The 72089-nt window shown below is 37.2% G+C and overlaps 7 protein-coding genes across 7 annotated transcripts; 5 read left to right on the top strand and 2 right to left on the bottom strand.

Annotated features, from left to right (window-relative positions):
• Positions 1-14263: 14263 nt before the first annotated feature.
• On the top strand, positions 14264-15411 carry LOC147906446 (uncharacterized). The gene has a single exon (XM_087416549.1). It carries the CDS (start codon positions 14280-14282, stop codon positions 15408-15410), a length of 1131 nt encoding a protein of 376 aa, XP_087272675.1. The 5' UTR covers positions 14264-14279; the 3' UTR covers position 15411.
• Positions 15412-15459: 48 nt separating this feature from the next.
• Positions 15460-16887, top strand: LOC147906445 (uncharacterized). Its single transcript, XM_087416547.1, has one exon. The coding sequence runs from the start codon at positions 15460-15462 to the stop codon at positions 16885-16887; it is 1428 nt and encodes a 475-aa protein (XP_087272673.1).
• A 3-nt stretch (positions 16888-16890) lies between these two features.
• Positions 16891-18078, top strand: LOC147906444 (uncharacterized). The gene has a single exon (XM_087416548.1). The coding sequence runs from the start codon at positions 16891-16893 to the stop codon at positions 18076-18078; it is 1188 nt and encodes a 395-aa protein (XP_087272674.1).
• A 2277-nt stretch (positions 18079-20355) lies between these two features.
• On the bottom strand, positions 20356-20897 carry LOC147906443 (uncharacterized). The gene has a single exon (XM_087416551.1). The coding sequence runs from the start codon at positions 20895-20897 to the stop codon at positions 20415-20417; it is 483 nt and encodes a 160-aa protein (XP_087272677.1). The 3' UTR covers positions 20356-20414.
• Positions 20610-21497, bottom strand: LOC147906442 (uncharacterized). Its single transcript, XM_087416550.1, has one exon. It carries the CDS (start codon positions 21495-21497, stop codon positions 20958-20960), a length of 540 nt encoding a protein of 179 aa, XP_087272676.1. The 3' UTR covers positions 20610-20957.
• Positions 21498-24559: 3062 nt separating this feature from the next.
• On the top strand, positions 24560-25335 carry LOC147906441 (uncharacterized). The gene is made up of 2 exons (XM_087416546.1): positions 24560-24854; positions 24953-25335. Exons 1-2 carry the CDS (start codon positions 24560-24562, stop codon positions 25333-25335), a joined length of 678 nt encoding a protein of 225 aa, XP_087272672.1.
• LOC147906440 (uncharacterized) lies at positions 24975-25947 on the top strand. The gene has a single exon (XM_087416552.1). It carries the CDS (start codon positions 25354-25356, stop codon positions 25750-25752), a length of 399 nt encoding a protein of 132 aa, XP_087272678.1. The 5' UTR covers positions 24975-25353; the 3' UTR covers positions 25753-25947.
• The last annotated feature ends 46142 nt before the right edge of the window (positions 25948-72089 follow it).

Below are 72089 nucleotides of genomic sequence, written 5' to 3'. Positions count from 1 at the left end.
TGAGGGAATTGTTAATATTTCAGATCAATTGCGTTTAATGCCGACAATCATATCGGCACATAATTATCATTTCTGAAATTAATTCATTTGTTTGAAAATATATATATTAAAAAATGTGAAAAATGAATGTGGTTATAATTTCAAAAATATATGAAAAGAAAGAGCATAAAGAACTACAGCACAAGATGTAGTTAGTGATATTTAATTATTCTTGTATTACGAATTAATAAAAACATTAAACGTTTCGGCCACAATCTGGCTATCTTCAGTAAAATTAATAATATTCTTAAGACGCAGAGTTACATCAAGTTGGAATCAAATTCAACCCTCGTGTGTTATAATTGTAAAGATCGTGTTTGCATCAAAGCGACGCTGCTTCATATAATAATGTTAGAACGTCAGAAGTCATGTAGTAAAAAGTGTAGAACGAGAATTTCCAGATTCTAATTTACAATAATTTATTTAATTATTAATATCTTTTAAAACGGAGTATAAAACAAAGGAAACATTACCTGTTTTACAGCAAAATAATCGATGAATTACAAGTATATTCATTTCACAGATAGAAATTTGTCGTGACACTATGTGTTGTTATTGGTCGTATCACATATTTTTCGGCTATTTATATCCATGAGTCAAATAGTTTAGAAAGTTCTAGAATTGTTTATTAAGTGCGAGGGATCTTTCTTTAGAAGAGGAAGATAAACATCAGGCAAACCTTCAGTATCACTTTGTTTATTAATCCCACTTATTTGGTTTTTAATGTGTATCATTTCTGAAATTCTTCGTTTCATCAATGATTGTTCTGTATCTAAAATTTTAATATTATCCCAATCAAAATCATATATTTCATTCACACGGACGTGAAACAACTGATATCTCAGAAGTAGATTTCTTAATATCAGTCTTGTGTTCTTTAATACGAGTTTTTAATTTTCTCTTAGTTTGGCCCACATATGACGATTCGCAATTTAAACAATTAATCTTATAAACCACCCCACAATGGTCATCCTTAAGCAAGGGATTCTTTCCTGTTTTAATAATTGTATTTAATTTATTCATCGGTTTATAGGCTATATTAAACCCATGAATATATGCGAGTTTTTTGAATTTCTCAGAAACCTTACTTAAGTATGGTATCGTAAAAAATTTTTTCTTGTTGGAATCATAATCATTATTATTTACTTCACGATTTTTTTCCGGATTAATTCTATTTTTCAAAGTTTTTATTCTATTGTTAATCGTCGAAAATAAGAATTTGAGAGGATAGCCATTATTGAGAAGAGTGTGAATTAAATCCGAGATGTTCTTTTCATGAAATTTGGGATGGGACAACATTAAAATTCTGTCAAGCTGCCCAATGATTACTCCCTTTTTATGTGCTAATGGATGATTCGAAAAATAATTTAAATATCTCCCCGAATTTGTCGGTTTTTTATACATATCCAAGATGATGTTTCCTTCTTGAATCATTATTTTAACGTCTAAAAAATTGATACCGTTTTCATCGTCAAAATCCACCGTAAATTTAAGTCCGTCGTGGTATGAATTAAACAAATCTAGAACCTCCTCAACCTTTTCCTCATGTACAGCTAACACAATGTCATCGACATATCGCAAATAAAACAGAGATAATATTATTAGTAGTGAAAATTTCTTGTTCTAAGTCTTGTAAGACTATATTCGCTAGTATAGGCGATAGAGGAAAGCCCATTGGCATGCCAAAAATTTGCTTAAACATTTTTTTGTCAAATCTAAAAAACGTGGAGTTAATTATGATCATCACTGCTATAACAAACTCATGCAAAGAAATCGAAGTCTTATTTTCAATCAAGTTCCATCTACATTCAATGCTTTTTAATACTAAGTCCGTAGGTATGTTGGATCAGTTGTTTCACGTCACCGTGTGAATGAAATGCATGATTTTGATTGGGATAACATTAAAATTTTAGATACAGAACAATCATTGATGAAACGAAGAATTTCAGAAATGATACACATTAAAAATCAAATAAGTGGGATCAATAAACAAAGTGATACTGAAGGTTTGCCTGATGTTTATCTTCCTCTTCTAAAGAAAGATCTCCCTCGCACTTAATAAACAATTCTAGAACTTTCTAAACTATTTGACTCATGGATATAAATAGCCGAAAAATATGTGATACGATCAATAACAACACATAGTGTCACGACAAATTTCTATCTGTGAAATGAATATACTTGTAATTCATCGATTATTTTGCTGTAAAACAGGTAATGTTTCCTTTGTTTTATACTCTGTTTTAAAATATATTAATAATTAAATAAATTATTGTAAATTAGAATCTGGAAATTCTCGTTCTACACTTTTTACTACATGACTTCTGACGTTCTAACATTATTATATGAAGCAGCGTCGTTTTGATGCAAACACGATCTTTACAATTATAACACACGAGGATTGAATTTGATTCCAACTTGATGTAACTCTGCGTCTTAAGAATATTATTAATTTTACTGAAGATGGCCAGATTGTGACCGAAATGTTTAATGTTTTTATTGTAATTTGTAATGCAAGAATAATTAAATATCACTAACTACATCTTGTGCTGTGGTTTTTTATGCTTTTTCTTTTCATATATATATATATATATATATATATATATATATATATTAGTTCAACATCTCAATACTCAGACCGTAGTGGCGCTTCGGATTTTAAAATAATGTTATTTAACATAAACGGTCTTGTTTCCTATTTTATTGTAGTAAAAAAATTTTTTGTTTATAAAAAAATAACTTTTATTATAAAAAATTATTAAAAAAGTTTTTTTTAAATAATTTTAATTAAATAAAAACATTAATTAGTGTAATTAAATAAAAACATCGTATTAGGTGTTGGAATTAATTCGTAGCGTTTTTAATGAAAGAATGTTATTTATTTCACATGAGCATTAAAAAATACATTAATGAAAGTACTTCCCATCACTTGTAAAACGCTACGAATTAATTCCAACACCTAATATAATAAAGCAAGCGGAAAGATATCGCGACGATCAGCATATGTTTTGCGTAGTGTTCTAATTAATTACATTAATTAGCTTAGATATGTTAAGCTAATTAATGTAATTAATTAGAACCTATTATTATACTTTACCAGATTTTACGTGGAACGCTATGCCGAAACATACACGCATAAATTTTGAACTGCTCACTGACATCGACATGGCGATGTTTATCGAGCGCGGTATACGCGACGGTCTTAGTCAATGTTCTAACAGGTACGCGCGAGCCAATAACAATATAATCCGTCGCAACCTTCTACGTACTTGATGTACTTCGATGTTAATAATCTATACTGATGGGAGATATCAACCGTTGCCATACGCCAAATTTCGATGGGTCGAAAACGTCTCGGACTTTGACGTTAGCGCGATTGCTCAGGATTCGCTCACAGGTTACGTTCTTGAGGTCGACTTAGAATATCCAATGCGTTTGCACGACAAGCACGTTGACCTGCCATTCTATCCAACGTATGACGACTTGGCAAGCAGCAGAATAAACTTTTAGCGACTGTATACGACAAAAAACGTTACGTTATAGGTACATTATCGCAACTTGCAGCAGTGCATGCGTCTTCACGGTCTTCATGTAACGAAGACTCATCGCGTATTGCAATTCGCACAATCACAATGGTTTCGCGATTACATAGAACTTAATACAAAATTTAGAACGCTTGCGAAGAACGACTTTGAGAAAAATTTATTTAAGTTAATGAATAATGTATTCGGCAAAATCATGGAGAACGTACCCACATCGATGTAAAATTATTAACACAATGAGATGGACGATACAGCGCACAGGCAATGATCGCGAAGCCGAATTTTCACAGCAGAAATATATTTTCTGAAAATTTGATAGCAATTGAAATTCGTAAACTTGAATTGAAGTTCAACAAATCAAAGTAGGAATATGTATTCGATATATTGAAGGTCTATTTATATGAATATTACTACGAATATATATTATCGTTATATTGCAAAAAATGTGAAATTATGTACACAGACGTTGATAGCCTCATAAATCGCATCGAGTATGATGTTTATGAACAAATGAAGCATGATATCACTAGATTCAACACGAATGATTATTCTATTGATAACGTGTTTGGCATACCACTTGCGAACAAAAAAACCAAGCTTAATGAAGGATGAAAATAATGACGCAATATTGACTGAATTCGTCGGACTTAGAGGGAAAATGTATGCGTTGAGAGTAGATGGTAAAAAGGACCTTAAAAAGGCGAAAAGTGTCAAAAGTAGCGCTAACGTTCGATGATTACACTCGATGTTTACACGATGAAATTGAAATGATGTGTCAACATAGTCATGCATATGATCAAAATTACATCAAGTATACGATATCTGAGACGAAAATCACTCTGAGTTTGTATGACGACAAACGATACGTCATACCAAATTCAAACAAAACATTACCATGGAGACATTATCGAATATTTATAAAAAAGTTCGTGTAATGCAATTGTATTACTGAATGTATTATACTATCGAAATGTAATGTATAATACTTTAATTAATTATTGTATATAGTAATTAGTAGAAAATTTCAGCTAAAATAACATTTTGGATAGTGTAGACGCGATGCGGCGAAACACATAGGACCGCCATGCTAGACTGTGCCAAGCGACGAAGCGCTACTTCCCCCTCCCTACGCGCCGTAGCCGCCGCCGCCGCTCGAGTGTGGGCCGTCCTACGAATTCGTGCGGCGCGGCTTGATCGCATATTGGCTTAGACGTTTCCTTTTCTAATTCAAAAATCACAGCCAGTATCTCTAAATAGTATAAGAATTTTTTATTCCCTTTGATCCATTCTCCGCCTCCAATGTGGCCCCGACTCATCTTAAGAGACCCTGTGTATATATATATATATATATATATATATATATTAGGAGTATAAATAAGTTTCCGCCGTTTGAAAAAAGATGGTGCCACCAGTATGTTATGGTTAAAATTGTCTGCTGTAAAACGTCATATCGTAAGATTGGACATCTGGTAACAACATAACCTTGAAATATTAGCGATTTTATATCAGCATCATATATCTTTTTTCGTGCGAAAATGTCGAGTTTTGAGCCGAATAAACGTCATTTGCGGGAGCTTTTGATTTACTTCTTTAATTTGAAGAAATCTGCAGCTGAGGCGCATTGATTGCTTGTAGAAGCATATGGTGAGACTGCCTTAAGTGAAAGAAATTGCCGTGAGTGGTTTCAAAAGTTTAAAAACGGTGAATTTGACGTCGAAGACAAAGAACGTAGCGGAAGGCCGAAAGTGTACGAAGACGCGGAATTGGAATCATTATTGGATGAAGATTCGTGCCAAACGCAAGAAGCACTTGCACTTACATTAGGAGTGACTCAATCAGCAATTTCACATCGCTTAAAATTATTAGGAATGATTCAAAAGCAAGGAAATTGGGTTCCATATGAACTGACGCCGAGAAACGTTGAACGCCGATTTTTCACATGTGAAATGCTGTTTGCCAGGCACAAACGAAAGGGTTTTTTGCATCGTATAGTCACTGGTGATGAAAAATGGATTCACTACGATAACCCAAAGAAGAAAAAATCATGGGGACCACCTGGCCATGCTTCAACATCAACAGCCAAGCCGAACATTCATGGAAAAAAGCTCATGTTGTGTATTTGGTGGGATCAGCTTGGTGTCGTATATTATGAGTTGCTCAAACCGAACGAAACCATTACTGGGGCTCTCTACCGAACACAATTGATGAGATTGAGCCGAGTACTCAAGGAAAAACACGCCCACTACTACTCCAGACACGACAAAGTTATTCTTCTGCATGATAATGCTCGTCCACATGTTGCGGTGCCGGTCAAAACCTATTTGGAAACACTCAATTGGGAAGTTTTATCCCACCCGCCCTATTCACCAGACATTGCTCCTTCTGATTATTACTTATTTCGATCGATGGCACATGGCCTGTCTGAGCAACACTTCACATCATATGAAGATACCAAAAATTGGGTCGATTCGTGGATAGCTTCAAAAGATGAAGCGTTCTTCCGACGCGGTATCCGTATGCTGCCAGAAAGATGGGAAAAAGTAGTGGCTAGCGATGGACAATACTTCGAATAAAACATTATGTACCGTTTCTTTCACAATAAATGCCCAATTTTTGATAAAAAACGGCGGAAACTTATTTATACTCCTTATATATATATATATATATATATATATATATATATATATATATACTATCAAATCGGTGATATGTCGCCACGCATTTTTAATGGAAGCGCCAAATGTTTTTCGGCTGCTAAACAAAAAAACATAACTCTTTCGCAGTAAATGGAAGACAGGATGTACAAGTATTCGCATAAAGGCGAGTACTCCAAGTCGAACGCACCCTTTTTGTCATCGATTTCTATTTTATTACTTGAATATGCGTTCTCTCGTCTAGAAAATATTTACTTAAATTTTACGATCGACAATCTAAAAAATTAAAAGCTACGCTTTGTGATTCCTCATTTATTTTATCAACTGTTGTTGACGAGAAAACGCCCTTCAACGTGCTTTTACACGTGGAAGCTTTACACTTTTGGAAGTATGAGTCTTTATTTACACAGGATCCACATTTAGATTTTGTACTTACTGAACCGATCGTGTATAAAATAGGGTTTTGTTTACATGATTTGTAACCTTTGTCAGAAATTATATTGTCGTGGATCTGGCGATTCTGAGGATCTATGTTTTTTATTTATATTTCCAATATCGTTGGGAAGATTTTATAATACGTTTCTTGAATATTATCACGCTCGCCGATCGGTGACCGTTAAAGAGTTTTATGTTCGCGCTTTGTATTAACGACTGTTTTGTCGAAATTTTCATAAAACAAAGAAATCTTGGAGTCCACTGGACGTAACGAAATATATAATAGGTCATAAGTGTTCGACACCACAGTTGGTGTCCTGGAAGACGAACGGTCGCTTCAGTTATTGACGATAAGCATAAGTATGGCTAACCATGCGAACATAGCCAACGTAGTCGAATATATTCAAAACGTGAATCCGGAACAGTTCGCGAATATCAGAGACGAAGTGTTCGAAGTGCTCGAAGAAGTGAATTTCGAAGAAATAATGGACCAAGAAATCGATTCTGACGAAGAAATATTATCAGATGACGCTGGCTATGCTAGCGATTTGAGCGAGCGTGATACAGATTATGTAGAAAGATTTGTACCATCTTTAGAAATCCGTGCACTGAACAGTCGTACTAAACACTGCATAATCCATTGTTATTATACGACGGGTGGTGCTTTAAGTGTATGTGCAGCATGCATGATCCGTTTGGCTGATACTGATATCACAGGATTGTATCTCATAAGGAAGCATGATATCAGTTATATTGACGCGCTAAGCGATTGGTCTTGCACGAATTGCAGAGTGCCCACATACATTATATTTCCGTGCAACAAGTGCCCACACTGCACACATTGAAAAAACTATTACGAATAGTATTGTGAGCGAAACACTACACTGGGAAATATGTGGGAAGATTATAATGTAGACGATGTTCTATATGTTCTCGGTAATCTGCAAAAAAGAGACACAGGTGCGCGAATATCGCCAGTGCAATTTCGCGATCGCGAATTAGGTATACGTGGTGAGAAACATGGAATAGTTATTAGAGAGCCTGTTTCTGACTGGTCTTTACTCGCGTAACAGAAAATGTACCCACGGTTACCAAACAAATATTACGAGGACGATGAATATGAAAAGAGATATTGGTGGAATAGAAATGTTCAAGTAATAAAGGACGATTATTATTGGGCGAAGAAAATCGCAGATAAGAGCCAAGGTTGGTACATATGCATTAAGATTCCTACGGGTAATGAAAAGTGCGTCGAACTGCTGATTATCGACAATATATGAATGGAGTTTCGTGATCTTGCGCTAAAACTATTTTTCGATAGATGCGACGATCAATGTTTTGAATGTGAACAGTGCACTTTCGCAAACAAATATAATGAAAAAGTGTTAGAACATTATGACATTTTAGATATGTCACGGTGCTGCAACGTGTGTGAACCAGTCACGTGCAAGTGCTCCGTAGAAAAGTGTGACGTGATCTAAAGACTGTAAAAAAAAAACATGGAAAATCACGAGCGAGTGAATTGTTGGAACAGTGCGGTCAGGTCGCTACTCTGGTGGAGTATTTCGCGTGGCTGCAATGATGCGACGAGTGCATCGAGCGACTCGAAGAACTTTGTCGTGCCAAGCGTCTCGCCGTTGGACACAGATAATCCGAGGATCGCGCGACTCGCGGGAGTAAAATTGCAATTGGAGCGACGTTTCATGCACATTGGTGGCGAGTACGCGAGTAGTGAGTACGCGAGTGGCGAGTACGCAAGTGGCGAGTACGCGAGTCGCGACGAAAGATTTCTCGTTTGGCGAGAGATCAACGTCGCGTTTGAAATACGCCGCGTTTGACATACGCCGTATATCGACAGGTGCTGTGATAAAAAAAACATTGAGCCGCGGCGGTTTTTGGAAGACGCGAGAGAAATAGTGTTCGAGCGTATGCTGTAGAAAGACACGGTAGCGTAAAAGTGAACACCGCGTTCACTTTTACGCGTTCAAGTGATTGGTGAGTTCGCGACGAAGGATAAACATGCTCATAAGAGCATAATTACAAAGAAAAGCGAGATATACCGATACACCGATTTGTGCGAGTGATACGAGCAGCGTGTCATCGAGCCTATCCTAGCATCGCTCGAAGAGTTCCAGGAACGCGACAGCGGATGAGTTGTCACGTATAATGAATTTGGCTATCAACGTGAACAAATTAAATCCCATGCGCGCGGGATGTCATACCAAAGTGCCGTGGGAAATAGTGACGAAATGAGCGGTGATCAGTGTGCGTACGACGGACAATGCGTACTTCGCGTGGTCAGTGGTCGTCGCGCTGTACCCGGCTGAAAAGTATACGGATCGGGAATCATCGTGTTCGCATTATACGACAGTATTGAATCTCGCAAACATTGAGTTTCCAGTGACTTTAAAAGACATTTCTAAATTCGAACGGTTGAACGCGGTGTCGATCAACGTATGGCATCGAGAATAAACAGGTCCTTCCTCTGTGACTTACCAATGAAAAGAAGGAGAAACACGTCAACGTGTTGTACGTGTAAGATCCACGCAACGATGGTGTTGGATATTTTGCGTGGATAAACAAACCTATCCCGTCTCGTGAGCTCGCAGATTAGTGGGAAAAAGAACAAGAAATTTTTCTGCGATCGAAAATGCTTTCTCGGCAATCTCGGCCGCTCGGCGACCCTAGGCATCAATAAGGAGCGGGGGGCATCCTAAATAACAAATAAGTTTTAATTAATTGTAATGATAGTATATCCCTCCCTTTAATCCAGAGTAATATAAATCATATTAAAACGCAACAGTTTACGAGATGTTTAATTGTTTATGATTTTTCATGCGCGTTATATAGTATACCTCTTCTTCATAAACTCGAATAGCATGAATAGTTCAATAGAAATAGAATGTTACCGAAAAAGAATAAACCAGTATTTCTTTTTACGAAAGTCTCGAAAGGCCATCAGAAAAAAAATGCGTATGTTCGAGACTCGAGATTTGTGAAGAAAATATCGAATAGTTGCAAAAAGCACGTGTTTCGCTTATAAAACGAAAGATATTGATTATATAAAATCAGTATAAAAAAATATAGGTATTCGAAATAACTACAAAAGGAGACATGGATTATTCAAATCAATCTATTAGTTCAATAGAAAAAAAAATAAAATAACATCTTTTGATAAAAAAGTCCTTTTTTCATTCGCTCTCTGTTCATTAAGATTATTTAAACGCAAAGCTTGGAAACTCTCGTAAAATGTAGCCCTCAAATGTCGAACAAATCTAGCTCTGAACAAGCCTAAAATGTTCATTAGTTTTCGCAAAAATTTGTTCACTAAAAACCTGTATGCGGAAAATTTAATTTCTTCATCTTTGATCAGTCGCACAGCAATTTACAGGAATGATTTTTCTTCTTCAAAAATTGCACTATCACGTACACTTAATAACAAAATAATTTTTAAACTATCATAAAACGCCTTTAAAAAGTGGAGTTCAAAAAGTTTCTTCAAAAAAATGGAAATAATTTAATATGCATCATATCAAATAGCCGTGTAAAGCATTCGAAACCTTTCATTTTTTTACGAATTAAAAAGATTACCCTTCGATTATTAGGAACCGAGATAACAATTTTTTTTTTTAAATCACTGTGATTCTAGTTTTTAGTTTTAAGAGTTCCATCTGGCACCAATTTGTCAAGGAAAAATTGAATTTGTTGTTGAAAAATTTTCGAATTTTTTGCTGCCGAAAAAATTTGTTTAAAACCATTGGAAAGTTGAAGAATGCGAGCGAACCCAGTGCGCTGGGTGGAGTAAAGGAAGCAGGGTTGATAAAAAAAACATGTTTAAAAAAAAACAAAACAATAAGTATTTTTTGTTTAAAACATGTTTTTAATGTTTTATATATGTTTTAAGTAGCTTTAGAAAAAAATGATGTTTAAAACAAAAGAAACCTTTTAAATATTTATTATATTTTATTATAACGCATTTTTACTTTCCAGTATTTTGAAATATTTCTGAGGTATTTTAGTATTTAATTACACCTATTTCATCATTTTTTTTAAATTTGAGCGTATTATTATATAAATATATATGTATATTTGAATGTAATTTGTTTGCTATTTAACATTTTATTTGACTGTATATATTTTAAGTTATGCAAATTTAAATAATATCATGGCATTTTGCTAATGTGGTTCTTAATGCGTACTGATTACTCATGACTTCTTTTTTGAGATTTTTATTTCAAAATAATTATTCCTTGAACTAATTGTAGTCCTAATATTAATCCATAATTTACGTTACTATAGATTTTTATAGGCTGCCAAGCTGAGTATATACAAGTTTGGAAAATAATAATAAATCTTTCGCTTAGCGACAGAATGGACTAAATTGAGAAGAAAAATACTCTACCATTTTGCAATTTTCGTAATAGTTAACAAGATAATAATTGCTAAAAATTGACAAAAATTGGTCTTTCATAATTTTTACTCAAATACTATCAATTTTATAGACAAACTGCGAAAAACAAAAATTGTTTTATAATATTTTCTTCTCATAGAACTCTACGAATTTTTTCGGAATTTTTAATCAACTTTTTAGTATTGCATTTTTACCAATATAAAAAAATACGGTATTAAAAAATTCTAAAAAAATTTTAAACTAATTCTTAGAGCTCTATGAAAAAAAAATTAACAATTGTTGTCTCTTGCAGTTTTTTTGTAAAGTTGATAGTATTAGAATAAAAAATTAAAGACCAATTTATATTTTTATTAAAGATCAATTCCGGCAATTTTTAGCAATTAATATCTTGTTAATTATTGCGAAAATTACAAAATGATATAGGACTTTTCTTTTCAGTTTAATCCATTCTGCCCCTATGCGAAAGATTTATCATTATTTTCCAAATACCCTGTATACATAAAGTTATATGTATACATGTGTATGTATACACATTTGTATACATGCATATGTTCTGCAATACACTCTACTATTTTGTTAATTTTATAACTAAACTACTGTTATCTAAACAAAACTTCTTAAGACTATTTTTGTGGAAGGCTACATTATCATCCATGGTTTCTCTTCGATTCGCCATTATGCAATGTTGTCACATTTTTATTAATAGTGTCTTAAATAATAAGTATTTCATAATTTTTAGTCCAGAATCGATTGAACAACATTTTAATGAATGTAATTGTCAAGTTTTAAATTTAAATATTCATATATCTTGAAAATTAACATGATTATAATATTAAAACATATAAAAAATAAGAGCATAAAAAACCACAGCACAAGTTATAGTTTGTGATATTTAATTATTATTACATTAATTAAAACATTAAACGTTTCGGCCACAATCTGGCCATCTTCAGTAATTCAATAATATTCTTAAAAACGCAGAGTTACATCTAGTTGACATTAAATTCAACAGTCGGGAGTTGTAATTAAATAATCATGTTCTTTTCTATGTGAAGATGCTTCATACAATAATGTTACAACGCCAGTTGTCATATCAAGAAAAGTGTAGAACAAGAATTTCCAGATTCTAATTTAAATAAAATTGTATATATTAATATCTCCTAGTCGTAATATAAAGAAATAGAGTCATTACTTGTTTTACAGCAAAAGAAACTAAACGATGAATCTCAAGTACTTCTTTTGCACAATTAGAATTTTGTCGTGACATTATGTGTTGTTATTTGTCCTATCATGTATTTTCCCACTATTTATATATCTGAGTCAACAGTTTAGAAAGTTCTAGAATTATTTATTAGAGGAAAGAAAGATCCTTCTTTAGAACAGGAAAATAAACATCAGGCAAACCTTCCGTGTCACTTTGCTTATTGATACCACTTGTTTGTCTTTTTATATGTATCATTTCCGAAATTCTTCTTTTCATTAACGATTGTTCTATATCTAAAATTCTTATATTATCCCAATCTAATTCATGCATCTCATTCAAATGGTGACGTGAAACCACCGAAATTTCGGAAGAAGGTTTTTTTATGTCGGCCTTATGTTCTTTAATCCGAGTTTTTAATTTCCTTTTAGTTTGGCCAACATAAGACGATTCACAGTTTAAACAATTAATTTTATAAACTACTCCGCATTGGTCATCCTTAGGCAAAGAATCCTTTCCTGTCTTAATAAATGTATTCATTTTATAGGTTTATAAGCTATATTAAAACCATAAACATGTGAAAGTTTTTTGAATTTTTCAGAGACTTTGCCCAAGTATAATATCGTGAAAAATTTTTTTGAAGTAACGTTAGTAGGAATAATAGGCGGGTTCTAACTCAAGTCCTCTGAGGGGCGCGGGGGGTACTGGTAGGCGCGGGGAAGGGAGGGGGAGGCGCGGGAAGTCCCGGCGCTATCAGTGTTTACTGATGATACGTATCGCTATGTTATGGTGTCACGTATTATTGGGACCGCCGCCACCCATCACCGCAGACGCTGCCGCCACCGCCGCCACCCCGCCGCAGGCATCAGTGCCACCACCGCCGCCGCGGACCCCGCGTCCACCCTAAGTGCGTTTCGAACTGTCGCCGCGGACCCCGCGTCTATCCCAAAAAACAAAAAAAAATGCGTTGTGAGATCACCGCCCCAACACTCACCCCAAAAATGCGTCCACTATAACGTGGTTTGTCTAGAAGATCGGTGGCACATCATCGATGTATCGGCTGCTACATAAAGCGCCTTCAATGAGGGATAGATGATGATAATGAAATCATACTGCATTCTCACAGTTCTTTCTTTCAAAGTAAGAAAAGTTGATAATGATATTTATCTAGGAAGAACCGTGAGATCAGGTAACACATCGCGATGCGTTAAGAGAGAAACTGATAACGATATTTTTGTAAGAAGAGATCGGTGACACATCGCCGATGCTGCAACTCAATAGGGAGGGTAGACAAAGGGACAAAGAAGTCGCAAGTAGAATATATAATGGGTCATAAGCGCGCGGCATCTCAGTTGACGTTTTTAAAAATTACCGAATCGCAATAAGTGTAATGTGAAAAGTATGGCTGATATCATGCAGACGTTGAAGACATGGATGATGTAAATGCAGACAAGTTATTTGAAGCATTGGAAATAGAATTTGAGGACATAATGGACGATGTAGAGTTCGAGAATATCGGTAACATTGAGGACAGAGTCGACGTAGCAGAATATATTAGAAATGTGGATGAGGAACAGTTCGCGAATATTAGAGACGAAGTGTTAGATGAAGTGGAAATAGACTTTGAGAATATAATGAACCAAGAGTCGTCCGACGAAGAAGTACTGTCCGACGATAGTGGATGTACTAGTGATATGAGCGAATATGAAATGGATCACGTAGAAAAATTCGTGTCGTCTCCAGAAATTCGTATATTGAATGCCCGTACTAAGCACTGTGTGATCCACAATTATTATACAACAGGTGGTTTTTTAACCGTATGCACATCATGCATGATTCGTATAGCTGACATTAACGATGGAGGAATGTATCACGTCAGGGTGCATGAGACCGGTTCTTTCGGTAGGCTAGACGGTTGGTCGTGCACCAATTGCAGACTACCTTTGTACATTATATTCTCATGCAGCATGTGTCCACTTTGCACACATTAAAAAAACATGGAAAACTACGAGCGAGTAGAACGCGAACTGTTGGAACAGTGCAGCCAGGTCGCTACTCTGGTGGAGTGTTTCTCATGGCTGCAACGATGCGACGAATGCATCGAGCAGCTCGAAGAACTTTGTCGTGCCAAGCGTCCGCGTCTCACCATTGGATACAGACAATCTGCGGTAACGAGAATCGCGCGACTCGCGGATGCAAAGTTGGAATTGAAGCGACGTTTCGTGCACGTTGGTGGTGAGTACGCGAGTGGCGAGTACGCGAGTGGCGAGTACGCGAGTCGCGACGAAAGATCTCTCGTCTGGCGAGAGATCGACGCCGCGTTTGAAAGCCGTATATCGACAGGTGCTGTGATAAACTCTAATCACATTGAGCCGCGGCGGTTTTTGGAAGATGCGAGAGAAATAGTGTTCGAGCGTGTACGAGACGCTGTAGAAAGACACGGTAGCGTAAAAGTGAACACCGCGTTCAACGGTGAATTCGCGACGAAGGATAAACGTGCTCATAAGAGCATAATTACAAAGAACAACGAGATATATCGATACACCGATTTGCGCGAGTGGTACGAGCAGCGTGTCATCGAGCCTATCCTAGCATCGCTCGAAGAATTCCAAGAACGTGACAGCGGATGGGCATTGTCGCGAATCCTCAATTTGATAGTGAATGTGAATAAGCATAATCCAATGCACGCGGGATGTCACATCAAAGTGCCACGAGAAATAGCGACGAAACGAGCGGTGATCAGTGTACGTTCAACGGACAATGCGTACTTCGCGTGGTCGGTGGTCGCCGCGCTGTATCCGGCTGAAAAGAATATGGATCGGGAATCGTCGTATCCGCATTATACGATAGTACTGAATCTCGCAAACATTGAGTTTCCAGTGACTTTAAAAGATATTTATAAATTTGAACGGTTAAACGCGGTGTCGATCAATGTGTACGGCATCGAGAATAAACAGATTCTTCCTCTGCGACTCACCAATGAAAAGAAGAAGAAACACGTCAACGTGTTGTACGTGCAAGATCCACGCAACGGTGTTGGACATTTTGCGTGGATAAAAAACCTATCCCGTCTCGTGAGCTCGCAGATTAGTGGGAAAAAGAACAGGAAATTTTTCTGCGATCGGTAAGTATACATGAAAAAAAATTATTATAATTTTTCATCTTACTAATAAAATAATGATAATAGTTATAATTTTTTCTTTTTTCAGATGCTTGCACTATTTCAGTGCCAACGAAAAATTGCAGTCGCACGTAATGGATTGCGAGAAGATGAACGACTTCGCTATCCGACTGCCGAGCGAGGACGACAGGTGGCTCGAATTCGACAACTATAACAATCGAGAACGAGTGCCGTTCATCGTCTACGCCGATCTGGAATGCGTCTTACGCAAGACGAAATCTGACAAGGAAGACGCATCATCGTACGCGTATCAACAGCATGACGCGTTTAGCATAGGCTACTACGTGCGATGTGCGTACGATGACGCGTTATCGTCGTATCACTTCCATCGCGATGAAGACTGTATAGCATGGTTCGCGCGACAACTCAACGATTTGGCGCATCGAGTGAAAAATATAGTATCCGCCAACGTACCCATGGAAACGTTATTGAAAGAACAATTGGAGGCATACCGTAGCGCGACGCGTTGTCATATTTGTGAGAAACCGTTCGCGCCGGACGATACGAGGGTCCGCGATCATTGTCATCTCACCGGTAGATATCATGGTCCAGCGCATTCGAATTGTAATTTAAATTATAAAAATTCATTTTATATTCCGATCGTTTTTCACAATTTATCGGACTACGACGCACATTTTATAATTAAGGAAATTGCTGCCGCGTACGATAGACATGTAGATATACTACCGATAACTAAAGAAAAATATATTTCATTCACTAAACATGTCGATAGCACCAAAGACGCAAATGAAAAGAATTTTCAGAAAAAATGCATAAAATTAAGATTCATTGATTCTTTCAAATTTTTAAATGCAAGCCTTGATAAATTGGCGTCGTATCTCGATAAAGATAAATTAAAAATTGTACGTTCCGAATTTCCAACATTATCGGATGAAGAATTTGAATTACTCACACGAAAAGGTGTCTTTCCGTACGAGTACATTGATTGTGTTGAAAAATTGCAGGACACGCGCTTACCACCGCACGAATTATTTTTCAGTTCGTTGACAGGCGATACAGTATCCGAGAGCGATTACGCTCACGCCGCGAACATCTGGAAGCGATTCTCCATTCGAACGCTCGGCGAGTACAGTGATCTGTACTTGAAAACTGATGTCTTGTTATTAGCAGACATTTTCGAAAATTTCCGCAATAGCTGCATCGCGAGTTACTGTCTCGATCCCGCGCATTACTATACATTGCCAGGTTTCACGTGGGACGCGATGCTAAAACATACGCGTATAAGATTCGAGTTACTCACCGACATCGATATGGTCATGTTCATCGAGCGCGGTATACGCGGTGGCCTCAGTCAATGCTCCGGCAGATACGCGCAGGCTAATAACAAGTACATGTGTTCGTTCGATCCGTCGAAACCGTCCTCGTACTTGATGTACTACGATGTGAATAATCTGTACGGGTGAGCGATGTGTCAACCTTTACCATACACCGAATTTCGGTGGGTCGAAGACGTTGCGAACTTTGACGTGAGCGCGATCGCTTCGGATTCACCTACCGGTTATATTCTCGAGGTTGATCTCGAATATCCGCAGCATCTACACGACCGACACACTGACCTACCTTTCTGTCCAACGCGCGATAAACCGCCTGGCAAGCGCGAAGATAAACTTCTAGTGACGTTGTACGATAAACAGCGTTACGTCATCCATTACCGCAACCTGCAGCAATGTACTCGTCACGGTCTTCGCGTAACAAAGATCCATCGAGTATTACAATTCGCGCAATCTCCATGGCTTCACGATTATATTAAACTCAATACACAATTTAGAACGTCCGCGAAAAATGATTTCGAAAAAAATTTATATAAACTAATGAACAACGCAGTATTCGGCAAAACTATGGAGAATGTGCGCAACCACGTTGATGTCAAATTAATAACAAAATGGGACGGACGGTACGGCGCGGAGGCAATGATCGCGAAACCGAATTTTCACAGCCGCAGCGTCTTTGCGGAAAATTTGATTGCAGTCGAAATGCGCAAACTCGAGGTAAAATTCAACAAGCCGATTTACATGAGTATGTGCATACTTGACATATCGAAAGTCTGTTTGTACGAATTTCATCACGAGTACATGTCACCGATGTATCGCGACAAATGCAAGATCATGTATACCGACACGGATAGTCTCATTTACTATATAGAATGCGACAATGTTTACGAGACTATGAAACGTGATATCGCTAGATTCGACACGAGCGATTATTCTGCAGACAACGTGTACGATATGCCTCTCGCGAACAAAAAAGTACTCGGCCTGATGAAGGATGAAAACAACGGTGTATTAATGACCGAATTTGTTGGACTTAGAGCGAAGATGTACGCGGCGAGAGTGGATGGCAAGAAGGACATTAAAAAGGCGAAAGGCGTAAAGAATAACGTCGTAGCGCGAACGATAACGTTCGACGATTACACGCGATGTTTGAACGAAGAAATTGAAATGACTCGCCGTCAATCGTGTATACGATCTAAATTACACGAGGTGTACACGATATCCGAATCGAAAATCGCTCTGAGTCCATACGACGACAAACGATACGTCGTACCGGACTCGACGGAGACGTTACCATGGGGACATTGGCGGATACCTTTGTAATACAATATATGTATTGTGTATATTATATGTTGCTATTATATATATTACTATTGTACTTTACACTTTTTTTACATTTATACAAGTATTATTTTTTATGTATTACGATTATTGTACTTTCATATAATACATATCGCATGTTTTTAACATTTATATACGTATTATATATATATACTAGTATTCTAATTTACTTTACTTATTTTATGTGTTATGTTTTTTATCATTTATGCTGCTCCATACATAAATTGTTATAAATAATTATACATTTTGTATACTCCAAAACGAAGATGATGATGATGAATGGGAAGTAATAAAAAAAAAACGTTTATATATAATACTTATATTTTTTATATACTTATATTGATATATTTTTTTACATGTAGAAAAAATATGCGAAAAAAAAATTTTATCAAATGACATTGTTTTTGTGTATCCATGAATTGTGCGATCCATCGAATCCCAGCCACTTGACGTACACCTTGTCTCCCTTCCTGCGCAGTACTTTCTCCACGAGATACACGTCCGGATGAGTAGCGCGATGCAACTCGTGCTCGTAGAACGCACCAGCGATGGATTTTCCGCGATAGTCTTCGAGTAGATAGGTTACGGGATTGGTACGCTGCACTTTAACGATCATAAACACCTCGGTGGTCCAATTTGGTGTATAACCCTTCTCAAAAATCGTCTTGTACTTGCTCACGCGTACCGAATCGCCAACTTTGAATTTTGCTGGACCAGCGATTTTTATCACGCTGTACACCGTGTCCAAGAGTCTTTCGGCGATCGCGGGAGTTACATTGGCGGGTCGCATGCCGATAGTGCGATGCATTGTAATCTGATACGAGACGCGGCAGCTCGTCGATCCACTTGTAATTGCCGTTGAGTGTAAACATCTTCCACATGTCACTTTTAAGCGTACGATTGAACCGCTCGACTACCGACGCTTTCAATGTCGAATACGTGGAATAGTGATTAACGTTGTGTTTTTTCAAGATTTTCTGCACACCAACGTTGTAAAACTCCTTCCCCATATCCGTTTGTAAATTTTTAGGACATCTTCCACTTGCTCGAATTATCTCAACAATAGCATCAGCCGTCTCGCTTCCACCCTTGCTCTTGAGCGGTACGGCCCACGCATACTTGCTCAACACATCGATGACGGTGAATATGTAGTGGTGGCCTCTGTTGAAACTCGAGTACGGATGCATCTCGACAATATCAGCCTGCCATAAATCGTCATATCCTCGAACTATGACGCGTCTTCGTGGAAAATTTCTTCTCGCCGGAGCGTGCAATTCCTCGACGAGTCGATGTCTCTCCGAGCTAATTTTTTTCTTTTCGCTGGATTTCTTTTTCGTGATTCGATGTGTAATACAAAGACTGTGCGGGAATGCACTGCGCGGAAAGATTCGAGTGAGAGAACGGCACAAGGTGATGTGATGCACGACAGTGAAGAGAACTCCGTTTCATTTAATTTAACAAAAGAATTTTCTTTAATATAATCAGTTACAGAGTCAAAAAATATAATTAATTAAATATTAGATTAACAAAATATCAAATGCAGTCACCTTTTCCAAAATTGTATTCGGAATCGCGGTGATGGAAAATCTCGGCGATTTTCTCGGAAAGATTCGTTTTATCGCGATTTCACTAAGCGGTTAGCACGGCGATTTAACGAAGCAGTATAGTAGCGAGACTATGATTCTAAGAACTCGAAGAACTTTTAGAAATAAGAACTAAGTCTAAGAATTCTAAGCGGTGTAAACGGTTTAAGCGGTGTAAACTATGTAAGCAATCTGCGCAATCTGCCTTGAGGACCGGCGAGATCGAAGCATTTATTACTTCCGGTCCGGGCTTTCTTCTTGGGAGAAATCCAATTAAATTTTGCCACAATCGTAATTATCACGTGGCATTGGTTGTACAAAATTGATTGGCGCATTCGATTCTTATCTAGCGACGTTCAACGTAACAGTCATGCGCGACAGAAAATCCGTGTGCGGGATTGGTGACAGCGCGTGACGTATTCGTCGGAGCGCGGCGCTCGCGTGCGCGAATTGAATTGTTCTAGAACTTTCGATGGTCCGTTGCCGGTGCCTGTTTGCGTGTACCGAATTGTTTTGAAAAGACTACAGAACAATGAATCTCTGACTTTGATGAGGCTTAAAGTCAGGCTCGAGATGAAATCACGAGCTCGCCTTGTGCGTGCGTTCAATAACAATTACTGTCGGTCGACCGAAGGAATTCTTACCTTTTTTTTTGAATTACCTATCTCAAACAAAGACCAAAAGTATTTTTTGTCGCTGACGCCATTCGACTGACTCGTTTCGTCGATACACAATTTAATTTATAATAAGACCGGCTTCGCGAAGTTCTTCGATAATCGACAGCATCTCGTTGTCGTGAGCGTTGTTGCCCGCTCGGTGCGAAGCGTCGAGCAATCGTAGACGATCCACCAGCTCGTTGGGATCGTCCCAGTGCACGTAATCGATCGCATTGTCATTTAATGTCATTGCGTGAGGTAATCCCTTTCCAGATTTCTTCTTCTGTTTCTTGGGTGTGATCGACATCAACGACGCGATTACGTATTTGTACTTGTATCCCCTGTTGCTCAATAATCGGCCCTGCGAATGATGCTTGTGTTTGTGCGCATTTGTTGCCAGCAGCATGCTCTTGTATTTGTTCATATCGTCTTCCGTGTAAAGGAGATCGTCGGGAATTCTCTTGAAAATTAACTCGTAAAGACCGGGTGAACCGGCGTATCGTACGCCGTCGATAATTATGTTGTCAGCATCATCCACGTCGAAACGTTTATTGCCAAACATCAATCCATCCTTGTGTAGGTAAACGCCGTATACATAATCTATACCACTCTTCTGTTTATCTCACGCTCCCCTCAGGACAGCCTCGACGTACTTTTGACCCAGCGGACCCAAGCCGGCTTGCAACGCCTCTCGACCTTCCGACGTTTGCAACTGATTTTGAACCTTTGTTGCTAGCGAGTCGTCCGTCGTTTCGAAAACGTTATCCAACGATTCTATCGTTGGTACGATCATCGTACGCGGAGTGGAGGTTATCGGCTGTACACGATCGTGCGATCGATCATCGGATTTATCCGAAATCGCGGAACGCTCGAACGTCTCACTCTCTTTCTCTCCCTCTTCCTCCTCCTTCTCTTCTTCTTCCTTCCTCTCGCGTTTGGAGGCAGACGCTGCGTCATCGTCGCGCGACTGTCTCTTTATCGCGTGCACACCGGGGCTGTTAACGATTTGTCGCAGCGGTTTGATAATAGGCTTAAAATGTCTGTCCAGTGCCATGTCTTCCTCGATTCTACCGGTTTTCAGAGCGCGATGTTTCTTGCGGATCGACTCGCTCGTCTTCTCGATCTCTCTCGCGATTTTTTCACGCTCGCGCACATCAGCCATATTCGTCTCTGGCGAAGTATCAACAACGACTAGTTACGTTACAGTATTGCGAACTCGTTAAATCCCTTTCTGTATCTCCCGTCTTTAAGTGCACTATCCTTGTCTATTACTAAAAATTCATTTTTTTTGCCAACAGTCACTGCACAACGTGCAAAATTCGTCGTAAGACATGTCGGTGTTCACGTGATCATTGTAAACGTGTTTCAAGTTGGTACAATCCTGTTTGAACAGGATCAGCAGGTTCGCGTTGTCACGTATCAGATGTTTAGGTATCCTCGCGTACGTCTGACAAAGATAGAAGCAGTCAACGTTCGCGTGGCGACCCATCGAAAAATATTCTCTCACCCCATCCTGCTTGTCGCATGCCACGTCATCAAAGATAAAAATAGAATTTGGGCGCGCCTCGTTCGGTGGAACGATGTCGCTATTGTTGGAAAAGGTAAAGTAGCCGATTTCATCGATAGATGTAAATTTTCGAGATATCGATACTTTGGCTGTTGCAGTGATTTCGAGTAGACGTACACGTTCTCGAAACGTACGCCATTTGGACTCTCGAGCAAACTTATAAGAACGTTGGTTTTACCACAATTCGACGGGCCGCAAATGATCGCGCGTATAGTACTCGGCAGCATTTCGCCGTGCTTGCGCTTCTCCGCACTGCCTCCCATCATTTGCGATTTCACGTCACAGTTTGTGACACGTATCGTCAACGGTTGCAGCACGAATTTCATGCTCACACTAAAGATTACGCGCTCTCAAACGATTATTTAAAGGTGCGCGAATCCGCGAATCGCGCAGTAGCAAAATGTATCTCGCGCTGTGTCATCCTTCCGATATTCGAGATCCGAGCAGTTACAATATATATAAGGTCGTACTCTTACGCGTGTACGGTGAATACATCGAACACGTCTGGGACAAGCTTCCGGAACACGTGAAGGCAGATTCGGAGGTTCGAACTTATCGTCGCTGCGACGAACATTACAATCAGCCGTGGCAGCGGACGCATATCGACGGCCCTACACCGAAGATAAAGGATTGTAGCGAATGTCGGCGTCGCGCGGCAGTCTGCTAAATCGAGCGATAAACGCGCTTCCTTTCGAGTTACATATTCCGGGTTATCAGTTTTGCGGTCCGGGCACTCAACTTACGAAACGATTAACCAGAGGTGACGCGGGCATAAATCCGCTGGACGCGGCGTGCCGAGAACACGACATTACGTATTCTCGAAGCAACGATCTCACCGATAGACACACGGCGGACAAGGTACTCGCCGATAAAGCGCTAGGACGCGTCATCGCGAGAGATTCGGCTCTGAGCGAGAGAGCCGCCGCAGCTGCCGTCTGGGCAGCGATGAAAGCCAAGACCAAGATCGGCATGGGCATGAAACCGAAGAAGAAAACGACGAAAAAAAAGGCGACGAAAAAGCGGATACTTCCGACGGCGAAACGAGGCGGTGCGTTGGGTCCTTGATCGGCGGAGCAGCCAGCGTGGCGAAAGCGGTAAACGATAGCAAAACCGCGCGACGTCAGCTCGAAGAGCTGCAACGTCACGATCGCGCGATGGAACAGGGTCGCGGACTGTATCTCGCTCCATACAAATATGGACGCGGACTGTATCTCGGTCCATACAAACATGGACAGGGCGTAGCTGCAAAGAAAAAAAAAACGTCAAAAAGACGATAAAAATGCCGTCTGGCGCAACTACCAATGTACAATTGAACGAGCTCGCGAGACGTATGCGTGTACCATACTTTAGAGGCGTTTTCATGCGTAACGCGTTACCGACGAGCGGTGTGCGCCGAAACGAAAGCGGTATCGTGAATCTGGACGATGCGACGGGGCCTGGTACTCACTGGATAGCGTACGCGAAGAGGAACAATCGCGTCATGTATTTTGACAGTTTCGGTAATCTTCGACCACGTAAGGAACTGGTGCGATATTTCGAGAACGACGCTATGGCGCAATCGCACGTCTTATCAGACATACGATCAGAGTTTCTGCGGACAGATGTGTCTGCGGTTTCTGCAAACGGTAGACGCGCGTGAATTTAAAAAAGCTCGACGAGGTGCTGTGAAATCTTAGTATTAGTCGAACGCTTTTTCCATCATGTCGTTGACGCTTACGCTGAGCGGAAAGAGCATCGTCCTCGCGGCGAATTACTTCCCCGCCATAGATTTGAGTGACGGAGATTACGAGCTCGGTTTGGCGATTTTTGAGACTTATCACACGATATCGAACGTGAACGAATCGAACAACAAATTTTATTTCACCACCAAAGACGACGTGGAAATTACAATTCCCGAGGGTTCGTACGAAGTGCGAGATATAAATGAATTTCTGAAACGCGCGATTTTACGAAAACGTCCGCACCGCGACGCACTTGAAACCGTTGATGTAGTGGGTGATGACAATAACAATAACACTGATGATGATGATAATGATGAGGATGAAGAATACCCGATTACGCTCCGCGCAAACTACAACACGATGAAATGTGAGATTAGATGTACGTACAGAATAAACTTTGACAAGTCCAACAGCATTGGACGCTGCTGGGATTCTCGTCGAAGCGTATACTGCAGCCGCGAAGGTGGCACGAATCGGACGTGTCGATCAACATAATGAATGTAAACGTTATCCGCGTAGAGTGCAACGTGACCGCGGGTGCATACAGCAACGGCAAAAGCGTGCACACGATACATGAATTTTCGCCGAGCGTGGCGCCAGGATATAAGATATCGGAGAGGCCGACGCAAATCATTTACCTGCCGATCATCGCACGGAGCATTACAGATCTAACGATACGCATCGTCGATCAAAACGGACGATTGCTCGATTTTCGAGGAGAAGAGATCACCGTTAGATTGCACGTACGACGGCGACAGTAATAACGTGAGCGTGAAATGCTCGTGCTGAACGGAACGGAGCGTACGCAGAGAGATAACGTATCCTTTACAAGGTCGGTGAACGCTCGCTCATCCAGCTGCATCAGGAAGAAGAAACTCAACGCGACGAACGTTACATTTTTAAAGTCTTTGGGATTCGCGGTGCGCAACATTTGAGATGACTGATATCTTAAACATTAAAGACGAGCCGATCTTCGATGATCGCATCGTCAAGATTGAGACTCACACGTACAACCCGTTCGCCAACACCACGTTTGGGTACAGCGACGAAATAAGAATACCCATACAGCAACAGGATCTGTATTCACTGCCGTACGAAAGCTTTCTATATGTCGAGGGAAAACTGACGAAGAACAAAGTGGTCCAGGGTGCTCATGTGACATTGGGAAATAATTGCGTCGCGTTCATATTCGATGAGATTCGATATAAACTCAATGGTGTGGAGAGTGACCGTAATAGAAATGTGGCTATAACTAGCACGCTCAAAAACTATGTAACAGTGTCATCCGACAGAAGCGTGATTCTACGGAATGCCGGCTGGGATGCGCAGACTACTGCAGCTTTAATTTCTGTGTACCGCTCTACGTACTGCTGGGATTTTGCGAAGATTACAAACGCGTGGTGATCAATGCTCGTCACGAGTTGATTTTAATACGAGCGCGCAACGACAACAATTGTCTGACGGGAGATCCGGCGGTAGAGCCAACGCTCGAATTATTCAAAGTAGAGTGGCGAATGCCGCACGTGTTATTGAGCGAGATAAATAAGCTGTCGATGCTGCGCGCTTTGGAGAGCGGACGATATCTGAGCATGGCTTTTCGTTCGTGGGATCTGTACGAATTTCCGCTCTTGCAGAGCACAACCAAGCATTCGTGGGCCATCAAGACGGCTACTCAGCTTGAGAAGCCGCGCTACGTTATTTTCGCTATGTAAACAGGTCGAAAAAACGTCATGTCCGAGGATGTAAGTCGATTCGACGACTGCAAATTAACCAATGCGAAACTTTACCTGAATTCGGAATGTTATCCGTACGATGACTTGAATCTGGATTTTGACAAAAACAGTTGTGCGATTCTGTACGACTTGTACGCGCGTTTCTGCAAGGGCTACTACGGATACGAGTATCTCGAGCCGAGTCTCACCTTTACAACTTTTTTACGTAATGGTCCATTCGTGATCATCGATTGCTCTCGACAGAACGAATCAGTCAAGAGTGGCACCGTGGACATACGATTAAACTTTGAATGTAAAGAGGATGTACCCGCAAATACAACAGCCTATTGTCTCATCATACACGATCGCGTGGTTCAGTATAATCCATTGAACAATGTTGTGCGCAAAATCACCTAAGATGCACCTCTGATATGATATAAGATCTACGATACGTCGCAATCGACCACAATCGACCACAGTCTTCTCGACAACATGCTCGTGCCAACGTTCGTAGATCTGCAAGGATTCATCGTTAACAAGAAATTTATCGTGAAGAAAGTAGCGGTGTTGAAACAGGGGACCGTTCTCACGCATTACATTTTTACGAGCCCCATACCAAGATCCGACAGGTCTTGCGCCTCCTGGTTGATTGCTTATCACCATGGATTGCAATGGAAGGACGGGACGATCCCGTACAACGAGGCGAAACGTCTAATTACGATGGCTGTATTTGAAGACGATGCTGTCGTGTATGTCAAGGGACGCGAGAAACGAACGTGGCTGCAGAACCTGCTTCTGGACGATGAGCGAGAACGTATGTACATCGAGGCCTTGGACGCAGTTTACGAAGACATGGAATCTTTATCTAATCTAGATGTTACTAATATTATACGATGTGGACAACATGTTAAAAATTGCGCGTTACAAAATGTATTGAAAATATATAACTGGTGGTTGCAAAAGAATTTTTTAAATAAAAATACGTTAACGTATTTATTATGTATTTCTTTTCCCTTCCTTTGTAATGTATAAACGTATGTATAAACGTATGTACGTAGTACATATGTATGTACATATGTATGTATGTATAAACATATGTATGTATAAATGTATGTATAATTCGTGACAAAGAAAAATACATAAAAAGATAAAACTTGATAAAACGTGTCCGATCAGACAGTACATCTGACAGTACATATATGCAATGTATATAGGCAGTATATTAGACTTTTTTTTCATTCAATCGTAAGCTTCAGTTACGAGCGTTAAGACATGGACCGAATAAAGGAATATATACGTCGAAAATCAATCGAGCGAAAGGGGTACTGTCCATTGTCGCCAAGTCCGTCAAGTCCACCGCCTTCGAAGGAAAAAGCGAGATATTGGGAATATCCTGGAGAAAAGGTGTCAAAGTCACCAACGTGCTCATCACCAACGTCATCGATGCCATCGAAATATAAATCATAAAGTATAAGCATTGATAAACTCGCGAACAAAAAATAAAAAATAAAAAGAACGTAGAAAGACTCGATAAAACGTGTTGCAACAGGTTCGCAATTCTTAGAAAAAGAGGAGAGAGTTAGTTCGCAATTCTTAGAAAAAGAGGGGAGAGTTATCCCCTCTTCGATTCTAGAAGTTTTATATATATCGCAATTTACGCGGTGCAATTAGTCTTGCGATACTCGCTTGTACGAACGATTGAAAAAAAAAATGTACTACGCTGAAGACAGCAACTCATCGTACGAAACGAAGAAGAACTGCAGTAACATGTAAGTTTTAACATTCTATATGCAAAAGAAACGTTTTTTTTAACATTATGTATATATACACAGCATGGAGCATCGTAAGATGCGTTTATTGGGTAGACGTTACGATCTGACGACTACGGGCTATAAATTTTTGGAAATTGGAATCAACGTTGGTCCACCGAGTTACGTGGAGATCGCCCTGGGAGATCATCGCGGACATGAACTGCTGCTGTCTCTCGAAACGTGGAAAGGTTTCTACGAGCAGCGATGGAATGTTTACAAGATGCTGCGAAATGAATATAAAGACAATTTTATAAGTGTTGGACCGTTAACCGTCAGCGTTTGCATGCTGAACGATGCTACGCTCGTACGTCTCAATTCTTCGTCCGTACGCATGATGATGACCGGAACGACGCTACGACGTATGTTTGAGTTTGACGAATGTATCGATGTAATGTTCGATTAACCCGACTCGTCGATACAGTTGATGTCAAGTATACGCGATTCTCCAACATCGCGTCCAAAAACGCTATACGCGATAGTGATATTTTTAACAAACATCAGCTCATCGATTGCGAGCTATTGGCTTTAGTTTTTAATACGTAAAAAAAAGAAATGATGTAATAATATGTGAATAAAAAATTTTTTTGTTCATATCATTATATATATGTACTTTCTTTACTTCCCATCCATCTATCCATCCATTCATCCTATATCTCGACGCGCTATAGCGATAACTTTTCGTGACGGCACTTATGATCTAAAGTGTTTTATATACAACTGCCTCCCACCCCTATAGATCCTAGGCAGGCTCGCTTCTCAATGGCGAAGATCGATTCTCAACGTCAGTCTTTGTTCTGCTTTCTCCGCGCGCAAGACGTCCCCCCAATGTGCAACAATATTCTACTATTTTAGTGTTAATGATAGAATATTGTTGCACATTTTCTGTGATAAGTGAAATGATAATTTTTTATTGTGCAATTTTTTTGTTGTTTTTATAACATGCAAAAACAACAAAAAGTTGAGGAAACTGCCTCCTCCTCCTCCTCTTTCTTAGAGGATATTGAGAATAATATCATTGATCTCACTAAATTAAATATAGATCAATTAGGAGTGTTCAATCGCCTCATTGCCAAGGTGGATGATCACAGGCATGTGTGCATCAATAGAGTTGCGTTCAAACACCTCATCGACAATCTCGATAAGGCTGTGAAGGAAGAGGAAATGAAAGAGAAAGTAGAAGAAGAAACTAAAGAGAAAGTGAAAGAAGAAACTAAAGAGGAGAGCGTTTCCTCCTCCTCCTCCTCCTCCTCCTCCTCCTCCTCTTTCTCAGAGGAGAGTCAAAGTGATATCATAGATCTCACTCAACTACACGTACATCGATCATTGAAATTGCTGATGAGGTGGACGATCTCAGGCATGTGCGCGTTAATAAAATTGCGCTCAAATACCTCTTCGACAATCTCGATGAGGCTGTGGAAGAAGAAGAGGAAGTGAAAGAAGAGGAAGTGGAAGAAGAGGAAGTGGAAGAGGAAGAAGGAGAAACTGAAGAAGAGAGCGTCTCCTCCTATTTCTTAGAGGAGATTCATAATAATATTATAATTGATCTCACTCGAATACGCGTAGATGAATTAGGACTGTTCTATCGCCTTATCGAGGCTGCTGATGAGGCGGACGATCTCAAGCGAGTAAGCATTAATAGAATTGTGTTCAATTGTCTCATCTACAATTTCGATGAGGGTTTGGACGAAGAGGAAGAGGAATAAGAATTCAGTGGAAGATGAGGAGGAGGAGGAAGAGGAGGAGGAATAAGAGGAGGAATAAGAGGAGGAAGAAGAGGAGGAGGAAAAGGCGGTGGAGGAAGAAGAGAAGGATGAGAAGACGGTGGAGGAAGAAGAAGAGGAAGAGGAAGAGGACTAAGAATTCAGCGGAGGATGAGGAGGAGGACGGAGAGGGAGAGGGTGTGGAGAAGGTAAGAATTTTTTTATTATATAGGTTTTTTTTTATTATATAGGTTTTTTTTCTTCCTTTTTTTTCTTTAATATTTCTTGTTCGCGTTATAATATTGCTACGCATTTAGGGATGGACTCCGCAGTGACTGCCTGAAACACATTTTTTTTCTTTTTTTGTATAGACGCAGGGTCTGCGGAGGCTGCGGTCCCAATAGTACATGATACCACATGACAGCACTTTAGGATGGATGCGGGGGGTCTGCGGCAGCGGTGGTCCCAAGTACATGACCATACCACACCACACCGAAGATCGATTTTCAGCGTCAGTCTTTTGCTGAATTTGCATGCGAGTGAAAGTTTTGGTAAAAAGTTAACGTGAAAGTTTTGGTGAAAAGTTAACGTGATAATATATAACGTGAGTGATTTTTTTTTCCCCCCAAAGTGTAAAAGTATTCTACTATTTACGCTAAATAGTAGAATATGTTTATTTATTAAGTGATAATATTGTGAATTTTTTAAAAAATTTTGTCGATTTTTTTAGATTATTTTTTCAACGATGAGCAACTTACGAGATCTAATTCGAATTAGATACGAGTATCCCATGGAAGGGGTAAGTTGTTTTTTTTATCAAACATTTTTTTTAGTGATTTTTTGCGCTTCATTTTTTAATGATTTTGCATCTTTTTTTACTTTTCAGTACCTTATGGTCGACAACGAGCCGCAAGTCTGGCTACAATTACGGGACGAGGTGGGGGTGCAAATTATCCCCTCAGTAAGTATAACAAATAGATTTATTTTCTATTTTTTCTTTTTTCCTTTTAAATTCATTTTATTCATTTTTTTCTCAGCCTGTATCTCCATATTTTGTTCAAATCAGAGGCTTTATTAATATAGCCACTTGGCGAATGAAAAGAAATGAAAGAGAGTGCGACCGGGAGAATCAAATAGACATGTGGGAAGAAAGGGATTTCTTCCTAGCAGAGTTATTTGGTCTCCGACCGTACGAGCCTGATCCGGAGCCGGAAGACTGGAATTGTAAGTATCATAAATTTATATATGTGAATTTCTCTTCTTATATGTTACATGCTAATGTAACGCTTTTGTTTTACAGAAAAACGATGGCTATCATTTTTTTTTAATTTGGGGACGCGGCGGTGGTGGTGGCACTGGTGCCTGTGGCGGGGGTGGCGGCAGTGGTGGCAGCGTCTGCGATGATGGGTGGCGGCGGTCCCAATAATACGTGACACCGCACATGGCGACACATCAGTAAACATCGATAGCACCGGGACGTAAACATCGATAGCGCTGGGACTTCCAGCACCTCCCCTCCCTTCCCCGCGCCTACCAGTACTCCCCGCGCTTACTGCCCCGCGCTTATGAGTATCCCCGCGCCCCGCGCTCCCCTCAGAGGACCTGAGTTAGAACCCGCCTATTATTCCTACTAACGTTAGAGTCACATTCATTATTAAATTCTTCGCGATTTTGATCTAAATTAGTTCTATTTTCCAATGTTTTAATTCTATTTTTTATTGTTGAAAATATGAACTTTAAAGGATAACCATTACTTAGAAACGTGTGAATCAGTTCAGAGATGTTTTTTTCATGAAATTTAGGATGGGATAAAAATAGAATTCTATCAAATTGCCCAATAATTACTCCCCTTTTATGTGCTAACGGATGATTCGAAAAATAATTTAAATATCTCCCAGAATTGGTAGGTTTTTTATAAATATCGAAGATGATATTTCCTTCTTGTCTCATTAATTTAACATCTAGGAAATTTATGTCGTTTTCATCGCCAAAGTCCACAGTAAATTTAAGCCTTTCATGATATGAGTTAAACAATTCTAGAACTCCTTCAACCTTTTCTTTATGTAAAACTAACAAAATATCATCCACATAACGAAAATAAAAAGATGAAATAATATTATTCGTGATAATAATTTCTTGTTCAAAATCTTGTAAAACTATGTTCGCCAGTATGGGAGACAAAGGAGAACCCATTAGCATGCCAAAAATCTGTTTAAATATTTTATTATCAAAACTAAAAAATGTGGAGACAAAAGATTAATTGTCAGTTGTGTTAACAGTGCTTTTTATCCACTGGCGACCTTCTTAAAAGAAATCATTGACATAATAATATAAAAAATTTCAGTCATGTTAAAAACAGCTTAGACTTAGTAAATAAACTCAATGGTAAAGCAATCGATAAAAAATTTTAGTATTATATCATTTATTACATGGAGACGTGTACTCTCCATGTACACGAATATTCCGACTGAATTAGTATCAAAAAGCATTGAACGTAGGTGGAATTTTGTCGAGAATAAGAATCGATTCCTTTATATGAGTTTATCAAAGCAATTATGATTATAATTAATTCCACATTTTTTAGTATTGATAATAAAATATTTAAACAGATTTTTGGCATGCCAATGGGCTCTCCTTTGTCCCCCATACTGGCGAACAAGTTTTACAAGATTTTGAACAAGAAATTATTATCACGAATAATATTATTTCATCTTTTTATTTTCGTTATGTGGATGATATTTTGTTAGTTTTACATAAAGAAAAGGTTGAAGGAGTTCTAGAATTGTTTAACTCATATCATGAAAGGCTTAAATTTACTGTGGACTTTGGCGATGAAAACGGCATAAATTTCCTAGATGTTAAATTAATGAGACAAGAAGGAAATATCATCTTCGATATTTATAAAAAACCTACCAATTCTGGGAGATATTTAAATTATTTTTCGAATCATCCGTTAGCACATAAAAGGGGAGTAATTATTGAGCAATTTGATAGAATTCTATTTTTATCCCATCCTAAATTTCATGAAAAAAACATCTCTGAACTGATTCACACGTTTCTAAGTAATGGTTATCCTTTAAAGTTCATATTTTCAACAATAAAAAATAGAATTAAAACATTGGAAAATAGAACTAATTTAGATCAAAATCGCGAAGAATTTAATAATGAATGTGACTCTAACGTTACTTCAAAAAAATTTTTCACGATACCATACTTGGGCAAAGTCTCTGAAAAATTCAAAAAACTTTCACATGTTTATGGTTTTAATATAGCTTATAAACCTATAAAATGAATACATTTATTAAGACAGGAAAGGATTCTTTGCCTAAGGATGACCAATGCGGAGTAGTTTATAAAATTAATTGTTTAAACTGTGAATCGTCTTATGTTGGCCAAACTAAAAGGAAATTAAAACTCGGATTAAAGAACATAAGGCCGACATAAAAAAACCTTCTTCCGAAATTTCGGTGGTTTCACGTCACCATTTAAATGAGATGCATGAATTAGATTGGGATAATATAAGAATTTTAGATATAGAACAATCGTTAATGAAAAGAAGAATTTCGGAAATGATACATATAAAAAGACAAACAAGTGGTATCAATAAGCAAAGTGACACGGAAGGTTTGCCTGATGTTTATTTTCCTGTTCTAAAGAAGAATCTCTCTTTCCTCTAATAAATAATTCTAGAACTTTCTAAACTGTTGACTCAGATATATAAATAGTGGGAAAATACATGATAGGACAAATAACAACACATAATGTCACGACAAAATTCTAATTGTGCAAAAGAAGTACTTGAGATTCATCGTTTAGTTTCTTTTGCTGTAAAACAAGTAATGACTCTATTTCTTTATATTACGACTAGGAGATATTAATATATACAATTTTATTTAAATTAGAATCTGGAAATTCTTGTTCTACACTTTTCTTGATATGACAATTGGCGTTGTAACATTATTGTATGAAGCATCTTCACATAGAAAAGAACATGATTATTTAATTACAACTCCCGACTGTTGAATTTAATGTCAACTAGATGTAACTCTGCGTTTTTAAGAATATTATTGAATTACTGAAGATGGCCAGATTGTGGCCGAAACGTTTAATGTTTTAATTAATGTAATAATAATTAAATATCACAAACTATAACTTGTGCTGTGGTTTTTTATGCTCTTATTTTTTATATGTTTAAATATTCATTATTAACCAAGTAATCGTGTAAGATGTATTACCTTCTTCTCTACTAAATAGTATTAAAAACACATTAAAAAAAAATAACATTTTAAACATTTGTTTTAAAGTTTTAAAAAAAGCATGTTTAATTTAATCTGATTTTTAAAACATGTTTTAAACAAAACAACCCTGAAGGAAAACCGACGCGCAGTCGAATGGGGAAGATCAATCCGTTCGGCGATTTGCGCGTATTTGATTTGGTGCGTTAAAATTTGCTAAATTTACATTTTCTCAGCAATAAATTGACGTGGAAACCTGATTTTTTTAAATCTGGGGTTGTGCAGCGAGATATAAAATAGATACAAATAGATTAACTAAATGTGCAAAATAATTGTAACCATGAAATTTTTAGTTTTTTGTTTCTTGAATTTTTATTTTTTCGGTTTATTACTAAAAAAATCACATTTGAGTATGGAATGCATGTCTGATTAACAAATTTGAGTCACATTAGCTATGTTTCTTTATTTAACATGCTGTAAAAAGTGTCCAATTGGACAATTAAATGTACGAAATTCAACCATACAAAATTGTTTTTGTGAATTTTATTGCATTTCATTAAATTTGTTAATCAGACATGCACTCCATACTCAAACATGATTTTTTAGTAATAAACGGAAAAAATAAAAATTCAAGAAAGGAGAAATTTTCTAAACTAAAAATTTCATGGTTACAATTCGATTTTTAACAACAAATCAATTCTTCCTTGATAAATTGGTGCCAGACGGAAATCTTAAAAACAAGAATCACAGTGATTTTTTGAAAAAAAATTGTTATCTCGGCTCCTAATAATCGAAGGGTAATCTTTTTCTTTTAAATTCGTAGAAAAATGTCAGATTTCAAATGCTTCACACGGCTTTTGATACGATGCATATTAACGAAATTATTTTCATTTTTTTGAAGATATCTACTTTTTAAAGATGTTTTATATGTAATAATAGTTTATGTTTTTGGAGCGAGGCGTAACTTAATTCCCAATCACGACAATAATTGGTATCGAGATCGAAGTTACATGGCGCTTCGCGCGCGATAACGTTACGCGTGACGCATTATCACGAGGCGCAACCAACGGGAATCACGCTTTACGCGCCACACTCCCTACGAAAGTCGCCAATCGCGAGATGGAGGGCCCCTTAGTGGAGGGCGGCCAATTGAGTACGCACAACTCACATTATATCCGATTATTTAAACTAAATTGTTAAAATAAAATCGCGATACTTTTGGATTGTTCCTTTTGTGGCGTCATTTCCTCCAAATCAAATCTCGCATTTTCGAGAACAATCCAGAAGTACACGAGTATAAAAAGAGAGGAAACAGCCTCTCTAAGCTCTTTTTCGAGAAAGTTATCAGTGTGAATACGTTCTATAATCGGTGTGCTTTTTCTCCGTGTTCGCTCAGGCTCGGACTCGAATTCTTGCCGCTTAACTTCGCAAAATCTGAAAACGTGAAATTTAGAGTTACGCGCTAAAGTGTAAAATTCTTGCGGAGTTATTGACTCCAGACGTAAAACTCAATTAATCTATAAAACAGTAATTTTATTACGACTGTCTGTGTTATATTTGTATTCATAGTTGTGAAGTGGAATAAAAATTATTCGTGTGAATTGTGTGTGTGAATTAATCTACTTGCGTGTCCAATTCTCTCTTACTTCATCTCAATTTGCTACAGTTTAATTGCAAAAAATCGTTTTGTTATTAAGTGATAGGGCAATTCTTGAAGAAGAAAAATCATCTCTATAAATTGCTGTGCAACTATGCAAAGATGAAGAAATTAAGTTTTCCGAGCAAATGAAAAAAGGACTTTTTCATCAAAAGGTTTTCATTTTTTTTCAATTGAATTAATAGATCGATTTTAATGTTTCACGTCTCATTTTGTAATTATTTCAAATACCTACATTTTTTTATACCGATTTTTTTTTCATACAATCAATATCTTTCGTTTTATAAGCGAAAAACGTGCTTTTGAAACTATTCGATTTTTTTCGCATATTTTCTTCACAAATCTCATATGCATTTCCTGTTTGATGACCTTTCGAGACTTTCGTGAAGAGAAATGCTGGTTCATAATTTTTTTCCGATAAAAATTTTATTTTTACTGAACTATTCTTGCTAAGTCTCTCTTCGAGTTTATGAAGGAGAAGTATACTATATGACGCGCATGAAAAATCGTAAACAATTAAATATCTCGTAAACTGTTGCGTTTTAACATGATTTATATTATTCTGAATTAATGGAAGAGATACACTATTACTACAATTTATTAAAATTTATATGTTATTTAGTATGCCCCCGCCCCTTGCCTAGAGCCGCCGAGCGGCCGAGATTCCCAAGAAAGCACTTTTGGTCGCTTGAAACAAGTAATTAGTATGAGAAGGAGTCTCTGTCTTGTTCACTCTCGGCGCGTCGCAATCGAGCATATGGGCTCGTGCTTAAATGTGTGGCTACCGATTTCTCCAGACCACCATCCGATTCTGTTCACCGCCATTGTCAACGCAGAGTTCTTGGCTGAATAGTCAGGAGCCTTAAATATTTTGAGAAATATAAGGCAGCAGAATATAGATTCTTCTTGCTGTACTATGATCCAATTGTTTTGGAACATATCTTTGATGACTTCAAATATAATTATTTCCTATTATTGCATATTGCATATCATTTATTATCTACAAAAATAGATAATCAATTTATTGAATACGCAACAGAACATTTGAACATTTTTATTACTGTTGCTAAAGATTTATACGGGAAACGATTTATTATAATATAAATATTCGTAATTTATTCCATGTTGTAGATGATGTTAAAAATATGAATTGTCCTCTAAATTTAAGTGCGTATTATTTTGAATCTCATCTTGGAAAAATTAAAAATATTTTACGTTATCCTCATCACTGTGTCACAATTCTGTCGCCGAGGTATGAAAAAAAATTTCATGTAGAAAAAGATGTTATTTTACCTCAAAAACAAGAAATTATAAATAAAAATTTTGATATTCTTGAAATAAAATATCTAAACAATATCTTGTTATATTCCTCGTAGGGATAATAACGAGGATTCAGAGCGTGAGGTTAAAAGAATCTCAGAACTAATGGTTTTTTTTATAAAAAAACTTGCTATTTATACTATTACTACACAACTTGTTTGTTGATCAATTTATCGTAAGTCAACGACTTTATCACGGCTCGGGTGTCACGTTTCCGAAAGATATCGTGCACGGCCGTTCTCACTTATATTGTATTGTATCCGCGCTTACTCGACTTCTTCCTTTCTCAGGCCAAGAAGCGGGTATATATCTTATTTTAAGATGCTGAGCTGATCAGCTTAATTGGAGCTTGCCCTGATTCCATTGTCAAGTGCGGTCGATGCTGATCGATCGATTGGCAATCTCTTGTAATTATGCGATACTATATGGAATTCATGTGTAGTTGTCGCAATTATTCTAAAACGTACTCATTCACAATCGCGAATTAAGCGTTTTTTACGTTATTTGAATTAGGTCGATATTTCGAAATATTAACGCAATTCGGATTACTACATGATTAAATGCTACTTTAAATGCTAGTTGTAGTTGAGGCTGTAACATCACTCCCCCGTTGAAGAAGAAAAACGAGTAATGATAGATGGCACGAAGTTTTTCGCTATCATATAATGTCATATATATGTTATATAAATTTACATCCTTCCTATAATCTAAGATAGTGGAGATGGTAGGATTGAGCTTCTTTTTATTTTTATAAATTTTTTGCATAAAAAATGAATTAATACTGCTAATGCATAATAACAATAAAATTATAAAAATAATAAGGCTCAATAAATTTAAATAAATGAAAGAATAAAGTGCTACGAGCCTTCGTAAACAATCAAACAACAAAATAACAATCTACATTAAACGGTTAAAAAATGAAATAAAAAATGTCATGAAATTAAAAAAAAACGTAAAATATAATTTAACAGTCAGTAAGTGAACAAGAACAAATGTTTCGATCCCTGTTGGATCATTTTCAATGAAGACAAGATAAAAATGGATATAACGTAGATAAAATATATTAGGTGTTGGAATTAATTCGTAGCGTTTTTTAATGAAAGAATGTTATTTATTTCACATGAGCATTAAAAAATACATTAATGAAAGTACTTCCCATCACTTGTAAAACGCTACGAATTAATTCCAACACCTAATATAGAAATTAAAATTCGCATACGGATGCAATATCAACTATAAAACTCGCTCCAAATTGAGAGAAAATCAAATAAACAATTGTAGTTAACACTAATGTGTTCCTCCGAACTGTGCATGTGCAAAACGAACATGTTTCTGTTAGCAAGTACAAATTGTAATAATAAATTAACGAACGGAATAAATAAAAATAATAAGAAAAGTACAATCCAGTCGAAAATAATAAAAGAAAGGTACAAAACAATCGCAATTAATAAAATTAAATTAATAGAAAGAGGCGAAAGTTATTTTTGATATTATAAGACATGTACAAAAGAATTATTAAGGGGGGAAACCACAGTAAAAGTTTGAAAAAATCGAAAAAATGTTTTTTCGCTTATAAGGTGCTTTAGGGTCTTAAGAATAACATACCAAAAGATGGAGTGCCGCAAAAATTTCGGAATATCCATTTTCATTTCATGGTGCTCGTGGCAAAGGGCGAAATCTTCTAACACTTTGGCTACCTATACGCACAAATTATCAATGTCTGATATAGTTTATGAAGCAATTAAGCCAGTTTACGAACAACTCACTACAGATGATCTTCTCACTCGCTGCATCGGGGGTTTCACTCAAAACAGCAATGAGAGCTTCAACTTGATAGTGTGGGCGATGGCTCCGAAAACTATGAATTCCGGCAAAAGAATCATCGACATTGCTGCGAACATCGCTTCGTGTGTTTTTAATGACGGATTAATATCAATTTTACATATAATCCAGGTCATGGGCATGAAAATTGGTCCAAAAAGTCACGAACTATGCATGGACTTGGATGAGAAACGCATACAGAAAGCGGAATGATCTTTGAGTGAGGGCGCAAAACAGGCTCGCATCGATCTGAAAACAATTCGAAAGGCCAAACAAGAGCAGGAGATAGATGAAGAAGGCCAATTGTATGGCGCAGGCATCGCAGATTAGAGGTATATAAAAATATTATATGATTTTACAGTACTTAAAACTTTAAACGCATTTTTCTCGACACTTTTTTTAAACTGAGCGGACACATAACTCGAATAAATCTTTACCGATCGGTTTCAAATTTTGACAGTATATTCAGAATACCTTTCTCTATGGAAATGCGTAGGGTTTTTTTATATTACATGGTTTTTTTTTATCAACAATTTTATGGCGTTTTTTTTTGTTAAATTTGCAAGTTTTCCTTAAAACGTGCACCATTTTGCGAAAAATTAATATATCGAAAAAATCCTACGTACTTCCATAACTATTGATATATAGAATCTAAAAAACTGTCATTTTTTGTTCCAGGTCAAAAATTAAGGACTCTAGATGTCCGCCCATGGTCCCTCCTTCAAAAATAGGCGCCATCGGACAAGTGCGGCACAGCCGTCATTTTGTACCAAAAATGTATGAAAAAATTCTTATTTGTACTTCATTCATAATATTATAATGCTTATTTTACAGATTTTTGATTGATCATTTCATTGAGCCAAAAAAAATTCCCGAAAATATACTTACTTTTTCGTTTTGCTCTACTGTGGTTTCCCCCCTTAATGGACGCATTAAAATATCTCTTAAATTTTAGAGAAAAATGTTTCAGACAAAAGTTATATGATTTGGAGGGGAACATAAGATGGTGCTATTAAGGTGACCTTGGAAAGTTGTTTGAAGGCCACGTAAAGGTCATTTCTTAAATAGAATTCCATATATTTTATATTCTTGTAACTTACCTCGAGAGCTTTCCAAAACATTATAATTAAGTTCAATTTTTTTCATTAAGTACTTTTTGAGTTATAAGGCTTGTAAGTTACAACACCGCTTTAAGCATTATCTAAGGTGTCCGATCGACAGCTAAAACCTTTTGAATGTTGTTCAGGATCATGACTTGGATAATATTTGTCAAAATTAAGATCATTTGAGATTGTTCCTCTTATTTTTATTTTTACACTAAAAATTACATTTCTACGTAAAAATAAAAATAAGAAATACAACTTCCAATCGCCTTGATTTCTCGAAAAGTACTTCATGAAAATAAATTTTAAATGAAACTTAATTATAGTGTTTTGGAAAGCTCTTTTTGGTAAGCTACAAGAATATTCAATGAAATATATGGGATTCCATTTAAGAAATTGATGATGATCTTTATACGTGACCTTCAAACAACTTTCCAAGGTCAAACTAGCATTATCTTATATCCCCCTCCAAACCATATAACTTTTGTCTGAAACATTTTTCTTTAAAATCCACTATTCAAGACATATTTTAATGCATCAATTAAAATAATACACCCTGTATATACAATATGTATATATATCATAGGAGTATAAAATAATTTCTGAAATACTTAGCTGTCAAGTCACAGCGTCCCTACAGCTGAGAAATATATTATTTCAGAAACCATTTTACACTTTTAGGTATATGTTGAACGTATGTATCTCAGTTTGCCACATAATTTACAGGTTTCGGAATTATAAAATTATGTTTTTAAGATAAAATTAAAACGTCTAACTATTGTCATTGTTGTATTGCTTTATCAATATTTAAACAAAAAATATTGTTAAAGTACATTTTTTCAACTAGTTTTTTAAACTGGTATTAATTAGTACTTATTTTAAACTGATTTCAAAGAAAGTAATAAAAAAGTGACAAATAATTACTTTTTAAATAACGGTAATAATAACGAGTTGCTTTTAAAAATCAATAAACATAACTTGTTATTTTTTTGACTCGGTAACAAATAACTATAATTTATTACTTTAAAAAAGTAACTTCCCATTCTCTGCTTATTCATTAGAAAAAGTTTCAATTACGTGTTACTGTAGCTACGCGTACAAATAAGTCAATACATCCCTAATAGAAATTTGTGCAGTTTGACTTAGCACCCAATCAGTTACTATCTAGTACTACTAATTTCTCCTTATAATACAAAAATACTGCGTAGCAACTAAGTAAAATCAGTTAAAGCAGTTTTACCAGGCAATATCTGGGTCAATTCTTTACAAGAGATTTTGTATCAATATTAAAAGAATAATGTCCATTTTTCAACTAGGTAATAATTATGCAGTGTTTATGTCCAAGTGTAACATATATATTGCAATACGTGTACATTTTGTAAGGAAAATATTATACTTATTTTTATATGTAAAATTAAATATGTGTGAAAGTCATATGTGAAATACAAAAAAAATATAGAGCGAAGAAAAAACTTGAAGAAATTAGACAGTTAATTGCATGTACTGTCACAAATATTTCAAATGAGGTTAGAAGCAGTATCAAAGATTAAAAGTAATAACGAATAAACTACAGTTACACAGAAAAAAAATATATGTGAGTAGTAAAGAATTTTATAATTACTTTATTCATTTTACATACATTAATATAAATAATATTAATTTATAATATTAATATATAATATTAATTTTATTGCGTAGAATAATTCAGATTATGTGAATGACATAAATGAAATTACCTTCAATTCAGAACTTCATAAAGATGACTGTAATGAAACAGAGGAGCTACGGAAATGATTAGTATTATCTAAAATACTCATCTGTACAGTAATAAATTATTATAAATATTAAGACATAAATTATTGCCAACACTTCCAAAATCTACAAAAACATTTTTGCACACCACATCTACAATATATGAGGAGAAGACTCAATTCCATGAGTGAATTTACATTTACAGGATGATTTTAACATATTTCGTCATCCATCATGAGCAGGTAGAGTGAATCGAACTGAGTCGAAAAGTCATCTATCATTTTGTAGTTTACGCAATAGTTAAGGGGATGTTGGAGCGAAGGCTGAAGTTAATCAAGGTCGATATTACAAGTTTTTATTTCCAATGTATTAGATGCTTACGCCCTCTGAGTTAATATGATAATGCAGGAAATTCGATCGATTAATAATCGATATTTTTATTCCGTTTCCTACATTACTATCTTAACAGGGACATATATTAGGGTCGGTTCCACAAATGTAAAATTTATTTTGGAAAATTTTCCAATTTTAGAATTGAGAAAAAAATAAACCGTAATTGAAATTAATCTTGTATTTGCAGAATCGGGCCTTAGAAATATAGTTGTATTATGTACACATGCAGTATAGGCCGTATTCCAATATATATCACCAGTATTAAAAATCTGTAATATACATAAAGTACAGATTTTTAACTTTAATAGTTATATCAATACGAAGCCCTTTTAGTAGCACTTTTTCCTTACGTCCAATGCCATTTTAGGTAAGAAGAATATAGTATCAATAAATGAATATGATATTGCACATACATAATGTAATTCTTTTTCATGAATATCCATACATATATATACAGGGTGGCCAATTTATCTGAAGACATTGAAATATCTCGAGAACTATACATAAGATAAAAAAATGTGTGCAACGAAAGTTGCTCGACACGAAGGGGGGAATCCAATGATACCAAACTCGGCCCCCACCGCTCCCCGGGGACGGGGTGAGGGTGGGGGACATAAAAAACTTAAATAGGAACCCCAATTTTTTATTGTAGATTTGGATTCTCCAGGAAAAAGTACGCCAAGTTGACCTACGAACTTTAACATTTTCGTTCACAGGTGGCGCTGTAATCGATAAAAATCCAAATTTATCAGAAGACATTGAAATAATTCGAGAACTATGCATGGGACAAAAAAAAGGTGGCTAATGAAACTTGTTCACTTTAAAAGCTGCCTTCGAATGAAAGCAAACTTGCCCCTCCCCCTCATGGTGGGGGAGGGGCATAAAGAACTTAAATAGGAAGCTTCTTGATTTGATATTATTGTTGTAATGTTTCATACGTGTAGCAATGATGGAAAGTATCGGGGAAAAAAATCATAGAGTTCATTACAAATTTATTAAAAAATACATTTTGCGTTACCCGGGAACAACGACGTGGACGTAGTATTTTTGTGTTCCCTTCGGGGTGCTAGATTAGCGTGAGTTCCCTTGCCTCTCACGTTTCGGGGTGTTAGATTAGCGTGAGTCCCCTTGCCTCTCACAAATCGGGGTGCTTGCTTTATGTTCACTTAATGGAGTAAGTGTTCGAAATTTCGACCTTCCACTTCAATACATTTGTTGACTCTTTTTTCAAATGACTTTACACAGGACAGTATCATATCTGCGGGAATTTCTGCGCAAGCATTTCTTATGCGTTCTACCACGTTTTCGCGAGTTGTTGGCACTTGTTCATATACCTTACCTTTTAGATAACCCCACAGGAAGAAATCCGGTGATGTTAAGTCAGGTGACCTAGCAGGCCAATTAATTGGGCCACCTCTACCAATCCACCGACCATTGTAATCACGGTCTAGTATTTCCCTGGCTGCTGCTGAGAAATGTGCTGGGCAACCGTCATGCTGAAACCACATTGTCCTACGTCGAACGTCCAAGGCAACATCCTCAAGTAGTAATGGTAGTTCCTGTTGAAGGAAATTTCGATATTTCATTCCATTCAAATTACCTTCAATAAAGTAAGGACCAATTAGTTTATTCCCTATGATTCCACACCAAACGTTCACCGACCAAGGACGTTGATGATTTACTTGTCGTAACCAGTGGGGATTTTCTACACTCCAATAATGTATGTTATGTCTGTTAACGCCACCATGGTTCGTGAATGTAGATTCATCTGAAAATAATACATTAAGAAAGAAACTGCGATTCGCTTGCATTTTTTGAAGTACCCATTCACAAAACACCACTCGATTACGAAAATCATCGCCATGAAGTTCTTAATGCAGTGATATGTGATATGGATGATACTTATGACGGTGCAATATTCTCTGAATGCTATCTCTGGAAATGCCGAAATCGCGATGTAATTGCCGAGTGCTTGCATGTGGGTTTTGTTGAACAGCTGCTAGTACAGCTATTTCAGTAGCTTCTCCTGTAACCGTTAACCTTCGTTTTCTTTTTTTAGTTTGGACGCTGCCATCTGAGTGAAAGGCATTCACAACTTTGTAAAAAAAAGAACGTGAGCGAACATTGTCTGGAAAACGCTCAGCATACAAGGCAACAGCATCGTCAACATTCCTCCTACATTCACCATAAATGAGAATCATTTCGATTTTTTCCTGAACCGTAGCAGAATTCATTTTTTACTTGCAATTCTGTTCAAGGAATGAAGGGTACACAATAAAAACTAGTCAAGTAAAGTAAAAGCTTTGATTCTGAAAGAAAAGTGACCTCCGACCGAACTGTACCTTTATGACAGACTTGAAAAACAGTCAACAATCCAGTTGAATATGCAAGAGGATATTTTTTCGCTGCAAGAGTAAAATCAGCGACAAGTATCTCTACTGTGGAACAAACTACGAATTCGCCGTTGAGGGATATTTCCGTTCAAATTTGCAAAATTTTACGATATCTCGAAAATGGTAAGGGATACGCAAAATCTGACAAAACTTTCGGGGTTATCGAAAGGGGAGTTGAACTCCACGTGATTAATAGCAGACCTACACGCACATTTACAAAATTTACAAAAATTACAATTTTTATACTTTCTTCTATTTTTATTACAGAACCTAATCACAGCAACATCTCACAGTGGTCGGAAAGAAAAAATTTCGGACATTGGCTTTCTCTCGGTGAACTCTCAACCAATTTTAATGAAGTTTTGTTTCAAGTACTCGTAAATATCTACTATGACTAGTAATGCCGTTCGAGCCCGTCTCGTCTCGTCTCGTCTCGACGTGTCTTGCCTCGGAAAAAGCCGCGTCGAGAATTCTCGTCTGGGATGAGCACGAGACGAGACGTGGCACGTACAGTCTCGTGTCGTTCTCGTCTCGTCTCGAAAGTCTCGACCACCACAGTGGTGTAAACATTAATTTTTTCGGTCATAAGTCCCAACAGCCCTCAATTCGGGAAAACAAGCGTCCGGGCGAAGGGAGTCAGGACCCCTAGCGCCTGGAGGCTAGGCATCGGACGCTGGACGTCAGAACTCCGTTAGTTTTACTCGGATCGACTTCAAATTTGGACACAATATTCTTGAGATGTTGGGCATTAATAAAAAAGAAAATGGTCAAAAAAAAGTTGTGAGAGGCAAGGGGTTCACATAAAATAAGCACCCCGATTTTTGAGAGGGAAGGGGACTCACATGAAACAAGCACCCCGATTTGTGAGAGGCAAGGGGACTCACGCTAATCTAGCACCCCGAAACGTGAGAGGCAAGGGGACTCACGCTAATCTAGCACCCCGAAGGGAACAGAAAAATACTACGTCCACATCGTTGTTCCCGGGTAACGCAAAATGTATTTTTTGATAAATTTGTAATGAACTCCATGATTTTTTTCCCCGATACTTTCCATCATTGCTACACGTATGAAACATTACAACAATAATATCAAATCAAGAAGCTTCCTATTTAAGTTCTTTATGCCCCTCCCCCACCATGAGGGGGAGGGGCAAGTTTGCTTTCATTCGAAGGCAGCTTTTAAAGCGAACAAGTTTCATTAGCCACCTTTTTTTTGTCCCATGCATAGTTCTCGAGTTATTTCAATGTCTTCTGATAAATTTGGATTTTTATCGATTACAGCGCCACCTGTGAACGAAAATGTTAAAGTTCGTAGGTCAACTTGGCGTACTTTTTCCTGGAGAATCCAAATCTGCAATAAAAAATTGGGGTTCCTATTTAAGTTTCTTATGTCCCCCACCCTCACCCCGCCCCCGGGGAGCGGTGGGGGCCGAGTTTGGTATCATTGGATTCCCCCCTTCGTGTCGAGCAACTTTCGTTGCACACATTTTTTTTTATCTTATGTATATTTCTCGAGATATTTCAATGTCTTCAGATAAATCGGCCACCCTGTATATACAGTGATGGGAAAAAGTTCCGGAACGGTGAAGTATTTCAGCGAATTGCATTTTTTTGGGAAAATGTTAAATACATAAGTTTTAGGATTTTTCCCTGGCTATCTAATGGTGATACTGAATTCGACCTTGACTATAACTTTGAAGGTCATTTCAAAGCCAAGTTCACTTTTTTAAATGGGAACCACTATTTTTTATTGCGGATTTGGAAAGAGCGGGAAATTTTACGTCAGAACATGACCTTGACCATAACCTTGAAATCAACGTCAAGGTCATTTCAAGCTGAAAGTTCCAAAAGTCCTGGTACGGCAAGAATATTTCGGCGAAATTGCGGGAAAATGTTCAATACAAAAGTTTCATGATTTTTTCCCTGGTTATGTACGTTGTTTGTTTAGCACACAATTTTAACATCTCTTAGCCATTTTTCAACCTAAAATAAAAAGTATTTTTCATTTTTACCACGTGGAGGTAGATGTTATATGTATAATACAATTTATTTTTTGCTCAGTTTATCTTTTTGTGTCAATTGTTGACGCTTACGTTCTACACGGAAAGAAGTTGCCATATTGTAGATACAGACCGTGTCCGGCGCATGGCGAGAGATGTGCCGCTCCTTCCCTCGAAATTAAACCACTACCAAAACCAAGACCACTACCAAGACCAAGACCACTACCAAGACCAATACCACTACCAAGACCAAGACCAAGACCAAGACCACTACCAAAACCAATACCACTATCAAGACCAAGACCACTACCAAGACCAAGACCACTACCAAGACCACTACCAATACCACTACCAAGACCAAGACCACTACCAAGACCAAGACCACTACCAAGACCAATACCACTACCAAGATCAAGACCAAGACTGGGTGGGTGGGTGTGTGTGTGTGTCTGTCTGTCTGTCTATGTATGTATACATACATACATACATACATATGCGGTATTCGCAGCGCAGTAGCATTCGTTTTTTTATTTTATACTTTTTAAAAAGGAGCAGGTCGAAATCAATTTCGCAGTACACATAGTACGGAATTTTAATGTAAAACCTAATAATAAGATATCTGTGTATGTGGAATCCGTATTAAGTACGTAACTGTCGCGTTATTTATGCAAATAAAACTTCGTTCTGGTATTTTTGTGCTGATATCTTTGTAAAATTAATTTCGTCCAATTATTCATAGTCGCATTGTTCCAATCGCTTGTATTGAATATGCGTCTGATACGGAGCGAATTCATATTCTCATAATGCGAGGGTGTGGTGATAAAATGAGATCCTATGAAGAAGTTGCCAATCTGTTTAATAACAAATTTCCTACGCGTGATCCTATTTCGAAATCTACTGTCCATCGAACTGTCTTACGATTCGAGAGAACTGGCTTAGTTACCGATGAACAAAGATCCGGTAGACCAAAGACAGCTACTAATGATGATGTCTATGCAGGTTCTACAAAATATTATTGAAAACCCGCACAATCCTCTTTCGAGAGTAGCTCAGGAATATGATATCGACCGAAAATCAGTTGCAAAAATTTTGAAGACACACGGTTACCACCCGTATAAAATAAGACTCGTCCAAGAACTCTCTGAAGATGACTATGACAGAAGAGTGGAGTTTTGCGATGAAATGATGAGGAGGTATGACGAAAACAATCAATTTTTCAATTGGATTTGTTTTTCTGACGAGACTACTTTTGAAATGAGCGGATCTGTCAATCGTCAGAATATGCGATATTAGGCTGATGTTAATCCTCATTGGATTCGCATACAACACCCAAAAAAACTAAATGTTTGGGCAGGAATTTTAGGACAGAATATTATTGGGCCGTATTTTATCGAGGGAAACATAAATGCGAAGAATTACGTGCATTTATTACGAACGGAAGTCGTGCCACGTATCCGTAAGAAATTACTGGACTCGCTTTTGAACATTTTGGTTTCAGCAAGATGGGACCCCAGCTCACTTTGCCGTAGCTACTCGAGATTATCTTAATGAAATATTTCATAATAAATGAATAGATAGAAGAGGTTCGATTGAATGGCCACCTAGATCACCAGACCTAGCACCATTAGACTACTTTTATTGGGGATATTTGAAGAGTAAAGTGTTTGAGACTAAACCCGCTGATATTAATGAATTAAGAACAAGAATATGAATGTGTCTAATTCAATCACACCAGAAATGTTACAAAATGTTCAGGAAAGTATTTACATACGTATGGCACACTGTGAAGCATTGCACGGGCATCAGTTTGAACACTTAATACAGGGTTGGCCATATTCGACGGAAAGATGTTTTTTTTTTCAATCATGGGAAAGAGATGTTAGATCGAGCAACGACGTTTCCCATGATTGAAAAAAAAAACATCTTTCCGTCGAATATGGCCAACCCTGTACATTAAATACAACACACACACACACACACACACACACACACACACACACACACGCACGCACGCACGCACACGCGTTTACGTAAAAAGTAAAAAGTACAAAAAATTAAAAAAAAAACAAAAAATGAAAATACAAAAAAATTAAAAAGGTTCTGGATAGACATCTACCTCCACGTGGTAAAAATGAAAAATACTTTTTATTTTAGATTGAAAAATGGCTAAGAGATGTTGAAATTGTGTGTTAAACAAACGTACATAGGCAGGGAAAAAATCATGAAACTTTCGTATTGAATATTTTCCCGCAATTTCGCCGAGATATTCTTACCAGGATTTTTGGAACTTTCAGCTTGAAATGATCTTGATGTTCATTTCAAGGTTATGGTCAAGGTCATGTTCTGACGTAACATTTCCTGCTCTTTCCAAATCCGCAATAAAAAATAGTGGTTCCTATTTAAAAAATTGAACTTGACTTTGAAATGACCTTCAAAGTTGTAGTCAAGGTCGAATTCAGTATCACCATTAGATAGCCAGGGAAAAATCCTAAAACTTCTGTATTTAACATTTTCCCAAAAAAATGCAATTCGCTAAAATATTTCACCGTTCCGGAACTTTTTCCCATCACTATATATATATATATATATATATATATAACACACATATAAGCAATATTATACAATATTGCATATATGTATACTATAATGAGTGAATATACGTTTCAGATAGAAGTTACCAATGCTAAGCTATTTATGTATTCCCTATGTTTAAATATGCAATATTGAAATTGTATACATATATAAAAAATATATAGGTATATATATATATATATATATATATATATATATATATATATAATGACTTCTTATTTATGGCTGATTTATGGCTTATCAATGTAAAAAATTATTTACATTAAACATAATAAAAAGAGATGGAATAACTACATATGTATGTGCAATGTATTTACATACTGATAATACATGTTACATCCTAAGTTAAAATAGCATTGGAAATAAAGGAAAAATTACATTACACATGCATACGTGTATTTCAAATACATGATTGCATCCGAAGATATATCTAAGTAACAGTCAGAGTGTATTTAGTAAAAATATACTTATTGTAACTTGCTGTTAATCAACGTACACATTGATATATAATACATATAAATGTATACATTTGCAAAAACACTTTGAATATGATATACTTATATACATTTCATAAACGCACAGCATCGTATGAAAATTGTGACTATTGACTGTGTAATGTATGTTATATATATATGTATGTTATATATATGTATAGCATATATATGTTAAGGTTTTGCAGGGAAACGTAGTGGAGATGTGAGAGACGAACAAGAGTATGTGATTGGTCACTATATGGCTTTTACTAACAGAATATACAAACGTGCGTGCCGAAAGCAAATCGCGCGGACAACAACAACATGGCGAAAAGTAGCCGTGCGCGGGGAGTGTGCGCGGTAGAACGTTAATGTGCACATCCATGAATAAATTTCTTCATAGATCGTACGCAGTTAGCGCCAACAATATGTATAACATAAATATTATATAGGGTGTCCAAAAAGACCCTGGATTTAGGAACTGAACATAAAAGTGACTATAATCGTAAAGGAATGTGAATTATACTTGTATCGGCGTGCATAGTACGCGAAAATATAACCTGTTGACCTATGATTCTCCTCTATGATTGAATTATAGCCATTTTTGTGCTGTAAGGCCATTACATAACGTTTTTAAAAAAAACGTTTCGGACAAAAGTTGTAAGATTTCAAAAAAGTTGTAAGATTTCAAAGAAGCTATTTACTAATATTCAGTTTTTTTTTCTTCATTAGTTTCTTTGTTTCGATCATGTCAAGCAATCAGCTTTTGATTCCATCATGACAATGCATCTATTCATTTCTTTAATTGCAGATGCAAAATTCTACAAATTGGTTTCGTAATTGTACTTCACCAAATTTGATAATCGAATGCCTCTGCCAGTAAAAATAGTCAGTCCACGATGAACGCCTCTGACATTTATCTATAACTAGCCAAAGCATGATTTACGGCTGTGACATTTTGTTATAGCTAGCCAGCTCACAATTAACGCTTCTGGCAGTAAATTAAAAATAGTCAGCCCACGATGTATGCCTCTGACATTGGATCATAAGGATAATTAGGCAAAGCGCAATTTATAACATTTAATCATATCACTTGTATGATAAATAAAAGTGATATTTTCACGAATAACATAAAGATGCTAACCCCATTTCCCATTTTGGCTTTATAGGGTGCCTTCCAACAAGAGACACGGTGTGATATGATGCATCATTACAATCTTGTTCGCCAATAGAAGGATGAGATACTGCATTGTACTGAGTAAGTCGCTTGTTAGAAACCTATAACCTTCTTTTACCAAGCAGATAAAATTCTCCTACTACATTTTTTCTATTTTGTGGACACAAAATACTATATAAATATATATATATATATATATATATATATATATATATGTATATAATGCGTATATATATATATATATATATATATATATATATATATACACACATAAAATGAGGATTTATCAGAGGATTCGTAATTTGATTATTTTTTCTAAGATGTTACGTCTGATCATCTGCGTTTGACTATCGTTAGCTTTGATTTATGTTATTATAGTTGTATGTATTAGGTGTTGGAATTAATTCGTAGCGTTTTTTAATGAAAGAATGTTATTTATTTCACATGAGCATTAAAAAATACATTAATGAAAGTACTTCCCATCACTTGTAAAACGCTACGAATTAATTCCAACACCTAATATATTCTGATATTGAAAATATAAAAGCTTATATCACTAATATTTGATCATAAAAAAATATATCTCTTTTTATTAAACGTAGAAAAAAGAGGACATCAGTACATCTTTTTGTCACACGTAACAAAAAGAGATGAAGTAGCTACACACGTACATGAATATAAATTAGAAACATATTTTATAATGTACACATCATAATGCACATAAAATATAATTCTAATATTCACTAATGTGTCTATATCTGCATGAAAAGCTAAGTATGAGTAACTTCTATCTCTTTTTATTATGGGCCTTCTATAATAACACATTAGTTACAAATCAGAAGTCAGAAGCTAAAAATTGATCAATCACAGCCAATTTTTAGCGATTTTTGATTTCTTATTTATGACTGATTTATGGCTTATAATTGTAAAAGACCCATTAAACATAATAAAAAGAGATGGAATAGCTACATATGTATGTGCAATGTATTTATATACTGACAATACATGTTACATCCTAAGTTAAAATGACATTGGGAATAAAGGAAAAAGTGCTATTACATTACACGTGTATACATGTATTTCAAATATATGGTTGCATCCGAAAATATATCTAAGTCACAGTCAGAGTGTTCATTTAGTAAAAATATACTTATTGTAACTTGCTGTTAGTCAACGTACATTGACCTGTAAGTGTATATATTTGCTAAAACACTTTGAATATGATATACTTACATACATTTCATAAACGTATAGCATCGTACAAAAATTATGCATGTGACTATTGACTGTGTAATGTATGTTGTATATATACATATATAACTAATCTGTGCTTCGCGGGTTTTCTCCATGTCTTGGTCCATTCTTGATGTGCCAACGTTTCGTGGGCCTTGCAGTCCACTTCATCAGGGCGAGGAGCAGCCTGATACTGAGCTGTTCCTCCAGGTCCTTTCTTTTTATGTTACGCTATTTGTTGAGATGGGAGTTTTTTGGTGGTGGATGGGGGGGAGGTTAGAGTGATGGGGGAGACAGATAGTGGAATCTTGGTCGGTCTTTGCTTGTCGGGAGGATAGTCTTCCATATGTTACTTATGTTATAGCCATTATCCCTGTTTAGATTGTTAGGGTGTTTTTGTATTTCTATGACTTCTCTGTATTTTCTTGGGAAGTATGATGTGGTGTTGGTTATCGTGGTTGCTTGGTCAAACAGTATTTGATGTCCTGTTTCGACGTTATGTTCTGATAATGCCGACTGTGTGACGTGTTTCAGTCTGACGTCTCGTTGGTGTTCTTTTATATATACATATATATATATATATACATATATATCTCGCTGTTATTTTGATGAAAATGCAACTTTATTGTGAAAAAATGGTTACAAATGAATCATTGAAAGTATTGCCCATCGCTAGCTACTACTTTTTCCCATCTTTCTGGCAGAGCTCGTATACCATCACGATAAAACTGTTCACTTACTGCTGAAGCCATCTGTTGACAAACAGCGGGAACTTAGTTGCGCACCTAATATATATATATGTATAACATATATATTATTATATATAGGGTGTCCAAAAAGACTCCCGATTTAGGAGCTGAATATAAAGGTGACTATAACTAATCGTAAAGGAATGTGAACTTGTATCGGCATGCATAGTACGCCAAAATATAATGCGTTGCCCTATGATTCACGTTCTACGATTCAATTACGACCATCCTTGTGCTAAGACTATTACATAACGTTTTTAGAAAAAACGCTTCAGACAAAAGTTGTAAGGTTTCAAAGAAGATATTTACTGAAATTCAGTTTTTTTTCATTAGTTTCTTTGTTTCGGTTATGTCAAGCAATTAGCTTTTGATTCCATCATGACAATGCATCTATTTGCATTTCTTTAATTGCAGACGCAAAATTTTATAAATTGGTTCCGTAATTGTACTGAAAATACGTAACTATAGATTTTCAGTATCGACAGTGTACATTGACACATAGGCCTAAGCATTTTTCCTGTCGTACAATGTCATATTAGGTCAGGATGTGATATGTATTAGCTATACATAGATATATTGTATTACACATATAATATACATAGCTATACATTTTTTGCTATGTTTAATAAAAATATGTAGAAGTTAATCATGTTAAAATATTAGTGATGTACTTAAATATAATACACACATAGGCAATATTGTACAATATTGCATATATGTACTATATGCATACATATGCATATATGTATTTCACCAAATTTAATAATCGAAATGCTTCTGCCAATAAATTAAAAATAGTCAGTCCACGGTAAACGCCTCTGACATTTATCTGTAACTAGCCAAAGCACGATTTACGGCTGTGGCATTTTGTTATAGCTAGCCAGCTCAAGATTAACGCCTCTGGCAGTAAATTAAACATAGTCAGCTCACGATGAACGCCTCTGACATTTGTCTATAATTAACCAAAATATGATTTATGGCTGTGACATTTTGTTATAGCTAGTCAGCTCACGATTAACGCCTCTGGCAGTAAATTAAAAAGAGTCAGCCCACGATGAACGCCTCTGGCATTGGATCATAATTAGGCAAAGGGCAATTTATTGTTATAATAATAAATTTAATCATATCACTTGTATGATAAATAAAAGTAATATTTTCCCGAATAACATAAAGATGCTAACCTTTCTCATTCTGACTTTATAGGGTGCCAACAAGAAACACACATCACAATAACAAATTTTGGCCTTCTAGAGTGCCTTCCAACAAGAGACACAGTGCGACACAGTGCATCATTACAATTTTGTTCGATAATATAAGGATGAGATATTGTATTGTATTGTACTAAATCGCTTGTTATAAAGCACCCATAACCTTCTCTTATCAAAGACAGACAATATTCTGCTACTACATTTTTTCTATTTTGTGGACAAAAAACACTATATAAGTATATATATATATATATATATACATATACACATACACACACACACACCACACACACACACACACACACACACACACACACACACATATATATATTGGGTTGTGTGTAGAACACTACTACACTATACTACATTGACAGTACTGTTGTGCGGCTATGATACTGTGAACGCGGGTCATACTGGTTACAGCTGATTGACTCGTATAACGCCGTTGTTTTCTACACATACAGCGTCACGCAAAATGATATATGTATGCATATATATATATATATATATATATATATATATATATATATATGCACATACATACAAAAAATTTTTATTTGTCACTCTAAGAAAAAAGATACATAATCGATATCATGATCACATTATCTTTTCCTTACCGACTAATTAAGAAAAGGCGTTCACCGTATCTAAATCCACATTATTTAAAAAAAAACTCTCTATTATCTTTGAAATTCTATTATTGATACGTCATTTAAGTGTATTCTCCAGGTTTTTTCTCTTCCACTAAAAAAAAATACAAATAGATGACCAGATATATGATGCGGTAAAGTAAAATTTTATATTACATTCTGTGATACAAAAACGTGATCAGTAGCTCTTTGAAACTGAATGTATCATAAAAATAATAAAGTAATATTTTAAAAGTACATTACATTCTGTAAAATGAATTAAGTTATTAATATGATGTTCAATCACCATTATTAAGAAAATACAATATTATGTAGGAAGGAAAATATTTTCACGACAATTTGCTGGAAGGTATGGTCGCAGCATGTTTCTTATACTATGACACTTTTGAGATACACGTCCACGCCTGAGCGGTTCGGCCGTCAAGCGTCGAGCGGAAAGCTATGAAGGAAAAGTAGGCAGCATTTCAGAAATCGGCTCAAAATGCGCAACTAATTTCGAGCACATTGAAGTACACGTATATAATTTCTGAAATTTTATAAAAAGTATATTTGGAGTAATATGTTTATTAATAATGTTATTTATTAAATAAAAATTAAAAAAGGAAAAAACAGAATCAAACATAAGATCTCTAATATTCTGATCTTGCACCCAACGCCCGAGACCACGCTGAGTTCTTGCAGATCACCTCGACGAACGCGATACATATAGTGCAAGGAAAGTCGTAAATTATTGTATATCTCATCAATATTTACGTTTTGAAATCATTTTTGCATTTGCATTTTTGCTACGTTAATGAGAAAGATATATGATTAATATAATTTAATAAAAAGAAAATGAAAGAATTTTAATTCACAAACACGGTTGTCAGCTCTCCGTTTTTTTTTGCCAGACTTCGGTTGCTTGGACTAATATTTAATACTCCAGCAGACGACAAAAATTGGAGATTTTCACATCTGTTGGAGTATTGAATATTAGTCCAAGAAGCGAAGTCTGTCAAAAAAAAAACGGAGAACTGGCAACCGTGTTCGTGATTTAAAATTCTTTCAATTTCTGTTATTTCAATAGAGCGAGACAAAGAAAAAAACAAACGGATAGAAGCTCCGATTGTAATCGGTGAGTCTCCGCGCGGACACGCCGAACTGGGCTCGCTAGCAAAACAATGAGTCTGTCTCTGTTCTTCTCTTTGTGGTTGCTTGTTTCTAGCGACCGAAAATATTTTCTCGACGATCTCGACCGCTTGGCGTGTATCATAAGGAGGAAAGAGACATTCTAGACAATACATAAATTTTATTAAATTATATTAATCCTTTGCCCTACGATTTAAGTTACGATGGCACGTGCCATAATTAACAGCCTGGAACATATTGTTTATGTTTGGCCCGATAGACATACCATGGCTCTCATCAATGATACTTATGTTTGGCCCGATTTCTTTACCACGAGTCTCACACGATATTAGTGAAAGAGTTAATCATATACCTTTCTCATTAATATATAATAGCAAAAATGATTTCAAAACGTGATAGTTAACGAGATATAGTTTACGATTTTCCGTGTATTTTATGTACCACGTTCATAGAGGCGGTCAGCAAAAACTCAGCGTGGTCTCGGGCGTTAGGTGCGAGATCAGAATGTTGAGGATCCTATGTTCAATCCTGCTTTTTCCTTTTTTTCTTAATTTTTTTTTAAACAAATAACGTTATTAGTGAACATATTACTCCAAATATATTTTTATAAAATTATAGAAATTATATGTGTACTTTAGTGTGCTCAGAACTAGTTACACATTTCGAGCCAATTTCTGAAGTGCTGCCTATTTTTCCTTTACAACCGCTCAACAGTCGACGGCTGAACCACTGGATCGCGCGCGGACGTGCATCTCAGGAGCATCACAGTATAAGAAACATGCTGCTATCATACCTTCCAACATGAAAATTATCATGACAACATTTTAGCATGAAAATTATCATAAAAATATTTTCCTTTTTACATAATTGTTATTTTCTTAATAATAGTGATTGAACATCACTATTATACTATCATATTAATAAGTATATACATTTTACTAAATATTATGTACTTTTAAAATATTTACTTCATTATTTTTATACATTACATTGATACATTCGATTTTCTTTCAAAGAGCTACTGACCACATTATATTATATGCCACAAAATGTAATATCTTTTAATATAGAATACTGTTAATATCAATTTAAGACTAATAAGAGTCGATACAGAACGAGATCCGTAATTTTAAACTGGAATGATTCAACTTCAATAATTCCGTGATGTCTTCTTTATTCAACATGTGAATAAAGAAGGCATATTGAATAAAGAAGACATCACAGAAGAAAAGGAAAGTAAAGGATTGATAATTTGCTAGAAGATACGGAGCATATTTCTTAGTGCAACGCTCCTGAGATACACATCCGCGCGCGATCCGGTGCAGCTGAGCCGTCGAGCATTGAGCGGCGGCGGCGGGGGGAAAGAAGGCGATGCTTCAAAAGTCGACCCAAAATTTAACATGTATTCCAATAACTATAGGAAGAATACCGAATCACTTTAATAGATAAATAAAAAATTATTTGTTGTATATAAAGGCACATATAAATTTTTGATTTGTTAATTATAAAATTATATTGACATCCTTATAATTATATTAATCATCCTTATAATTTTATTAATCGCACTTTTGCGATTTGATTGATTATCAGAATTTTCTTTCGGATGATAATTATAAAAAAAACATTTCACAGAAAGTACTGATCGTAACATTATTACAGAAACATGATTTTTTTTTGGATTTTTTCTAAAGGTAAATTAAAACGTTTAGAAATACACATATAATTTCAATAATTAAATAAAAATTTATTTAGCCTGTAATATATGTTTATTAACAATGTCACTTATTTAAAAAAAAAAAAATTATGAAAAAAGAAAAAAGGAATTGATCATGAGATCTCTAACATTCAGATCTCGCATCTTACGCGTGAGACCACGCTCTTGCAAATCATTTCTATGAACGTGGTATATAACGCTCATGAAAAATCATAGAAATATCAATATCCCGTAAATTATCGTATTTTGAAATTATTTTTGCTAATATACATAAATTGGAGGGATATAGGATTAGCATAATTTATTAAAACTTAGATGTTATCTATAATTTTCCTTCTCCTCTTAATTATATACATTGAGCGGCTAAAATTTTCCAGAAAGCATTTTCGGTCGCTAGAAACAAGCGACCGTAGGGAGATGGGGGGGGGGAGGAGAGGAGAGGAGAGGAGAGGAGAGGAGAGGAGAGGAGAGGAGAGGAGAGGAGAGGAGAGGAGAGAAGAGGAGAGGAGAGGAGAGAGAGAGAGAGAGAGAGAGAGAGAGAGACTCTGAAGGATAGACTCGCTGTTTCGTTCGACGAGCTCAGCTCGGCATGCGGAGTCTCACCGATTACAATCGGAGTTTCTATCCTTTTTTGTTTTTTCTCTGTCTCACTCTGTCGTACTTCTGTTTCAATAATTCGTTCTACAATTCAAGAATGTGATTTCTATCGATTCTGGCATCATCGTCGATGCAGCAAGGACGCACGATTCCTTCTCTAAACAACGATCCTGATATATATTTCTATATATACAAAAATATATTATTATGGCGTTTCCGGCTGATAATATATTGCTGGTATATTTACAATGGTTCAATCCATTTCTATAGTTGAATAGCAATACTACTTCGTTTGCGCGCGACCGATAGGAGGAATGGCGCTTCTTACTAAGACTCGACATCCGAGTCGAGTCAAAAATGTGCTGTATACAATAATTTCAGACCTTGCATAAGTAGCTGGCGATTTACAGAAAACCTCAAAGAACAATACTATGCTTGCAGAAACGAGTTACGAGCTTTAGTATAAGAGCAAAGTGTATTCGAAAATTTCATTTATATGCTACGTCTGCTACGAGATTGTCGCTTGTCGTTCCGACATCCGAGCAGAAAGAAAGCTCAACCGAAGCACATCACGTTCCGAACCTTGATATATGCATGTATAAATAATTCAGTAAATAAAGTTTAGATATGTGTTGTATATATGTACACGCACACACACGCGCGCGCGCGCATACATACGCACACGCGTGTGTATTTATGCTATTATATATAATATATATATATATATATATATACACATACATACATATATACATACATATATACACATATATATATATATATATATATATGTTATTTTATATATATGCATCAATAATTTACTAAATAAAATGTATGTAAAAAACAGAACAGTATAATTAAAATAATTATCTTCATTTGTATTCATATGTAAATAATATGGTATGTTTCTTGTTTAGGAAGAAATTATTTCAACAAAAGTGAAATAACTAATATCATATTTATTTTATTATTTTTCCTCTCAAAAGAAAAAACTTTGACTAGGGCACGTTTTGATTGATATGGGCCTGAGTAGGTCGATAATTCAGATCATTTCTATGGTTCAGCGACGCACTTTTCATGACAGCGCCGCTATCGGAATATCGCGGAACTAAAATACTGCTCAGTTTCATGGGTCCACGTCAATTTCACTCGTAATATGCAAACGAAATTTTCGGATGCACCTTTCTCTTAAAATAAAACTCTTACCGCGTTTCTAAAAGCATGGGATTGTTCGTTTAGGTTTTCCGCAATTCGCCAGCTACTTTTCATGAACGTGCAAGATCTGAAACTCTTATATGCAACACATATTGTGATGTGTTGATTACAGAAGTCGATAACAAAACTGTAAGTCTTTAATTTTCTTTCGTTTTTCGTATTCAAATGTAGCTGGCGATTTGCGTTGTTGTCGATACTTTAATTGTGCAAAAGGATTTTTCAGTCCATAAACACAGTTATGAGAAAGGTGCTTTTAAAATTTAATGATAAAACAGGATATTCCAGCAACTAACTTCCGAATCTCGAGTGTCACTGCTGAACGGACTCCACCATTACATCCGCCTGGCTGAGTCAGTCATCTTCCCGATGGAAAACCTTTATCGCCAATCGCGTTTCGACTATGCAATCACTCCTTCCTGGAGTTTCTTAGCGATTTCATGTTCAGATGCACACCAATCCCGCTGACTGCGCGTCTCGTGGTCTCGCTCCCGATCTTTTTGAAACACATGCTTTATGGTGGTTAGGTCCTTTATAGTTGCATCATCCTCCCGAGTCCTGGCCGAATTCGTGCCTTTCGATATCCTCCGATATTCTTCTCGAACAACACTCAGAGTCTCCGGTATGTGCATTGCACGCTACACCAATGTGGGATCTCGCGTCGCATTATTCTTTATGGCCAAAACTGCTACGAACTACCGCTTATCTGTACCGTTTTCTAAATCGACTCCGACGCTCTAAAAACCCGCAAGCGAATATCGTGACTTTGCTCCCCGAAAAAATTCAGAACGCCAAGTGCTACTGGCTCAAAACCATGCAGTCAAACATGTTTCCTAATGAGATCGCTCTAAAACATAAGCGGCTGGTACTGAAGAACAGCCCGCTCTTTGTTCTCAATCCTTATATGAACGAGGATGGACTTTTCTTATTCTTATTCGAGGAAGACTCCGTCGAGCTTGCTTCCCAAGAACGACGAGGAATCCCATCATCTTACACACGCACCCGCTGTACTGATCCAGCATCATCTTCGAATGTTGCATGCCGGTTCTCAATTAACGTTCGCATCATTGCGACACGAATTCTTCGGGCCCGTGCCACTGTTCGATCCATTCTATAAGTATAATCATGCACGCGCCGACATATCCATCGAACTTATGGGCGATCTCCCGGCTGCGAGAGTCAACCGCACCGCTTGCGGCTTTGTCCATATCGGCATTGATTGAAGCAGGTCTGATCTCTGTATCTCGAATGGCTTCCGATCGAGGGCATAAATCGTAAAAGGCCTATATTGTTTTATTCGTATGCCTCACGATCAAAGTTTTACACTTAGAGCTCATCAGCGATTATATCTTTCCTACCTTTATTCTAGCGTATCAACGATTTGTTTTTCACCAAGGACGTCCATGTCCGATAACGGAATCACGTTTCACGGCGCCGATCGCGAATTGTCCAATGCACATGCAATTCGCGATCCTAACTTCCGAAACCGACTCGCTGCAGACGGAATTGCATGGCACTTCCTACCCCCTGCATCGCCGCACTTCGGCGGCCTGTGGGAGGCCGGCGTTAAAAGTGTTAAGCATCATTTAAAACAATACATCGGCCTCCATACGCTAACCTTTGAAGAGATGTCCACGCTTCTCTGTCGGATCGAGGCGTGTCTTAATTCACGCCCGATCGCTCCCGTTTCCGATAATCTTGACAATTATCACACTCTGATCCCCGATCATTTTTTGGTCGGAACCTCTCTTACGTTCGGCTTCCGCCGAACCAAGCGTGCTTGATTTAAATGAAAATAGACTTTCGCATTGGCAAATGGTTTAACAAACCAAGAAAGATTTTTGGAGGTCTTGGTCTGGTAATTACTTGGTGATTACTTGCACACCCTTCAATAACGCCCAAAAGGTGCGTTGTCCAGCGACTGACCAAAGTCAGCCCCAAATCGTCCTTGTGAAACCCTCTGGATCCACCAAGCCAATGGGAACTTGGTCGGATCACGGTGTGTCATCCCGGTGATGACGATTTAACTCGCGTCATAAAAAGTTGTTCCGAATTCAGGCGACCAATTGTAAAACTTTGTTTTCTATCCGTCGATCAATACCAAAGAATAAAGATTCCATCATAGCGGGCGGATTTTCCGTTGAACGTACTTGATATCGTGAACCATAAACTTCGATTGTATTGCGTCATGATTTTTGTATTCTGTATCAATTTTTGTTGTTATACCATTATCTTGCGTGCTTTGATGCGAATTATTTCGAATGCCTACATTCGAAGCGAGTGGTACGTTCCGGAATCATCGTTAATTTAAATGTATGTTCTCGGGGATGGTAAGTAAATAGCTCATAGACACCGAGCCGTCCCTGTTCAATCGGTGACTTTTCGTTCAAAACATGTGTTTATCTCTTGTTCTAATCACGTTATCATCTATCTTAGATAGCACGCGACCCCCCTTGCGCGACACTCGAAAAGTTGACAATCGCGCACACGTTCCGAAAGTTCAGTTCACTTCCCGATCCCGATCAATACGGATCATCTATTGCTATTCATTCTTAACGGTTTTTATCCTGAATATTAAGTGCGTACCACACTGAAATTCCGTCGCGTATTAATGTTGTATTTTGTCATGTAACGTTCTCGGTATACACGTACTGCAAGGGCATTCAGGCTCGAGAATTACTTGAATCTCCGGCGAGATATGCCGATCTCGTTACTGCTCGCAATACACTTTCTTTCGAACGGCTGTGAGAAATTATTCGACGTCGTATCAAGTGCGAATTACCTGTGCACGCATCTAACCGAACACATCAATTATCGCATTACGAGCATCGTTTACCGCCCGCTTCGAATAAATCTTAATTCAACTTAGTTCGACAATAAATTTTGAATTATTACAATAATGAGAGTCATTGTTATTACACGCCGCCTTGGCGAGCGAGCCTTTCATACAAGGTGACACCAGCGTCACAAACATAAAACAAATAAAGAATCAAAGAAAGATTATATTATATTTTATGCTTAACAAAGATGTATTGCTAATTATTTCTTTTATTATAATACTATTAAATTTTACCCTTGTTTGTTAATTTGAAAAACCTCTCCTTGTATTTATTGTAAGCTTTCCCGCGGTTGCATTTCGCCCTCTTCCCAGTCTCTTGGAAGTTCCATGACCGAAAGCCATACGAAAGGCATACGGATGTACTAGCACATCTGTCGTTAAAGTGCGCCTTTCCGGCACACTGATCCAGTTTGGGCTCTTTAAATTAAAAGTCTGATTAATCGTCCGTTTAGCGGAATACGAATTGAGATTTCCACTTCGTCCTCCATTCGACCCCCGGCTCGTTAGGAGCTTCAAGACGAAGCGAAGTGCCTCCCGATTTGCATCGATCCCTCCACAGGTCCTTTGCGGTCCGGAGCCTGGACGACTAAATCGGTATAATAATTCGGTTGCTTTCACTCCTTCAACTCCATGCATGCGGAGCTTAATGTAACATTAAAAAAATGTAATGTAACATTAAAAAAAAATATTATATTTTATATATCATAATTAAAAAATATGTTAAATACTATATAAAATTATATTATTGTTTAATAGTACTCCTACTGTCTCTAACGCTCTTTAAATATAAGAATTGATTATATGAACATCGACCATTTTAATGGCTCTTAGGGTATATATATCCACATAAACTTGCATAAATATATGCATAAAGAAAATTATTCAATCACATTTTACTTGCGACTTTGTAAGAGAAATATGATTGGATAATTTTCCTTATGCATATATTTATGTGACTATGCAAGTTGTATAAATATACCCTTACAATCATAGATTTCTATATATATATATATATATATATATATATATATATATATATATATATATATATATAGGGTGTCCCATTTTAATTGCCCACCCCAAATATTTCGAAAACTACACATCCTAGAAGAAAAAGTTTTAGACAAAAGTTGTAGGGTTTCGAGGGGGGCATCCAACAGTGACCTTGACCATGATCGTTACCATGGCCGTCAAGGTCATTTCAAGGTCAAGTCAAAATTTTCAAATGGAACGCCCCTTTTTTCACACCGGAATTGGAAAGAGGAAGAAATTTTACGTCCGAATATGACCTTGACCGTGACCTCAATGTCAAGATCATGTCAAGATGAAATCCAAACATCTTGAAAACTATGTGCTCTTGCAAAAATGTTCGACACCAAAGTTGTGAGGTTCGGCGGGGGTTACTTAATGACCATGATCATGACCTTCAAGGTCATTTCAAGGAATTAGAAAGAGGAGGAAATTTTACGGGTCTGAATTTTGTGTGATCATAAAAGCAAACTCCCAATGAAGAAAACTAGTTATAAAGGACCATTTTATGAAAATTAACCCTTACCCCGTAGCCCTTTGTTTCGGCACCTTAAATCTGTAAACCATGGTCTTTTAGATCCTGTGCCTTTTTTAAACGGTAAAAATGCTTTGAAAAATCTGCAGAAATTCATGAAGCTTCTTAAAACCCTCAACTATAAATCCCAATTAAATATTTCGGGAAAAATAATTTTTTTATACATTTCTTACTTGAAGAAAGTGGAAAAACCTATGGAAAAATCACTTGCTCTTGCACTTGCGGCAGGGTCTTGTAGACCCTGGGTTACAGGTTAAGGGTTAAAGATTTACCTTCGACATTAGTGTTAACCGACGTATACGGCGTGGAGGTCCGAATGGATTTCACACGTCATTGGCCCTGAAAAGGGCCGATATTAGTCAGCAGTTGTTGGACCATGTAAATAACTGAATGCCAACAAAGGCAAAATGTAATGGAGCATCCAGCCAACAAAGGCAAAATGTACTGAATAATCCAGCCAATAAAGGCAAGATGTAATGGAGAATCTGGATAATTTACACAATATCCAGCCATCAAAAGCAAAATAAAGTGTACAACCCAATCAATTTAAGGTGCCGAAACAAAGGGCTACGGAGTAAGGGTTAATTTTCATAAAATGGTCCTTTATAACTAGTTTTCTTCATTGGGAGTTTGCTTTTATGATCACACAAAATTCAGACCCGTAAAATTTCCTCCTCTTTCTAATTCCTTGAAGGTCATGATCATGGTCATTAAGTAACCCCCGCCGAACCTCACAACTTTGGTGTCGAACATTTTTGCAAGAGCACATAGTTTTCAAGATGTTTGGATTTCATCTTGACATGATCTTGACATTGAAGTCACAGTCAAGGTCATATTCGGACGTAAAATTTCTTCCTCTTTCCAATTGCGGTGTGAAAAAAGGGGCGTTCCATTTGAAAATTTTGACTTGAGCTTGAAATGACCTTGACGGCCATGGTAACGATCATGGTCAAGGTCACTGTTGGATGCCCCCCTCGAAACCCTACAACTTTTGTCTAAAACTTTTTCTTCTAGGATGTGTAGTTTTCGAAATATTTGGGGTGGGCAATTAAAATGGGACACCCTGTATATATATATATACCGGATGTCTCAGAGCACCCATACCACCCTTTTAAAAGGTAGGGATGTGTTTGTACAAAAAAATGGTTCAGACAAAATTTGCAGGATTTCGGGAGATCTATCTGATGGTGACCTTGAATTTGACCTTGAGGTCGACCTTGGGCATAACTCAAGGTCAAAGTACCGTTTTACAAATGTAAACTCTTATTCATGACATCACAAATGAAAATAGTGGAAAATTTTACGTCCGAATACGTTATCAAGCCTAGGTCAAAATTACCCTTAGAGGTCATGTGGAGGTCAAGTTACTTTTAGAGCACCCGTACCAACCTTCTAAAAAATATGAATATGTTTGTACAAAAAATAGTTCAAACATTACTTGGTATTTACATAGCTATGATGCATCCATCTGCTGGTGAATTTGAATTCTACCTTTAGATTCATTTGTAGTCGTGTACATCGATTTTTAAAGATTCCTAATTATCAAGAGCTTGAACAGTCGATGCCGCCTGTGTCAGCGTTACCCAAGATGTACCACGTGGAGGTCACAAGGTCGGACTTACACCTCGTCGGGGTGCTTTTTTAAGGTGGTTTCCCTTGCCGTCACCTTTGTTCGTACGCATGTGTTCAGTCTAGATTTTCGAAGTGTCCTCCACGTACATGTATGCAGGCTGTTATTCTTCGTTGAAAATCATCCGTCACCCGACGAATTTCGACAGGATCTAGAGACTGAATGGCTTCTCGAATTCTGTTCTCCATGTCTTCTGAAGTCGTAGATCGTTCGCGGTATACGAGGTCTTTTATTCTTCCCCACAAATAAAAATCCAAAATTGTAAGATCCGGTGATCGTGGTGGCCAGTTATGTGGACCATATTTACCTATCCATTGGCCGCGAAATATGCGGTTTAGTTGTTGACGAGCAATGACAGACGTGTGGGCTGGACATCCATCCTGTTGAAACCACATATTTAGACGTAGTTGAAGTGGAATATCTTCAAGTAAACGTGGGAGTTCGTTTTCGAGTAAATCGACATACAGAAAACGGTTTAGATTTTCTTCAAAGAAAAATGGTCCGACGATATGCGTATCAACAATTCTGCACCAAACATTGACTTTCCAGATACGTTGATGATCGATTTCTCGATACCAATGTGGATTCTCTTGCGCCCAATAACGGAGATTATGTGTGTTCACTTCGCCGTCACTTTTGAAGATGCACTCATCAGAAAACAAGATACTTCTATGGAAAATAGGTAATTGTTGAGTAATCCAATTACAGAATATCAGTCTTTGTCTATGATCGTCCAATGTCATGGCCTGGTGAAGTGACATTCGATATGGATGAAATGAATTTTCTCGCAAAATTCTACTGATAGTGCTTCTACTTATTCCACTATCTCTTTCTCGTCTTCTTAAAGAATCAGTAGGATTTACAAGAGCAGAAGCAATTATATCAGGTGCGCGTACTGCACGAAGCGGACGATGAATTTGCATTCCTTTATTATAATCCGATTGGACGATACCTTTTTGAATTATCCGCCGTTGCAAACGACTGAAAACATTGCGCGAATGCGGTGTACGATCGGGATATTCATTTCGCCACATTCTTTCAGCTTCGCGAAAACTTCCAGCCCTACCCAAAACCGACAACATTAACGCAGCTTCTTCGCTTGAGTAAGACATATTTACCTATAAATGAATAATAATCCCCGAATATTGAAGTACCTAAGTACCTACCTAGGTATAAAACGCACCTAAAAAAAAACCGACAGTTTATAAAACTCTTAAGCGAGCAAAGGGAGAAAAGCAAAACAAACAAGTAAGTTTAGTTCAGTTCAGTTTAGTTGAGTTCAGTTCAGTTCAGTTTAGTTTAGTTTAGTGTAGTTTAATTCAGTTTAGTCGATTTACTCGAAAACGAACTCCCACGTTTACTTGAAGATATTCCACTTCAAATACGTCTAAATATGTGGTTTCAACAGGATGGATGTCCAGCCCACACGTCTGTCATTGCTCGTCAACAACTGAACCGCATATTTCGCGGCCAATGGATAGGTAAATATGATCCACATAACTGGCCACCACGATCACCGGATCTTACAATTTTGGATTTTTATTTGTGGGGAAGAATAAAAGACCTCGTATATCGCGAACGATCTGCGACTTCAGAAGACATGAAGAACAGAATTCGAGAAGCCATTCAGTCTCTAGATCCTGTCGAAATTCGTCGGGTGGCGGATGATTTTCAACGAAGAATAACAGCCTGCATACATGTACGTGGAGGACACTTCGAAAATCTAGACTGAACACATGCGTACGAACAAAGGTGACGGCAAGGGAAACCACCTTAAAAAAGCACCCCGACGAGGTGTAAGTCCGACCTTGTGACCTCCACGTGGTACATCTTGGGTAACGCTGACACAGGCGCCATCGACTGTTCAAGCTCTTGATAATTAGGAATCTTTAAAAATCGATGTACACGACTACAAATGAATCTAAAGGTAGAATTCAAATTCACCAGCAGATGGATGCATCATAGCTATGTAAATACCTAGTAATGTTTGAACTATTTTTTGTACAAACATATTCATATTTTTTAGAAGGTTGGTACGGGTGCTCTAAAAGTAACTTGACCTCCATATGACCTCTAAGGGTAATTTTGACTTAGGCTTGATAACGTATTCGGACGTAAAATTTTCCACTATTTTCATTTGTGATGTCATGAATAAGAGTTTACATTTGTAAAACGGTACTTTGACCTTGAGTTATGCCCAAGGTCGACCTCAAGGTCAAATTCAAGGTCACCATCAGATAGATCTCCCGAAATCCTGCAAATTTTGTCTGAACCATTTTTTTGTACAAACACATCCCTACCTTTTAAAAGGGTGGTACGGGTGCTCTGAGACACCCGGTATATATATATACAGAGTGTCTGATAATTGTTTTGACAAAGTTTGTGGACATGTAGAGCGGACTAAACTGAGACGGAAAATAATCTACCATTTTGCAATTTTCGCAATAGTTAATAAGATATTAATTGTTAAAAATGGTCGAAAATTGGTCTTTAATAACAATAAGATTGAAAATAAGACCGTTTATGTTAAATAACATTACTTTAAAATACGAAGCGCCACTATGGTCTGAATGTTGAGATATTGAACTATTATATATATTCATATAAATAAATTATTTTCAGAAATGATAATTGGGTGCCGATATGATTGTCGGACTTTCAACGCAATCAATCTGAAATATTAATAATTCGCTCAAATTTCCCAAATTAATGTTAAAAAACTGTAATAAACTTATTGCAAAAAATATTGCCTTGGCCGGGAGTCGAACTCTGATCTCTTGCATTCCGTGCGAGCGTCCTAAGCCTTTAGACTACCGAGACCTTAGCAAACCGATATGTATAGAGAGTTATGCATTGTAGGCGAGCGTGTATAAACTTCCAATAAATTTCCAATAAGATTGGAAAAAAGACGTGTAAATAACATTACTTTAAAATATGAAGCGTCACTACGGACTGAATGTTGAGATGTTGAACTATTATATATATTAGGTGTATAAATAAGTTTCCGCCGTTTTGTATTAAAAATTAAGTATTTATTGTGAAAAAACGATACATAATGTTTTATTGAAAGTATTGTCCATCGCTAGCTATTATTTTTTCCCATCTTTCTGGTAGCATACGGATACCGCGTTGGAAGAACGCTTCATCTTTTGAGGCTATCCAATTATCTATCCAATTTTTGATATCTTCATGTGAAGTGCTGCTCAGACAGGCCATGCGCCATCGATCGAAATAGATGATAATCGGAAGGGGCAATGTCTGGTGAATATGGCGGGTGAGGTAGAACTTCCCAATTGAGTGTTTCCATGTAGGTTTTGACCGGCTCCGCAACATGTGGTTGAGCATTATCATGCAGGAGAATAATTTTGTCATGGAGTAGTAGTGGGCGTGTTTTTCCTTGAGTACTCGGCTCAATCTCATCAATTGTGTTCGGTAGAGAGCCCCAGTAACGGTTTCGTTCGGTTTGAGCAACTCATAATACACGATACCAAGCTGATCCTACTAAATACACAACATGAGTTTTTTTCCATGAATATTCGGCTTGGCTGTCGATGTTGGAGCATGGCCAGGTGATCCCCATGATTTCCTCTTCTTTGGGTTATCGTAGTGGATCCATTTTTCATCATCAGTGACTATTCGATGTATAAAACCCTTTCGTTTATGCCTGACAAGCAGCATTTCACATATGAAAAATCGGCGTTCAACGTTTCTCTTCAGTTCATATGGAACCCAATTCCCTTGCTTTTGAATCATTCCCAATGATTTCAAACGATGTGAAATTGCTTGTTGAGTCGCTCCTAATGTAAGTGCAAGTTCTTTTTGCGTTTGGCACGAATCTTCATTCAATAATGCTTCCAATTCCGCGTCTTCATACACTTTCGGCCTTCCGCTACATTTTTTGTCTTCGACGTCAAATTCACGTTCTTAAATTTTTGAAACCATTCACGACAACTTCTCTCACTTAAGGCAGCCTCACCATATGCTTCTACAAGCAATCGATGAGCCTCAGCTGCAGATTTCTTCAAATTAAAAAAGTAAATCAAAAGTTCCCGCAAATGACTCTTATTCGGCTCAAAACTCGGCATTTTCGCACAAAAAAAAATATATGATGCTGATACAAAATCGCTAGTATTTCAAGGTTATGTTGTTGACAGATGTCCAACCTTACGATATAATGTTTTACATCAGACAATTTTAACCATAGCTTGTGGCTAGTCTTTTGTCAAACGGCGGAAACTTATTTGTACACCTAATATTTATATTGTTACGTCCAAATCCTTGGAAATTTGGTCGAGGAGACAATGAAGGAGAATGGAGAGAGTTTGGAAGGACGGTTAGACTCAATCTCATAGGTAAATGCGCAGAGGCGAACATCGGTCCTACTTTTTGGGTCAAGGAACTTAATTTTTTTGACTCGGGATTGGACCTCGTACGATCTCAGGAGTTTAAAGGGAAAGGAATACGAGTGATGATTTAAAAAAATTAATGGAAGCAATCTTCATTTACAATGTAAACTTACATTTATTTAAGAAAAATATTATTAGATTTATACAGAGCATACATATTTGTATATATATATATATATATATATATATATTATTATATATTTAAACATATTATTAATTTAGTTATTTGATTTGTTTATAGTAAAATGGTTGAGTTAACTAATGTAGTTGTGGAGTGCGTGTGCGTGCGTGCGTACGTGCGTGCGTGTGTGTGTGTGTGTGTGTGTGAATAGGAGAAATATAGGGAATTGGAAGCAAGGAAGGTGATGCAGGAACACATCGGGACGAGGTACTTATAGAGGACGGTGTAAGGGGTGAGGTTTCTGGGAATGTAGACTGTTCTAATATATTCTGTTCGCTGGTGGAAGAGGAATAAAGTCGAAGGAGTCAATCCCAAATCGTCGATCGGCACGGGATCTGCTCGGAATGGAGGAGACAGATGGTGATTCAAAGGAAGAGGGGGAAGGAATCGTTCTTCGAGAAGAGGAGAGGAATAATTGAGGGTCTTTTGGATAGCGGGATCAATTACAGAAGGAGAAGTCAGGTCTAATGGTTCCAATTGGTCGTTGACTGGCGAGTATGATATTTTTAAATTATAATAAAATAGTTGTCGTCGGTCGATTGTGGCGGCACGCTTTGGGTAGACGGCTCCATCTATTTCTTCGGATATAAGAAGTTGGTCCCCGTGTCTTTTTAGAAGTACGAACGCGCACTACGAACGCGCGTCGAAGGATTAAATATATTTTTGTTAAGCGCATATATATTTATGTATACATACATACATATATGTGTGTGTGTGTGTGTGTGTGTGTGTGTGTGTGTGTGTTTTTATACGGGGAGATGTGTGGATGGCCAGATGGAATGGCAGGCCGACTTACTGTTTAGCTGCTTGGTCGATGAGATCTTGGGTAGATATTGATTGACGATGACCGAGGAGGTCCGTTGTCCGCGAAGAGCGCCAGAAGGGCAAATGCAGTGGCGTATGCCTGATGATCGCAATGACAATTTGCCCACAATTTAATTTTTCTCTTCGCACTCATATGAAACCACGAACTGGCATGATTATCGCGGGTTCTAGTAAGATTTCCGCATTTCCCGCGATAATAGTTTAATTCGTGAACTGCACTGACGTGGGTGATTTTGAGTTTGTTCTGACGCTCTACTCTTCCGCGAGATCTCTATTTATACCCAGAAAAAAGGGGTTGTGCTCTTTGTCTAGGACCGCGAAAGTTTGTCTAGGATTGCAAAAGTTAGTTGCAATATTACGCGAGATTTACGATTTTTATAGCGTCTTATCATTGTTAATCTAAAGTGCATCGTTAGAGGAGTTTCCAGAAGAAAAGAAGTGATTTACGTTTTTCTTTAAAAAGGCAAGATTGTTCCAAACGGATGACGAATTCTGTTATCCTCGCGGAAAATATGGTTAGGTAAATAGATGGTTACCGTGCACAAATAGTTTTGCAGGATAACCATTGTCAATCGCGAGTCTAATCTTAGATAACGCTACCGTGGGAAGTTATCCCATGCGTTTTATGATTCTTTAAGCGCGATGTGGCGCCTGTTTTCCTAAGATGAAATTGTCAGTCTGAGACGACAAAACTTAGATTTTTATTATTGCGTGACTTCGGCATTTATAATATTTTTGCAATCTTGTCTCTTTTCGGGCATTAAGGTTGTTATTCCTTCCGGATTGATTGGCGTTTACGAGTTTTCGCGGAGACTGTCCGATCCTTCTTTTCAGTTCTGTCAGACCGTTATCAGAAGGCTCCACTCGCAGATGCCAACCATAGTCGCGACGTCGGCGGAGCCGAAGAAAAGAATTCGGGCGTCTGTAGGACGTAACAGTATATATGAAGTAATTTCAGAAATGATAGTTGCATGCCGATATGATTGTCGGACTTTCAACGCAATCAATCTGAAATATTAATAATCCCCCTAAATTTATCAAATTAATCTTAAAAAATTGTAATAAACTTATAAAAAATAATATTTTCTATCTTATTGTGTTCGAGATATAGCTAACATGGACAGTTTTTGTCGATTTGGCATACGTGCGACATGCGGATCGGAAGCTTCTAGAAAGATTCCAAGCGTCCTTAGAGGTTTCCAAAACATAAACTTGGCCATCACCTCGTCAATAAAGTCGAAAAACAATAAGCCGCATGTCGCACGTCTCGTATGTATGCTCAACGGCGAACCAACTCAGATCGATCGCAGCGCACACGCGATCGCATGACGCAAAACGCGTAATATGCGTTCATTCCAATCAAGAATCCAGATTTAGCGGGCGCGCATGGCAATAGCGTATCGCTTGGCCATCGCGCTCGAAATTGCCAATCGCCGCCCGAAACAAACGGTCACCTCAAAATTTTCAATTTTGCGAGAATCTCGTAGGCGAATGCAAAGGGAAGCCTTTGTTCTTAAAAAAGCATAAAAGGCAAAACCGAGAAGCAATGACTCTCTTCTTTTCTTCGCTGTTCTCTGTTAGAGTCAACAGCTTCGCTATCAGTGCAATCGCCTAGGAGACGCTCCGCTGTCAGAAAACTGCCGCGTTCGATTCGCAATCGAAATTCAGCCAAAACGCCGTCTCATTCAAAATTTTCTCGCTATCGCTCTCGCTCTAACTCGCTCTCGAACATATTGTTTATACACACTCGCTTACAATGCGAAACTCTCTATACATATCAGTTATTGCGAAGAATATTGCTAAAGTCTCGGTAGTTTAAAGGCTTAGGACGCTCGCACAGAATGTAAGAGATCCTGGTTCGATTCCCGACCGAGGCAATATTTTTCGCAATAAGTTTATTACAGTTTTTGAAGATTAATTTGAGAAATTTGGAGGGATTATTAATATTTCAGATTGATTGCATTGAAAGTCCGACAACCATATAGGCACGCAATTACCATTTCTAAAATTAATTCAATTATATGAATATATATTAGGTATACAACTTTGCTTCCGCCGTTTTCCTATAAATGGCTTTAGCGGTAAGTAGTGGTCGAAATAAATGGATCATAGACGTCATACAATAAATTTGGGCATCTGTCAACATAACCCCATAAAAACATTAATCGATTTGTGTCTGTATCATAAAATTATTCTCGATTGAAAATGTCAGTTTACGAGCCAAATTCTCGTCATTTGCGGGAGGTTTTAATTTTCTGCTCTAATATGAAAAAATCTGCGGTTGAGGCTCATCGAATGCTCTCAAATACTTATGGTAAGGCCGCTATTAGTGAAAGAACATGTGGTTTCAACGCTTCAAGAATGAATGGTGATTTTGACGTCGAAGATCGGC

Source organism: Acromyrmex echinatior, unplaced genomic scaffold (genome assembly GCF_024713525.1).
Source record: "Acromyrmex echinatior isolate Ae372 unplaced genomic scaffold, ASM2471352v2 Scaffold33, whole genome shotgun sequence".
Lineage (NCBI taxonomy): Eukaryota > Metazoa > Arthropoda > Insecta > Hymenoptera > Formicidae > Acromyrmex > Acromyrmex echinatior.
The sequence above is the reverse complement of the archived record's forward strand: the minus strand, read 5'-3'. Positions and strand labels throughout refer to the sequence as shown.

What these genes read in the sequence shown, in the direction of transcription:
- LOC147906446 (XM_087416549.1), top strand. Translation starts at nt 14,280, where the DNA reads ATGGAAAACTACGAGCGAGTAGAACGCGAACTGTTGGAACAGTGCAGC.
- LOC147906445 (XM_087416547.1), top strand. Translation starts at nt 15,460, where the DNA reads ATGATAATAGTTATAATTTTTTCTTTTTTCAGATGCTTGCACTATTTC.
- LOC147906444 (XM_087416548.1), top strand. Translation starts at nt 16,891, where the DNA reads ATGTGTCAACCTTTACCATACACCGAATTTCGGTGGGTCGAAGACGTT.
- LOC147906443 (XM_087416551.1), bottom strand. Translation starts at nt 20,897, where the DNA reads ATGTTTGGCAATAAACGTTTCGACGTGGATGATGCTGACAACATAATT.
- LOC147906442 (XM_087416550.1), bottom strand. Translation starts at nt 21,497, where the DNA reads ATGGCTGATGTGCGCGAGCGTGAAAAAATCGCGAGAGAGATCGAGAAG.
- LOC147906441 (XM_087416546.1), top strand. Translation starts at nt 24,560, where the DNA reads ATGACTGATATCTTAAACATTAAAGACGAGCCGATCTTCGATGATCGC. An exon ending in CAATGGTGTGGAGAGTGACC is followed by an intron (nt 24,855 to 24,952) that starts GTAATAGAAATG and finishes TGGGATGCGCAG; the next exon opens with ACTACTGCAGCTTTAATTTC.
- LOC147906440 (XM_087416552.1), top strand. Translation starts at nt 25,354, where the DNA reads ATGTCCGAGGATGTAAGTCGATTCGACGACTGCAAATTAACCAATGCG.